General features: G+C 42.1%; 1 protein-coding gene and 2 pseudogenes across 3 annotated transcripts; 1 reads left to right on the top strand and 2 right to left on the bottom strand.

Annotated features, from left to right (window-relative positions):
• Positions 1-7,486: 7,486 nt before the first annotated feature.
• Positions 7,487-8,141, bottom strand: DEFB136 (defensin beta 136; the record flags this gene model as incomplete). The annotated part of the gene is made up of 2 exons (XM_079927758.1): positions 7,487-7,659; positions 8,087-8,141. 2 exons carry the CDS (start codon positions 8,139-8,141, stop codon positions 7,487-7,489), a joined length of 228 nt encoding a protein of 75 aa, XP_079783884.1.
• A 3,368-nt stretch (positions 8,142-11,509) lies between these two features.
• LOC307188577 (polyadenylate-binding protein 4-like) lies at positions 11,510-13,615 on the bottom strand (annotated as a pseudogene). The gene has a single exon. The product of its transcript is annotated as a polyadenylate-binding protein 4-like (transcript).
• Positions 13,616-16,144: 2,529 nt separating this feature from the next.
• On the top strand, positions 16,145-27,435 carry LOC307189573 (large ribosomal subunit protein uL22-like; annotated as a pseudogene). The gene is made up of 4 exons: positions 16,145-16,264; positions 16,380-16,434; positions 26,709-26,876; positions 27,014-27,435. The product of its transcript is annotated as a large ribosomal subunit protein uL22-like (transcript).
• The last annotated feature ends 44,654 nt before the right edge of the window (positions 27,436-72,089 follow it).

The raw sequence follows: 72,089 nt of genomic DNA, 5'->3' as shown, positions 1-72,089 counted from the left end.
CATTTAGAAAGATATGAAGTAATCATTTTGTGATTATTGATTTGCTTGCTTTTTAATTTACTTTTGGTTTATCACTGCTAGTATGCTATAAATTCAAAGAGGATGGCGATCACAACCCTTTGTGTGTGTGTGCCTATTCACATAGTAGCCAAGAATTTTATTTTTGTTAGATGAATAAATGAATACAAAAAACCAATGAAGACACGAATGAGTTTTTGTATTTGGGGATGCTTCGTTCTTGCCCTGGAAGGAGTAAACATGACTCAGAATTGCATAGAATGGTCAGGAATAGCATTTATAAGGAAGGTTTTTTTTTTTTAATTAATTAATTAATTAATTTATTTATGGCTGTGTTGGGTCTTCGTTTCTGTGCGAGGGCTTTCTCTAGTTGCGGCGAGCGGGGGCCACTCTTCATCACGGTGTGCGGGCCTCTCACTGTCGCGGCCTCTCTTGTTGCGGAGCACAAGCTCCAGACGTGCAGGCTCAGTAGTTGTGGCTCACGGGTCTAGTTGCTCCGCGGCATGTGGGATCTTCCCAGACCAGGGCTCGAACCCGTGTCCCCTGCATTGGCAGGCAGATTCTCAACCACTGCGCCACCAGGGAAGCCCAGGAAGATTTTTTGAATCAATGTAACTATCACTTATTAAACATCTAATATATGTCAGGCCCTGTGCCTTGAAAATGTCTCATTTAAGCTTAATAAAATCCCTTGAGATAAATATTATTTTTTTGACATTTAAATGTTTTTAATCCCAAATTGACATTTCCAGTACACATGAAGCATCTGTCCGTGCTTTAGTGTTCCAGTCGTGGCACTTGAACTTTTTCCTTGCTGAATAGTTCTGACTCCATTGCACCCTAATAATTTTTTTTTCTTAACTAGGAGGAGAAGCTGAGGTTTGGAGTTCAGTGACTGGTCCAAAGTCACACTGATGGATAAAGAAGGAAGGTATATGGGGCGACTTGGGGACCTTGCTTCTTCTTGCTGTTGTCCTCTACCCTCTTGACCATGTGATCCCTGACATAGCCCTGGGGTAGAAGTCCAGAAGCCTTGCTCACTCAGCCAGTAGTGGGAGGAGGGGCTCCAAGGGCAGTGCTGGGGCTCCACCTCCACGTCCCCCACAGGCTAGCGCAGTGCCTGGCACATAGCAGGTCAACAACAGATATTCGAGGAGCGAATGAAAAAGCAGCGGTGATACTGATAGATACCATGAAATGTTTCCATTCGTGTACTTATTCATCTATCATGAATACATGTAGATTATAAGCACCTTGAGGGCAGACACCCTGGCCCAGGCTCTCTGGCCCTCGGCACTTCCCGTGGCTTCCACAGTCGGCCAAGGGGCTGAAACATCCCCTGGAGCAGAGCTTGGCCAACCAAGCCCTGTGGGTGGAATCCTACCCACTGCTTGTTTTTATAAATAAAGTTTTATTGAAACATGCTGCTTTCACACTGCAAAGGCAGAGCTGAGTAGCTGTGACAGGGATCACATGGACCTAAAGCTTATACATTTACTTATTTTTTATTTTTTATTTTTGGCTGCGTTGGGTCTTTTTTGCAGTGCACGGGCTTCTCACTGCAGTGGCTTCTCTTGTTGCAGAGCACGGGCTCTAGGTGCGCGGGCTTCAGTAGTTGTGGCAACTGGGCTCTAGAGCGCAGGCTCAGTAGTTGTGGCGCATGGGCTTAGTTTCTCCGCGGCATGTGGGATCTTCCCGGACCAGGGCTCGAACCCGCGTCCCCTACATTGGCAGCCAGATTCTTAACCACTGCGCCACCACGGAAGCCGGGACGTAAAGCTTAATACGTATATTCTCTGACCCTTCCAGAAAAAGTGTGTTGAGTCTTGAAGTTGAGATTCCCTTTATGGAGTCAATTGCCTTGGACACTCTGGGATGAACTCTGCTGAAAGTGAGGCAGTAGGTGGTCTAGCAAAGGAGAAGGAAGGTGACAGCAAAGAGAAAGATGGAAGGTTTCAAATACGAACATCCTCTGCCTCATAATTTGTTCATTACTGCCCTGAATGTAAACTCATAACAGAAGGCAAGGATCCCAGGAGTGGAGTATGGGGCGCAGATGTTCCCTGGGCCTGGCCTGTGGCGCCCTGTTTTCCTGGGGGAGGTTTCAGGCTTGACCTGCCCCCCACCCCACTCCCCGCCAAGAGCTTCTTGCCTTCTGCCAGGGTGGCAGAGTCTGGATCCAGAAAGATCTCAACAGACTGGCGTTGAGAGGCCAAATCTAACAAAACAAAGGCAAACTGGAATAAATGTAAGTTTGTGCCCTTAGATTAAAAAAAAAAAAATCCCTGATTGGCTCAGTGGTTAAGAATCCACCTGCCAATGCAGGGGACACGGGTTTGAACTTTGGTCCAGGAAGATCCCACATGCTGCAGAGCAACTAAGCCCGTGTGCCACAACTACTGAGCCTGCAAGCCACAAGTACTGAGCCCACGTGCCACAAGTACTGAAGTCCGCGCACCTACAGCCCACGCTCTGCAACAGGGAAGCCACCGCAATGAGAAGCCCGTGCACCGCAACAAAGAGTAGCCCCCGCTCGCCGCAACGAGAGAAAGCCCGCGCACAGCAACGAAGACCCAACACAGCCAAATTTAAGGAAAAAAAAAAAATCAGTGACACAAGTATCCGTTTTGGGAGGATGAAGATTAATTACAGCATCAGAGAAAAAGAAAAAGTGCCTCCTGTAGATGGAGCATTCAAACTGGTGGTCACCGATTCTTGCAAAGGGAATTTGGTTTCAGGCTGCATTCATGGGATTTTGGAATCTAGAATCAGGGAGGGGAGGCTGCTGGTGTCTCTATGCTGGCCAGAGCAGGCCTGAAAAACTGTGCCTGGGACACTGAGCTTTAGAGCAGAGCAGAGGTTCACAGGGCTCCGACTCACGTCCTGTGGCTCAGAGGAAGTGAGCTGAGCAAAATAGTAAAAATGGTGATGGATAAACAAAACAAGACAAAAGCAACTCGAACTTGTGTAAATCTTTCAAAGGCTTGCGTGTGCAGTATCTTGGTCAATACTCACAAGTGTGTGTGCTGTGTATTATCCTTATTTTACAGCCGAGGAAATTGAGGTTTCAGAGAGGTTACCTGAGTTGCCCAAGGTGGCAGAGTTGGTATAACTAACATTCAAGCTTTTGTTCTCTTTTGCTGGTCAGGATTCCATGCCAGGTACAGAGCCGGGAGGGAGCACAGCAAAGGTGAGGGCAACTTAGGGCTTTCAAGGTTGAGGCTCTCAAATCTGGGTGATCTCAGTGGTTGCAGTGGGCCGGGGGGAGACGTCAGCAGCTGGGGCACAGAGAAAAAGAACATTATTCTAGACAGAGAGGGGTGGGGGTTGACAGGGAGCATTTTAGGAAATCTACAGGCTAGGAGATGGGAGCTGTGGATCTAGGGCAATAGGAGTGGTACCCCCTCCCTGTCCCCAGAAGTGTTTTATCATTGGCATTGTTTAGAATTGCTGGCACGTGGTGATAATAGAGAGTAGACTGGCTGTTAGTTGGCTTTATAATTGTTTTTATTTATTTTTATGTTTTTTGATGTGGACCATTTTTAAAGTCTCTATTGATTTGTTACAATATTGCTTCTGTTTTATGTTTTGGTTTTTTGGCCGCAAGGCATGTGGGATCTTAGCTCCCTGACCAGGCATTGAACCTGCATCCCCTGCATTGGAAGGCGAAGTCTTAACCACTGGACCGCCAGGGAAGTCCCTATGATCGTTTTTAAATCCTCTTCAGACAGTGCACCCTCCCCTTAATGCCTGCTGGGGGGATGTGTCCACTGCCTCTCTGCCCTTGGTAGGACGCTGCCCAAGGGACACTCCGTGTGTCTGTGATGCCAGCAAGCTAGTCATGAACAGTAGCATCTGCTACTGTCTCCAGGCTGCTTTCTAGACTGGCACCCTCCTCCATAGGAAGAACCATGGTACATCCAGCCCACCCTTCCTAGTGCAAAGAGTTGAAGTGATGTGTCCAGGGTCATAGAGATGGTTAGTGTATGAGTGGGGAAAATCCCAGCTTCCGGGCTCCCAGGCCAGGACTTCGTGTGCAAATCGTGTGGTTTCCTAGTAGGCAGGTGGTGAGGGTGGGGTGTGGCCATGGCTGGGGGAGACGTGCTGGCTGTGGGAGTATCTATCTCCCCAGCAGCTGGACCACAAGGCTGTCCTCTCCAGCAGTGGGTACCTCTAGAAATAAATCATTCTGTTAGTGAGTTGTAGGGGCTTCTGGGGGCTGCTACCCTGATCTACTGCCCTGTTGCAGTGAGAAGAGAACTTGACAGAAATCAGGGGGCAATGGGCCAGCTCCAACACTAATAGCAGCAGCAACAATAACTAATCTGAAAAAAAAAAATAGTCCCTATTGAGTGCTTACCTAGGGGTTAATAATTATCCAGTGTTACTGTGTGCCAGGCTCTGTCTTAAGAACTTTTTAGCTTACTCAAGTCCCCAACCATCCTATGGAGTAACTTCTCTTATTATTCCAATCTCTTCTCCTCCCCTTCCTCCTCCCCCTCCCCTTCCCCCTCGCCCTCTCCTTCCTCTTCCTCCTCCCCTCCACCTCCCCTCCCCATCCTCCTCCACCTCCCCCTCTCCCTCCTCCCCTCCCCTTCCCCCTCCTCCTCCCCCTCTTCCCCCTCCCCTCCTCCCCCTTCCTCTCTTCCCCCTCCCCTCCCTCCCCTTCCCCCTCCCCTTCCTCCTCCCCTCCCCCTCCCCTCTCCATCCTCCTCCCCCTCCCCCTCCCCTTCCTCCTCCCCCTCTCCTTCCTCCCCCTTCTTATTCTTTTCCCTTACTACTCCTTTCCCAGGGAAGAGAAAATGGAGGCTAACAGAAGTTAAGTGACTTGGTCAAGGTCACCAAGCTAAGATGTGGTTCCGGAAGGACCCAGATTGAAATCCAGGTTGTCTGTTACTGAGGCCCATTCTGAATGAGTACACAACCCTGCTCCCATTAATGAGTCCTGATGGCATCAGGGCCCCTGATCCAAGCCAGGTGGCCGGCGGCCCCAGGAACATCATGAGTCCTTATGCTTGAACTTGTCTCACTACCTCTCATCCATTCTGTCATCAGACTCCTCTCAGGTCCCATCCCAGGTGTCCTGTAAGCCCTGATCAAAGGTGGGAGAAGCAGTCCCCGTGTGGTAGTTCACCAACGGCAGAAGCAGAAAGTCAGGGTGTGACCATGACCTTCCAGAATAGCTCAGGCCAGCCCTGGCCTTAGGTGACCCCAGGCCAGCAGAACCCAGGATTTATTAATAATTACCTTGTCTCCTCCCAAGATTCTGCTTTACCTAGGAGAGAGTGGGCCAAGAGTAGAAGGAGAAAAAGACAGAGAGAGACAGGGAGAGACAGGGAGACAGAGCGGAGAATCTTCATGCCTGGAGCAAGAAGGTTTTAGGTCAGGCACACGCCCGAGCAGACCTTCACTTACAGGTGTGAAGGGGAAACATCACCTCCCTCAGTTCAAGTTTGACGGATTCAGTTATTTTCCATCTTCCTGTGAAGGCTTTTCCCCTGAAATAGTTGGAATAATCCTCCCACTCATTAGCCTATGAAATTACTCAGCCCATAAAGACTAACTATGCCATATTTTGGGGCCTCTCACCTTCTGAGATGGGCCACACTCTGTCTGTGGGTGTGTTTCTCTCTAAATAAATCCACTTCTTACCTATCACTTTGTCTCTCACTGAATTCTTTCTGCAACAAGACATCACGAACCTGAGCTTCACTAAGTCCTGAGACCAGGTGTGTGATCTCAATTAAAAGACCGTGGATTCATGTCCCAATTTGGATTTTGTCTGGGTTTGAGTTCTGGCGCGTGGGTTCAAATCCCGATCTGAGTTGCACAGTTTCATATCCAAACCAAACCACCAGCATATGCAGGAGGCACTATTGTCTCAACAGGTTGATTCCAAGGTACTTCACGTCTTATGGAGTCAGAACCTCTCTGCTGGCGGCTTGCGGAGAAGAGCTAAGAAGCAGAGGCTGTCACCTGGACCTGGCAGGTGGAGCTCACTGCTGCTCTGCTGTCACTCCGGAGGGGGAAGAGGGTGGGGAACGCAGCCCCGGAATGGCCCAGCCCCGTGACACCCCATCATACCGCACGCAGTCCTGTCTGCTAGGGTCTCTGGGCGTGTACCCAGCATGACCGGCCGTTCTCGTGCAGACAGAAGACATGTGATTCCTGCCAAAGGTTGGTCTGGGGCTTCTGCTCTTCGGCTGGAACTCTGAGCACCCAAGGGTAGGGAGCACATCGTCTTGCCCATAGAATGCTTCCTTTTTCAGAGTCTGGCACAATCCCAGTGGTGGTGGATGTAATAAACACCTCAGGGGGACGCTATGACCCGGTTCTGTTGTGCGGAGTTCTGACTCCTGGACCCGACTGCTGGCCAGAGAGAGGACACGAGAAGGATGCCACAGAGGCGCCTCCTGATGCAAAACTGCTCCCCGCCTTTCCAGTCTCGCACCCCACTTGCCCACCCCACCAAGGACAATTTCTCCCAGTGTGGTTTTTGGAGCCCCTGAGATACAAAATTGGGAACTGGGTAGTGAAAGAGAAGATGGGAAGCCTCGGGTGGATAAATTAGGAGTCTGGGATTAACAGATACACATTACTATATAGAAAATAGATAAACAGCAAGGACCTACTGTATAGCACAGGGAACTATATTCAATATTTTGTAATCTATAATGGAAAAGAATCTGAAAAATTTGTATATATATGTGTGTTTATACATACATATACACACACACACACACACACACATAACTGAATCACATTGCCGTACACCTGAAACTAACACAACATTCTAAATCAACTATACTTCAGTAAAAAAAAAAAACATCCAGTTAGATTCCTCTACTTAGTAATTGAAAGGTGGTACACGTTAATAGTGTAGACACTGGATCAAGACAGTCTGGGTTCAAATCCAGTGCTAACTACCTCTTACTAGTTGTGTGATCTTGGAAAAGTTTCTTCATCTGCAAAATGGGAGAAATAATAGAGTTTTGGGTGAGGATTAAGTGATTGAACATGTGTAAACCACTTAAAAGTGGGACTGGCACATGGTAAGCTATTGTCATTAGGCTCAGTGGATGTCATCTCCTTGGGCCTGTGGTCACGTATTGATCAACTGATTCTGAATGGGACATAGGAATTATCGATTGGAGACTGGAGGGCAGAAAGTAGAACAGGAATGCCTTTTGCCATGATGCCCTTTAGGAAAACACACCTGGAATTTCGCCAGTACATTGGTTAGCATCTGGCGCCCGTTTGCTGCCCATAGCTCGTCCACCATGCTTACGCACAGTTGCTGCCCATAGCTCGTCCACCATCCTTACGCACAGTTGCTGCCCATAGCTCGTCCACCATCCTTACGCACAGTTGCTACCCATAGCTCGTCCACCATCCTTACGCACAGATTGGAGGTCTTGTCCATTTAGCCATCTGCGTATCCTTTTAATGTGGACCCATGAGGTGAGGCTCATGGTTCATTGGCCTGAGGCGGATTATGTTTCCTCAGTTTTAGGCAACAAGACAATACATTGTGACAGTAGGCAACCCATTTCCATCCTATTCTACAGCCGAAGAAACATCTGCCCCCAAGCGCAGTGCAAGTACGAATTTCCACTCCATCATTTCCAAACAAGCCGTTCCCTGAAGGGAAAAACACACACACACAAGAAAGAAAAATCAGTCCTCAAGAGGCTGGGGGAGATCTTAGGGCTGTCCTCTCTTTCCCGGTGAAGGACTCTACCCTCTCACCTGCTGTTACATTTCGGCGAGGGCCGCTGAGTCCAACGCTCATCAGAGGAAGTTGAGGGAAACAGGAATTTGGATAGCTGGAAAGTGATCCCTGCATGTGGTGAAATGGGCTCCCGTCTCTTAAGCTTTGGCACGTTTTCAGGATGTAGTGACAGAGGAGCAGGGCAGGGGTCGAACACCACTGACCCACCTCTTGCCCCTAGTCTGCTGATCTGATATTGGTGTCTCCCTGCTGGGCTTACACCAATAGGGCTTTTCATGTGCCTCAGTCCTTAGAAGATCCTCATTTTCATGATCAGACCTGTATCCATCATCTTACCTGAAGGCAATGAGATCACAAAGAGGAAGAGGAACCCAGAGAGACAGAGCCTCATCGTTGAGCAGGGCACAGAGCTGCAACTGCCTGGGGGTGGCTGTCTGGGAGCCTCCTTTATAGCGCTGGGCAAGGCTGGGTGGGGCTGAACGCTGGCCTCATTCTATCTGGAAGGACACCCAGGGGAGACAGGCTTCTTCAGGGTTAGAGGAAAAAGAGTCCCTAGGCCATTCGGCGCTACTTCCTCTTCTACAAATCGTGGGAGAAGAAGGGACAGTCAAGGCAGAACAGGAGCAGAGACCAGGCATCCTCACGCTCAGGCCTGGGCACTTCCCCTGTAACTTCAAACGTACACTGATGGAAAAACGGCAGGAAAATGTCTGCTCGTTTTTCCGGTCCAACTGAGAACACAGGAGCCCAGAGAGGTGATGTGATAAAATACAGGCTTAATTTCAGGCCAGAAAGGAAGTCGGCAAGAACTTACAGTGTTCCAAGAAGCAAAGGATCTCAAGGTGTCGTGGCCTGACCAAGAGCTACGTAGGTGTTCAGACACAGTGGAGAAGGGAAAGCCTTCTCTTCACATGCGGATTTGTTCTCCTGTTGGAGGCCCACGCTGCAGGGAATCTTTCCCCCAGGGAAGTTCGCTGAGGGTCTTCGTTTTCCAAACGGTTGATATAAAATGTTGGCTGGAGTTTGGCAACCTTGAGCGTTCTGAGAAAGATTCTCTTTTTGGAGTGGGTGGGTTAGAGCCCTCTCCTGGCCCTTGACAGGAAGAGCCAGTTCAGTGCTACGTTCAGGATTGGCTGCCCTCTGCCGGGAGTGGAGTAGAACAACGCTTCCCCGGAGCTGCAGGGACGTGGATCTGGGGAAGGGTCATTCATTAGGTCTGCCTCCTTGGAGGGATGGTGGGGGACCGGGAGTTGAGAAGACACGAACTTAGGGTTTATTCTTGCCCCTGAGGCAGGCTTGTACCCGAGTGACCCATGACTGTAGGATTCTGAGTCTGTAAAGTGGCAACAGAGCATAGTTTTATTGATTACACTCCCTTTTTACTGATTAACAGGCCCTTGGATAAATTAGTTAGCATCTCTGAGCTTCAGCCTCTTCTTTCCTTTTTTTTTTTTTTTTTACTATTTTTAAAAATTGAAGTATGGTTGCTGTACAATATTATGGAAGTTACAGGTGTACAATATAGTGATTCACAAATTTTAAAGGTTATACTCCATTTATAGATATTATAAAATAATATATTATATATATTATAAAATATTGGCTAGATTCCCTTTGTTGTACAACATCTTTGTAGCTTATTTTATACCTAATAGTTTGTATCTCTTAATTCCCTACTCCTGTACTGCCCATCCCCTCTTCCTTCTTCCCAGTGGTAACCACTAGTTTGTTCTGAAAATCTGTGAATTTGCTTCTTTTTTTGTTATATTCACTAGTTTGTTGTATTCTTTTTAGATTCCACATATAAATGATATCATACAGTATTTGCCTTCTCTGTCTGACTTATTTCACTTAGCATAATATCCTCAGCATCCGTGTTGCTGCAAATGGCAAAATTTCTTTCTTTTTTATGGCTGAATAGTATTCCATTGTATGTATATATACAACACATCTTTATCCATTCATCTGTTGATGGACACTTAGGTTGCTTCTTGGCTACTGTAAATAGTGCTACTATGAATATGAACTCTAGGGTGCATGTACCTTTTCAAATTAGTGTTTCTGTTTTTTTTTTTTTTTTTTCAGATAAGTTTCCTTTTCTCTAAAAGTGCATTGTAAGAGGTTTTTTTTTGATGATGAAATGAAATAGAGCTTGAAAAACGCATCACGCTCATTCTGGTATAGATTTCCTTCTTCTCCTCTCATCTTCCTCTTTCTGCTACTCTTCGTGCTTATTCTATATTAAATCCCACCACCACTATAGCTGTATTTCTTTCTCTTCTGCAGACCCTCTCCAAGAGACTTCTTAGTGAATGCAAAATGCTGCTGGGAAAGTTTTATTCTGGGTTCCAACAATGCGTATGGTTGAGAGCACGGCTGTAGGTTGGAATGGGAGTGGGAGAGAAATGGTGGGCTAGTGGACTAGAAATATGGAGGTCGGTGCTAGATCAGGGCTGAGCATTCCCTTGCAGTCCCCAGGAAAGGCTCCCAGGAGACCCTGCACTGGGCATATGATTCCTGCCCACGGAACCCAGGCCATATGCTCACCATCTGCTGCCATAGACACAGCGTAGGCTAGTAGTGACACCTTATTCTTTTAGAGATGGAGGAAACAAGGCTCAGATTGGTGAATGGGCTTGCACAAAGGAAAGAAGCAACCTGTGGGCTGTGCTGGCATCAAATGTTCAGCTGTCTTAATACTCGGTTTGGAACTCTGTCCTCCATATATTTGAGATTGTTCAATTGTGCATTAGGGAATATGGGAACTATGAACCTAACATTTTCTAAATACTTCTGAGTCCCTCCTACACACAGTTCTGGAAAAGCAGATCTAATATGTGTCTGGGGATCAGTATGTGTTCAGGACAGACTCTTTCCTTTCCACCCACAGATGTCCTGATTAAATTACTGTCCTGACCTTCGGGCAGGAGTTTCTCCTAAGTGAGCCAAGTGTTCCAACCTTCTTTCCCAGGTCTTGTTGGGCTAAGCTGCCAGGGAAACACAAATGGATTTAGTGTTGCTCTGTTGGTGCTTTCTTCCTTTATCTTAATTTGCTGGAATTCTCATGCCCTCCTTATTATCGTCCTTACCTTTGAGAAAAAAACATCCACTGCACATCCTATGTAACCCTAAATGAATTACCCTGTTTAAGGAGCATGCTTCATTTTCAGTTGCCTCATTCACTAGTCAGACCCTTCCTGAGTGCAATGACTTAAACTCCATTTTAAAATTATGCTTTTTTTTCCCATTATGGTTTACTACAGGATATTGAATATAGTTCCCTGTGCTATACAGTGAGACCTTGTTGTTTATCCATTCTGTATGTACTAGTTTGCATCTGCTAACCCCAAACTCCCAATCCATCTCTCCCCAACTCCACCCTTGGCAATCACAAGTCTGTTCTCTATGCCTGTGAATCTATAAAGTCAATTTATTAGAGCAGTTTTAGGTTCACAGGAAAATTGAGTAGAAAGTGCAGACAGCTCCCTCCTGTTCCCACACGTGTACAACCACCTCCATTATCGACACCCTGCACCAGAGTGGTACGTTTGTTACGAACGATGAACCTACACTGACACACGGTATCCCTCAAAATCTATAGTTTACACTAAGTTTCACCTGTGGTGTTGTATATTCTGTGAGTTTTGACAAATGTATAACATCTATCCACCATTGTAGTATCATACAGAATCGTTACCCTATCCTAAAAATCCACTGTGCTCTGCCGTGGTTCTTATTTTTAAACTTTTAACATAAATTATTGATAAAAGATGCAGTTTAATACACATAAAGAAAAATAAACAAATCACACACGCAGCTTCGTGACTGAACATACAGCAAACACTGTGTAACCACCACTCAGATCAAGGAAACAGATGTTCTCCAGCACCACCGACGGTCCTAGTGCACCACTGAGTAACCACAGCCCACTCCCTCCCTCATAAGGGGATTTTGAGTGCACGGTCCGGATGAGCCGGTGCAAACGTCCACCGGCGCAGCACCTGCTTCCGCTCCTGGTGGGGTGGAGGGGTGCAGGTGCCGCGGCGGCCAGCGTGGGTGCGCTCAGCAGCTCCTGGCCCTGTGCGTGGACTGCAGGCTGGGGTGTCTGCAGAGGCTGTACGGCAGGGTGAGGGATACCCTTGAGGTGGACTTGTAAGGTGCAGCAGCCCGAGGAGTAGCAGTAGCGCCAGCAGCACGAGGTGGTAAGTTCTGCAAAGCCGGGGGACCGCCTCCAGACGGGCAGCTATCAGTCACACCTCGCTAGGCAGCGCTAGCCACCGAAGTCCATAGCCAAGCAGTCCGGGGCACTCAGACCCAGATGCAGCCAGATGGCGAAGAGCTGGATGAGGCCCAGACTGGCATATAGCACTTGGCATTCCTTGGAAGCCTTGCTGCCAGCGTGGATTAGGTCTCATCTGTGCTAGATGGTTAGGTGTGTAACACGGAGGGCTTCCCTGAGCCTGTGGAACCGCTGGCACAGAGTAGCCCCCAGCTGCAGGCTGGGACTGCTTTAAGATGGCATTGGTGGAGAGCACTCTCATCCCTGCCACCCGCTGTGTATACTGGTTGGGCAGGTGAGCCTTTCTCTGGGCCAGGGTGACACACAGTGGCTTGGAGCCCACGATTCATCCGCTCAGTGACTGCTCTGCTTGCCTCTTGGGGGCATGTGGAGCAGACAAAGCCAAACCCTTGCTTCTCCCCACCCTCCTGCGCCCCCCTCGGCACTGGCGACTGATCCAAAAGGAGAAAACTCTTACTGAACTTCTCATCACCACTGGTGTCATCCAAGTTCTTAATGTAGAGATTCACCCCGACAGTGACCAATTCTCTCCTGTTTCGGCGGTTCAAATTTCCACTTTAACGGGGCCTGCCGATTCACTTTCTTCTGTGCACAGCGGAGGAAAATGACTTTCCCACTGATTGCTTTTCCATTTGTCTCTTTCAAGGCCTTGTTGGCATCCTGGTGTTTTTTGTGTCTCACAAAGCCAAAGCCTTTGGATTTCCCCCTGAGATCTCTCACTTACCTTGACGCTTAGGGTCTTACCAAACTGGCTGAATAGCTCTTTCAGTCTCTCATCATCCACCTCTTCCCCGAAGTTTTTGATGTAAACGTTGGTGAATTCCTTGGCTTTGGCTCCAAGCTTGGCTTCCCGCTCTTTTCGAGACTTCAATCTGCCCACAGACACTTTGTGGTCACTGAGGGTCATGCCCTTCATCTTCTCGATGGCTTTGTCGGCAGCCTCTTTGGTCAAAGGAATAACCCTTAGGGCCGGTCTCATCACACCCTACCTTGCAGGACAGAATGTTTCCAAAAGCAGAAAAAGAATCACGAAGTGCCTTGATACGTACAGATTTGTCCAGGTTCTTCATGAAGACGTTTCCCACACCAGATTTTCTCAAAGAGGGATCCGCTGAGGGCACGTGATATGGGTCAGCTTTCCCTTACATCAAAGTTTGTGGTCTCCAAGGCCCGCTCAGCCGGCTGCTGGAAGTGGACGCAGGCAGAACCCAGGGAGTGGCCCACACAGACGGACAGCACAGGTGCCCCGCAGGGCTGAACTTTGCTCACAGCGAGGCCTCAGTGATGTGCGAGTGCAGGTTACCCACACACGGGGGGCCGTGGGGTAGCTGCTGGCAGCAGCGCTCATCTCCCCAGCCCCGACCACTCCCAGACCTGCCAGGAGGACAACTTAGCGGGACCACACAGGACAATAGGGGCTTTGCTTGGAGCCGTGGTCTGAAGCTCAGAGAAGCTGGAGGGGGCTCCGAGGGCCAGAGAGAGGAGTTCGGGGCTGGCTCCCAAGAGACTACCAAACCACAGGCTCTCAAAGCTCATATGGCCCTCCCTGGGAGTCTGTTAATTTTCAGCTGTCCTGGTCTGAAGCAATGGACAAAGGATTAATCTCCAAAATATACAAACAGCTCATGGAGCCCAATATCAAAAAAACAAACCACCCAGGTAAAAAAATGGGTGGAAGACCTAAATAGACATTTCACCAGAGAAGACACACAGATGGCCAAGAGGCACATGAAAAGATGCTCAGCATCACTAATTATTAGAGAAATGCAAATCAAAACTACAATGAGGTATCACCTCACACCGGTCAGAATGGGCATCATCAAAAAGTCTACAAACAATAAATGCTGGAGAGGGTGTGGAGAAAAGGGAACCCTCTTGCACTGTTGGTGGGAATGTAAATTGGTGCAGCCACTATGGAGAACAGTATGGAGGTTCCTTAAAAAACTAAAAACAGAACTACCATAAGACCCAGCAATCCCACTATTGGGCATGTACCCTGAGAAAACCATAATTTAAAAGAACACATGTACCCCAGTGTTCATTGCAGCACTATTTATAATAGCTGGGACATGGAAAGAACCTAAATGTCCAATGACAGATGAATGGATAAAGAAGATGTGGCACATATATACAATGGAATATTACTCAGCCATAAAAATGAATGAAATTGGGTCATCTGTAGAGATGTGGATGGACCCAGAGTCTGTCATACAGACTGAAATAAGTCAGAAAGAGAAAAACAAGTATTGTATATTAATGAATATATGTGGAATCTAGAAAAATGGTACAGATGAACCTATTTGTAGGCCAGGAATAGAGATGTGGATGTAGAGAACGGACATGTGGACATGGGGGAGAAGGGGAGGGTGGGACGAATTGGGAGATTAGGTTTGACATACACTACCATGTGTAAAACAGATAGCTACTGAGAACCTGCTGTAGAGCACAGGGAGCACAGCTCAGTGCTCTGTGACCACCTAGAGGGGTGGGCTGGGGGGGATGGGAGGGAGGTCCAAGAGGGAGGGGATATACATATACCTGATTCACTTCACTGTACAGCAGAAACTAATACAACATTGTAAAGCAATTTTACTCCAAAAAAAAACAAAAAAAAAAGAAAGAAAATGTACCACCTGAGATCAGGAACGGTTATCTTTCAAGTCTCAAGTGAAATGCCATTTCTTCAGGGAGCTCCTTCCTGATCAACTTATATTATTAACCCATTTGACTATCCGTTTATATTGCTGTTCTCAAGGTCCCAGAATGGAGTTCCTCTTTCCCAATGACTTCACAGCACCCTGTAATCACTGATCAGAACGAGGACTCCCTCCTCTCGTCCCTTGTCTCCATTCTCGTTCCCTCCCTTCCATTCTAATGTGTCTGGTATGTCTTTAAATATGAGGGTGGCTTTTAACAAGATGTAGCATTGTTTTCCTGTGTATTTAAAAATTTTAATAAATGTCATTATGCGTTGAATCACACACACACACACACACACACACAAAATTAAAACGGGGACTCCCCTGCAAACGACACAAATACTTCCAAGAGGCAACCCAAGGGTACGCACGGTGGCCTCGAGAAACACATTTCTGTATAAATACAGGCCTCGGGCTCCCGGGGTTTAAAATTACAGCAGCCCGGGTAAGAGGGAAACCAAATATACATACATACCAACTCGGCAAAGGCAAGCCCTGGGCGTATCCGCCTCCCACGCCGAGTAGAATCAAGGCAGCGCTGCCGTGCGCTGCGCGGACAGGTCGCGGGCGAACACGTAGTAGGCGGGCGCCTGGTGCGCAGACGCTTGGTGCGCGGACACGTAGTGGGCGGACGCCTGGTGCGCAGACGCGTGGTGGGGGGACACGTAGTGCGCGGAACGTGGTGTGCGGACACGTGGTGGGCGGGTGTCTGGTGCGCGGAAGCGTGGTGGGCGGGCATCTGGTGCGCAGACGCGTGGTGAGTGGACACGTAGTGCGCGGAAACGTGGTGGGTGGACGCCTGGTGCCCGGACACGTGGCAGGCGGACGTCTGGTGCGCAGACGCGTGGTGGGCGGACACGTAGTGCGCGGAAACGTGGTGGGCGGACGTCTGGTGCGCAGACGCGTGGTGGGCGGACACAGTGCGCGGAAGCGTGGTGGGCGGGCATCTGGTGCGCGGACGCGTGGTGAGCGGACACGTAGTGCACGGAAACGTGGTGGGTGGACGCCTGGTGCCCGGACACGTGGTAGACGGACGTCTGGTGCGCAGACGCGTGGTGGGCGGACACGTAGTGCGCGGACGCGTGGTGCGCGGACAGCTGGTGCGCAGACGCGTGGTGAGCGGACACGTAGTGCGCGGAAACGCGGTGGGCGGAGTCTGGTGCGCAGACGCGTGGTGGGCGGACACGTAGTGCGCGGAAACGCGGTGGGCGGAGTCTGGTGCGCAGACGCGTGGTGGGCGGACACGTAGTGCGCGGAAACGCGGTGGGCGGACACGTGGTGGGCGGACATCTGGTGCGCAGACGCGTGGTGAGCGGACACGTAGTGCGTGGAAACGTGGTGGGCAGACGTCTGGTGCGCAGACGCTTGGTGGGCGGACACGTATTGCGCGGAAACATGGTGGTCGGACTCCTGTACGCGGACGCGCGGTGTGCGCGGGCGACGGCACGCGGGCGGCTCACCGCTAGCTTTCCGGTTGGGGACCAATGGTCGCCCAGGTTCTGGAAGTGTGCGAAAGTGACTTCCCCGCGGGTTCTTCGGGGAGGATTCGCTCTTCCGCCCCCGTCTTTTTTTAGATTTTAAAGCGTTTTAGGGTTTTTAAAAAACCTTGTTTTCTTTTTTTTATTTTCAGGGTGCTAGGCGTGAAAGCAGCGGAGGCTGCCGCGACCGGGGGTGGAGAGAGCAAAGTATACGTTATCAGTTATTTGCTATTATTGTCTGCTACGGAGGGTGACCTTACGTTAGAAATAAATATCATAGGGTAGTCACCCTACGCAGGAACAAGAGAAGGTTTTTGAAGACAGGTAAGCGGTTAAAAAAAAAAAAAAAGGCACATAAAGTAAAGAAGCCATAAAAGTTGCATGAGGTTTGTGGCACGACAGAGCTTGAGGCCCATGAAAGACGTGGAAATCGAGTCTCGTTGGATGGGGAAGCTCAAAGAAAACTCACTCTGTATGTGGGGTCCCATACTTAAATTGGGCGCTCCAAATGGGAATAAATGAGATAGAATGGTTTCTTTTACGATTCCTACCCAAACTTTTGTACCGGTGTAAAGGCAGGCCATGGATAGTGGAAAGAACACAGAAGCAAGGAATAGCTGAAAATCTGGTTGTTCTAGCAGGCACACAGTTTTTTTTTTTTTTTTTTTGCGGTACGCGGGCCTCTCACTGTTGTGGCCTCTATCGCTGTGGAGCACAGGCTCCGGACGCTCAGGCTCAGCGGCCATGGCTCACGGGCCCAGCCGCTCTGCGGTATGTGGGAGCTTCCCGGACCGGGGCACGAAGCCGTGTCCCCGGCATCGGCAGAAGGACTCTCAACCACTGCGCCTGCAGGGAAGCCCAAGCACACAGATTTTTCATTGGAAAAAGTTTAGGTGAGGGTCAGGGATGGATTACCCTCAGAAAATATCTTTCCCAGGTGTGCTTCTGAGGGTACTGCTTTGCCAGGGCTCCCCAAGGGATTCCGTTCCTATTTCAACAACAGAACCCTTATGTTGCTACAGCCTTGCTTGTTTGATGGTTCTCTTTTGTGATGTATGATCTGCTGTACACCTGCCTTCGTGGACTGCAAAATGCTCAGTGTATTCATGTTATAATGAATACTTCACCCAGAATCAAGTTGGAAAAGATTCTGTTTCCTATAGTGAAAAATCCCTGGGATTAAAAAAAAGTCCTCCTATCTCACTAATCCCGGAAGATACCAGTGGGCACACAGAGCTCCTTTCCTTTTAACTTCTGTGGTTAATCTCGGGGGCTTAGGAACGCGGGAGTAGGGAGGGATGGTGCCTGAGGTTTTGACCGGGAGCCCAAGGTTTCACAACAGAGCACTGGATCGCAAGGTTTAAAGATTCATTTCCCTAGACCAGCCTCCTCTTGCAGGATCTTTGCCCCACATCCAGCTCATCCCTGGAGAATCCGTGGAGATGTCAGTCTCAGGGAAGGCCTGAGACCTATTCCCGTGGCCCAGCTTAACTTACACCCATCCCCTTATCTGGAAGCACACGTGTCAAGAGGAAGATCCGGGTCAGTGCAAGGAGGTGGCCTCCCATATCTGATGAAGGTTCAGACACTAGAACTTCCCAGTGGAAGATGGGGAGACCCTTGTTTCAAGCTGGGCTGGACGGTTGGGGCTTCAGTATGACCCATTCTGCCATATAGAGCTGATAGGAGACTCCATGGAAGTCAGAGGGTAGGAGTGCATTGCTGCCGTCTCCTTAGCAACTGGGGGACTTCAGACTCTTTCTTTAGGCTGGTAGGCCCAAAAGCAGCGGAGGCTGCAGCGACTGGGGGCAGAGGAACAGGAACAAATGGTCTGAGCACAGCAGCTCCTCTGATTACTGGCAAAACTTGACCTAAATCTTGGCTCTCCTAGGGCATGGTCCAGAACCTTCCACTCTTTTACCCATGTTCTTCTAACTGTTTGCTGGGGCAGGACTTAGAGTGAGGATTAAGATCATAGTTTCAGTGTCTCTAACACCCTGCAAGCTCTGAGAGACAATTTCAGGCCAAAACCCAAGTCCAAACCCAAGTAGGAAAATCCAGCTGGCTACACATAACAGCTCCTTCGACATGAGAATAATGAAGAAATCACTCTCTGGACCTGGAGAAGTTCAGAGAGGAAAGTGGGGTCTGGTTGTCCCAAGTGATCAAAGAGACACATCTGCCTGGAAGGGGCTGTGTGATCAGGTGAATCAGTTTATTGCCTTTAGCAAGATTTGATTATGTCTGGAGTCTTAGGACATTCTGTGAGGAGATATTGGCTGGGAACTGGTCCCTGGCCACACGCAGGGAAGAATGTTCTCAGTACCTTCTTTCAAGATCAGATGGCCTTATGCCACTGGGACTGATGCCCAGAAGTCCCCAGGGCTAGTTTGCCTTCTTCCTTAGCTTCTGCTAGATGGCCTAGAGAACATGATTTTTTCCATTGGGCATTGAAGTCTCTTCCCTGTCCTCAAATTTCTTAGCACACTTGTAGCTAACTGGGCTGTCCGTATCTCCAAGGATTTCTATGAGGGGCTGTGGAGAAAGGCAGTTCTGCAACACTGGTCATGTGCCTGGTATGTGACACATATTCAGCCTTACTCATAAGTATGGGCAGATCAGCAGCCCACCCTTCCCTTACTCAGACTCATATCTGTAAGAAGTGAGGCACAGACCCAATGTGGGAAACTACGGAAGGGCCAGGATCACTGTGGGTGTGGAGGAGAAATGTAGCATGGCACGTGGAAGTAGAGCACTCAAGAGAGCAGGAAAAGGGAGAGATTCAGTTCCGTTCCATTCACGTGGCCACTGAAATTAGTGGCACTTTATGCCGGGCACTGTTCTGGGTTCCAGGGACGTAAAGAAGAGAGAAAACTCTGCGCTCACAGTTGCATGGGCCGTAGGTTATAATTTTAATATGATGAGGTAAAAGCTGTGCTACAGGATTTATGTACAGGGTGCTATGGAAACTTGGGGCATGAAACTGAGCTTTGAGGGAAACAGGGAAGGACTCCTGGAGGAGATGATACTCTGGAGTAGAATCTTTAAGGGTAAGTAGGGATTATCCAGGAAGTACAAGAAAGAGGGCTCTAGGAACAATCAGTAGATCCATAGGCTCGGGGGAGAGAGGTATAGAAAAGTTTGGTGTGTGCCGGTATGAACACACATTTATGTATCACTAGAACATGGGGGGTGGTTACAGATAAGGCTGGAGAAGGAGGTAGAGCCAGGTTACAAAGGACCATGAGTGAAAATTTATTTAGTTTTATTTTTTATGGAAGTACAGTTGATTTACAGTGTTCCACGTATACAACAGAGGGATTCAGTTATATGTATTCTTTTTCAGATTCTTTTTTTAAAACTTACTGAAGTATAGTCGATTTACAATGTTTCAGGTATACAGGGAAGTATTTAAGTAATACATAAATGTATCTGTATGTCTATTCTTTTTTTAACATCTTTATTGCAGTATAATTGCTTTACAATGGTATGTTAGTTTCTGCTGTATAACAAAATGAATCAGCTATATGTATACATATATCCCCATATCCCCTCCCTCTTGCGTCTCCCTCCACCTTCCCTATCCCACCCCTCTAGGTGGTCACAAAGCACTGAGCTGATCTCCCTGTGCTATGTGCCTGCTTCCCACTAGCTATCTATTTTACATTTGCTAGTGAATATATGTCCATGCCACTCTCTCACTTCGTCCCAGCTTCCCCTTCCCCCTCCCTGTGTCCTCAAGTCCATTCTCTTCATCTGTGTCTTTACTCCTGTCCTGCCGCTAGGTTCTTCAGAACCATTTTTTTTTTTTTAGATTCCATATATATGTGTTAGCATATGGTATTTGTTTTTCTTTTTCTGACTTACTTCATTCTGTATGACAGTCTCCAGGTCCATTCACCTCACTACAAATAACTCAATTTCATTTCTTTTTATGGCTGAGTAATATTCCATTGTATGTATGTGCCACATCTTCTTTATCCGTTCATCTGTCAATGGACACTTAGGTTGCTTCCATGTTTGGCCTATTGTAAATAAAGCTGCAGTGAGCATTGTGGTACATGACTCTTTTTTGAATTATAGTTTTCTCATAGTATATGCCCAGTAGTGGGATTGCTGTGTTGTATGGTAGTTCTATTTTTAGTTTTTTAAGGAACTTCCATACTGGTCTCCATAGTGGCTGTATCAATTTACATTCCCACCAACAGTGCAAGAGGGTTCCCTTTTCTCCACACCCTCTCCAGCATTTATTGTTTGTAGATTTTTTGATGATGGCAATTCTGACTGGTGTGAGTTTTGATTTGCATTTCTCTAATGATTAATGATGTTGAGCATTCTTTCATGTGTTTGTTGGCAGTCTGTATATCTTCTTTGGAGAAATGTCTGTTTAGCTCTTCTGCCCATTTTTGGATTGGGTTGTTTGTTTTTTGATATTGAGCTGCATGAGCTGCTTGTATATTTTGGAGATTAATCCTTTGTCAGTAGCTTCATTTGCAAATATTTTCTCCCATTCTGAGCGTTGTCTTTTTGTCTTGTTTATGGCCTCCTTTGCTGTGCAAAAGCTTTTACGTTTCCTTAGGTCCCATTTGTTTATTTTTGTTTTTATTTCCATTTCTCTAGGAGGTGGGTCAAAAGGATCTTGCTGTGATTTATGTCATAGAGTGTTCTGCCTATGTTTTCCTCTAAGAGTTTGATAGTATCTGGCCTTATATTTAGGTCTTTAATACATTTTGAGTTTATTTTTGTGTATGGTGTTAGGGAGTGTTCTAATTTCATTCTTTTACATGTAGCTGTCCGGTTTTCCCAGCACCACTTACTGAAGGAGGCTGTCTTTTCTCCATTGTATATTCTTTTCTCCTTTATCAAAGATAAGGTGACCATATGTGTGTGGGTTTATCTCTGGTCTTTCTATTCTGCTCCATTGATCTATATTTCTGTTTTTGTGCCAGTACCGTACTGTCTTGATTGCTGTACCTTTGTAGTATAGTCTGAAGTCAGGGAGCCTGATTCCTCCAGCTCCGTTTTTTGTTCTCAAGATTGCTTTGGCTATTCGGGGTCTTTTGTGTTTCCATACAAATTGTGAAATTTTTTGTTCTAGTTCTGCGAAAAATGCCAGTGGTAGTTTGATAGGGATTGCACTGAAGCTGTAGATTGCTTTGGATAGTAGAGTCATTTTCACAATGTTGATTCTTCCAATCCAAGAACATGGTATATCTCTCCATCTGTTTGTATCATCTTTAATTTCTTTCATCAGTGTCTTGTAGTTTTCTGCATACAGGTGTTTTGTCTCCTTAGGTAAGTTTATTTCTAGGTATTTTATTATTTTTGTTGCAGTGGTAAATGGGAGTGTTTCCTTAATTTCTCTTTCAGATGTTTCATCATTAGTGTATAGGAATGCAAGAGATTTCTGTGCATTAATTTGTATCTTGCTACTCTACCAGATTCATTGATTAGCTCTAGTAGTTTTCTGGTAGCATCTTTAGGATTTTCTATGTAGAGTATCATGTCATCCGCAAACAGTAATGGTTTTATTTCTTCTCTTCTGATTTGGATTCCTTTTATTTCGTTTTCTTCTCTGATTGCTGTGGCTAAAACTTCCAAAACTATGTTGAATAATAGTGGTGAGAGTGGGCAGCCTTGTCTTGTTCCTCATCCTAGTGGAAATGGTTTCAGTTTTTCACCATTGACGACGATGTTGGCTGTGGGTTTGTCATATATGGCCATTATTATGTTGAGGTAAGTTTCTTCTTTGCCTACTTTCTGGAGGGTTTATATATGTATATATATATATATATATATATATATATATATTCTTTTCAGGTTCTTTTCATGGTATTAGAAGATATTGAATATAGTTCCCTGTGCTATACAGTAGGTCCTTGTTGTTTATCTGTTTTATGTATAGTAGTGTGTATATGTTAATCCCAAATTCCCAGTTTATCCCTCCCCCCATAAGTGAAATGTTAACAACTGTAGACTGAGTGTATTATAGAGGCACTCCTGAAGGGAGTGTGAGGACGTGGGAAGGTCTGACTTGTCTTTTGGATGGACCCATTGAGCAGTTCTGTGTGGGATGGATGTCGGGGCAGGATTCGAGTTAAGGAAGTTAGAAGGTTGTTTCAAGTGTTCAGTCAACTCATTAGGCAATGCCTCTGTTGGCTTATCCCTTACACTGAAACATTGCTCAAGCTGGTAGTGTCCACTATAGAACTATTAATAAGACAGTGATATTGTACAAGCGAAGCCTATGCAGATGTTGAGGGGAGAGGTAATGTCAGTATGTGAAGAAGAGTGGTCTGACTCTGGGGTACTCATTACACTTGTGTATTTGCCATAATCCAGGGTCTGTGTCTTGGTTTTCCACTCTCCCAAAGCATATCCATCCCCCAGGGTCTAGATTCACATAAACCAGGCTCATCAGATTTATTTACAAAACATGTATCATAATATATTGATTTATGATGGGAAACAGTCATCACGGGGTTGAAATATTCTATGTCAGCTGGATTGCAGCAAGAGTACTTTGAGCCCCTCATGCACTGCTGGAGGATGGACACGGTTGGAATATTTTATGATCACGATTACACTGATGAGGGGTGGCCAGAGAATAATGCGTTTTATTGATACGGGTTTGAAGTCCACACATCTTACATTGGTTTTCCTTGGTTTGTGTCCTAATACATGCTTCCTAAAGTTGAAATAATATTAACTTTGAGGCTTATGTGGTAGGTGGAGTACATGTCCATACCTTCTATCTATCATCTTTTAAAGACAGAAAGGCTCCTCACTGTGTTCAGCGACTTGGTGCTGTGGGATGCAGATAGTCTCCTCCTAGGCTAAGCTGAACATGACTTGTTGGTGGCATCAGAGATATGAGGACATTTAGTAGTTTTCAGCTACTCAGTTTGGTAGCCATTTCAACTTCCTTCTAGGTCTTCTTTATATGAGAGAGAATTCTATCTTATTTAAGTCACTTTTATTTTGGGGTTTCCCATTATTTACATTATACCAGATCCTAAGTGTCACCACAGGAAAATTATATTTCATAGAAACCTGGTAAAGCTACATGAACATTAGCAAAAAGAGGACCTGAAGCAAAAAACTATAACAACAAAAAACTATAACAATGTTTATGGGCAAAAAGGCAAAGAATGTCACTACATAATGGTAAGAAACAGGAAGATATAATAATTCTAAACGTACTGTAGGTGCCCACTTTTATGGCATTAAAAAACAAAGCTAAAGGACACAGCACATATCAGAGCCCTGATCTTTGTAAACCAGGAGTGTCTTAGGTGTTTCTGCCCAGCAATGTGCATCTAATTTGTGGGCCTCATTATTTACGGCTGCTAAGAGATATGAAATCATAAAGCTCATTAGTGAATGGACTGCTCAGCTGCAACTAAAGAGTGAAAGTCCCCAGTGGCCCTGTGCTCTGGCTGATTATTAAAGAAAAATAGGAGAAAGTATACTGGGATGTAAAATCAGCAGTTTTTGCTAGAATTAACATTATTTTTTCTGACTATTATAGCCCACCTTTCTTTGTCTTTCGGTGTTGTTTTCACTCTTATTATAAATAGGTTATTGCCAGATTAAAAAAATCAATCTTAAAACCTCTGTCTTTTAACTGATAATTATCGTCCATTTATATTTACTTTGATAAGTGACAATTTATTTCTGTCTTTTCTGTGCTTTTTATTTACCGTTTTATTGATTAAGTGATTATTGATTGATTTTTGCTTGTACTGATTATGCTTCCTTTGGTTTCGAAGTTACACATTCTATTTTTATTCTAATAGCGATTTATTTTTAACCAGTAAACTTGGTTAAAAAATGTCTAAAGTTAATCATTATCTTCATCTTCTTCCAATAATTCAAAGACTTTGGAATGTTTTAGTGCAGTAGTTTTCTGCTCACCTTTCATGTTGTGTTTAATATTTTAATTTAACCTTATTTTTATACCTCTAAATTACTTATTTATATATTTTATTATTTTAATAGTTGTTGCTTATAATATTCTCTGATGTAAATAATTTCCTTATTAATGCTTTTTCATCTTATTTTTTCTCTCTGGGCTTAATTTACTGCTTTATGAAGTGCATCTTTTAGTAATAGTTTTAGTGATGATTTTTATTAGTTACAATATAGTTGATGTACCATATTATGTGAGTTTCAGGTGTACAACATAGTGATTCACAATTTTTTTTTTTTTTTGAAGTACGCGGGCCTCTCGCTGTTGTGGCCTCTCCCGCTGGGGAGCAGAGGCTCCAGATGCGCAGGCTCAGTGGCCATGGCTCACAGGCCCAGCCGCTCCACGGCATGTGGGATCTTCCCGGACCGGGGCACGAACCCGTGTCCCCTGCATCGGTAGGCAGACTCTTAACCACTGCGCCACCAGCGAAGCCCATGGTTCACAATTTTTTAAAGGTTATACTCCATTTATAGTTATTATAAAATATTGGCTATAATTCCTGTGTTGTACAATATATCCTTGTAGCTTATTTTCCACATAGTAGTTTGTACCTCTTAATCCCCTCCCCCTGACTTGCTCCTCTCTGCTTCCTTCTCACACTGGTAACTACTAGTTTGTTCTCCATAGCTGTGAATCTTGTTTCTTTTTTGTTATAGTCATTTGTTTGTTTTATTTTGTAGATTCCACATATAAGTGATGTCATAATGATACTTGTCTTTCTCTGTCTGAATTATTTCGCTTAGCATAATACCCTCTAGGTCCATCCATGTTGTTGCAAATGGCAAAATCTCATTTGCCATTGATTATATATGTGTGTGTGTGTGTGTGTGTGTGTGTGTGTGTGCGCGCGCGCGCGTATCCGTCCCATCTTCCTTATCCATTCATCTGTTGATGGACACTTAGTTTGCTTCCATATGTTGGGTATTGTAAATAATGCTGCTGTGAATATTGGGGTTGTTAGTTCCATTTTTAATCTTTGAGGAACCTCCATACTGTTTTTCATAGTGGCTGCACCAATTTACATTCCATCAGTTGTGTATCAGGCTTCCCGTTTCTCCACATCCTCATATGCATTTGTTATCTCTTGTCTTTTTGATGATAGCCATCCTGACAGGTGTGAAGTGATATCTTATTGTGTTTTTTATTTGCATCTCCTATCTTTTCTCCATTGAGTGTTCTTGGCTCTCTTGTAAAATATTAGTTGATCATATATGCATGGGCTCTTATTTCTGTTCCATTGGTGTATGTGCCTGTTTTTAATGCCAGTACCATACTGTTTTGATTACTATATGTTTATAATATAGTTTGTAATTAAGAAGCATGATGCCTCCAGCTTTCTTGTTCTTTCTCAGCATTATTTTGGCTATTTGGGATCTTTTGTGGTTCTATATGAATTTTAGAATTGTTACTTTTATTCTGTAAAAACTGCCATTGGCAATTAAAATATCACCCCTTTTCAACCCTTGATGAATTAATGGATCTGAGAGTTAATGATTACTGAAAGCACAAAAAGAGGCACAACCAGATATTATGAGATTTTTTTTTTAAGTTTTTATTATTTATTTATTTATTTTTTTGGCTGTGTTGGGTCTTCATTGCTGCACGAGGGCTTTCCTCTAGTTGTGGCGAGCGAGGGCTACTCTTCGTTGTGGTGCGTGGGCTTCTCATTGCGGTGGCTTCTCTTGTTGCAGAGCACAGGCTCTAGGAGCATGGGCTTCAGTAGTTGTGGCTCACAGCCTCTAGAACGCAGGCTCAGTAGTTGTGGCTCACAGGCTTAGTTGCTCAGTGGCATGTGGGATCTTCCCGGACCAGGGCTCAAACTCATGTCCCCTGCATTGGCAGGCGGATTCTTAACCACTGTGCCACCAGGGAAGCCCTATTATGAGATTTTGATGAAAAGACACAAGAAAACTTGTAGTTATGGTAAAGGGGTTGAACCCGAGCCTGACCAAGCCTCTGGATCCAGCTGCTAATCTCCAGGAAATATGAGGACAGAGGTACAAGTTCAACGTCACCGTGAGTGAGTACACAGTCAAGAAAATCCAGGTTGTGGGTAAATCTGCAGGTCAGGGGTCCTAGGCTATTCAACAGGTAAATTGTAAGAGAGCAGGAGGGAGAACACACAGATAAACAGAGACCAAATGATATCTCAAATAAAAAATGAGCAAAATGAAATTTTAGTTTTGTAAGATTTGTAAATTGTAGTTTGCTCAATTGGTTGGCATAAATAGAAATTCAGGGACATGATTACAATAAAAGTCAAGGGTTGTTGTAACTTGCGAGGGTTATGATTGGGATGGGGGTATAGAGAAGTATTTCTTGGTTGGCTACAAAGTTGTGTTTTATTATCTGGGTGGTGTTTACTATGGGGTTAAGCTTATAATAATTTGTGAAGCCCTATATTTGTCTTGTGGGTTTTTTGTACATGTGTTATTTATGTATTTTACAACCAAAAGTTTTATTTTTTTGATTCCTTTTCCAGTAAGCGGCCTGAGGTGACCTCTAAAAGTGGTTCGCTATTCACTTTACCCAGAAAACCCCACAAAATCATGCAAGTCAGGAGGTTCAAATCTTTGTGTTCACTTTAAGAACACTTGTGAAACTGCCCAGGCCATTAAGGGTATGCATATCGGAAAAGCCACCAAGTATTTGAAGGATGTCACTTTAAAGAAGCAATGTGGGGCTTCCCTGGTGGTGCAGTGGTTACGAGTCTGCCTGCCGATGCAGGGAACACGGGTTCGTGCCCCAGTCCGGGAAGATCCCACATGCCGCGGAGTGGCTGGGCCCGTGAGCCATGGCCGCTGAGCCTGCGCGGTGCGCCATTCCATCATTACAATGGTGGAGTTGGTAGGTGTGTCCAGGCCAAACAGTGGGGCTGGACGCAGGGTCGGTGGCCCAAAAAAAGTGTTGAATTTTTACTGCACATGCTCAAAAATGCAGAGTAATGCTGAAGTTAAGGGCTTAAATGTAGATTTTGTGGTCATTGAGAACATCCAGGTGAACAAAGCCGCCAGGATTTGGTGCAGGACTTACAGAGCTCATGGTTGGATCATCCCATACATGAGCTCTCCCAGCCCCACCGAGATGATCCTTACTGAAAAAGAACAGATTGTTTCTAAAGCAGAAGAGCAGGTTGCACAGAAGAAAAAGATATCCCAGAAGAAACTGAAGAAATGCTGCAAAAGATAAATGCAAATAAAAGGAAAAAAAGAAGTTTTATTTTTTTAAAAGAGGAGATTAATGACAAAGCATAACTTAAGAGATGGGTGGGAATGTGCTAGGAGCGTGGCTGGAAGGATAAGACTTGGCAGGAGGATTGACACTTATTCTTCTGAAGAAGAAGGAAAAGAGGAAAAATACATATATATTTATAGGTATATGGTTGCTTATTGAGTGAGGTGGGTGGGAATAGGTGCAAAGGTAAATGATTCAAGACCCTCTGACGTTTATTTTTTTCTGGAGCAGAAACCAGATCACCTGCTGAGAGTAGGACAGGCTCTGGTGGGTGGTGAGGTCAAATAGCATCTGAAGTGAAAGGAAGGACCTAATTTCTACCCTCAGCTTGCTTGCAGGATTGTGTGATACTCTCCAGTGGCTTTCAGAAGCCCAGGAGTAGAAGCAGCTCTGTGGCTGACTTTTCTTCTGTGTAGTGTGATAGAAGAAAAAAAATAACAATTAGTGTCCTAGAAAAAAATAGTTTGATGTGATGTCATTTGGGTCATAGATATTACCCAGGAAGATGAAAGGTTAATGTTTGTCATGGGTTAAACTGTGCAAAGATGCTGGAGTCCTAACCTCCAGTGCCTGTGAATGTGACCTTATTTGGAAATAGGGTCCCTGCAGATGATCGAGTTAAGGTGGGTCCTGATCCAATACGACTGTGTCCTCAAAAGTGGGCAGAATTGGACACAGGCACAGACACATATGGAGGCAAGACAATGTGAAGACACAGGGAGAACACCATCTCCAAGCCATGGAATGCCAGGGGCTACTGGAAGCTAGGAGGGAGACTTGGAACAGATCCTGCCTTCACAAGCCTCAGAAGGAAACAACCCTGAAGACAGCTTGATTTCAGACTTCTAGCGTCCAGAACTGTGAGACAATACATTTCTGTTGTTTAAGCCCCCCAGGTTGTAGTGCTTTATTATGGCGGCCCTAGGGAATTAATGCAGTGCCCTAGAAAAAAATTTGGGTTTGGTTGATGTGATGTCATATACATGTGATGTGCATGGTGCATGCTCTCATTGAGCTTGTAGTCAAGTGGAGGGAGCAAATATTAAATCAAGAAAAACATAAGTATGCTAACAATGGAAAAGGATCCTGTGATAAAAATTAACAAGGGAGAATATGATTTAGGTGTGGAGCATTCAGGAAAATTTATTCTGTGGAAAAGACCGAGAATATCTCTTTAAATGAGTACATGTTAGGTGAAGGTTGGGGGATGGCGATGGAGATTTCCAGGATGTGGAAATCTGGAAGGGGGTGTGTTTGAGAACAGTGAAGTCCAGGGGTTGGACCAAGGGGAGGGGGTGGGCAAATGAGAGGAGTAGGGCTGGGGAGGTAGTCGGGGGCCAGTCGGGGAGCTTGGCGTCCATGTAAGCAGCTGGTACTTCAGCCCATTAGGAAGACGGTGAAAGGCTTTACGCGTGGCAAATGCATCCAGTTTCAGTGTTATAAAGGTCATTTTGATAACTACCTGAAGCAGGAATGATAAATACGTAAAAATGACACAGGAGGCCGGTTAAGAGGCCAGTTACTCAGTCGAACGACAGATGGTGATACCTTGAGCTGCATGGTGGTCATGCAGATGGAGGGGTGGGTGGGAGTGAGCTGATTGGTGAGGTTTGTTGAGCAGTGCGGTGTGGGTGGGGTGAGGGAGAGGAGGTGTCAGATCATGTCTGGGATTGTTCTGGAAACTGCATGAGGCTGTTAGCAAATGCTCTTGCCTGTTCCATGGTGTGTGGAGCCTCAACAGATGCATAACCTCTGGTCACCAAAGGCTGCTGGGAAGCAGCATCCTCGAGGAGAGCCCAGCGTTTCACTGGAACGTAGAGGTGGAAGGGTGTGCTGGGGAGAAGGTATAAAGTAGAAGGAATTGGGGTTCTGGAGGGCACCGTGGTATGGAGTTGGAGGCCAAGGAGGATGGCTGGAGAAGAGGAGATCAGAGCCAGATGAGGTGAAAGAATGCCTTTCTGGCTGTACTTGTTGCTTTGGTCTGGAAAGTGGTTCTCATGTCCCGAAGTGCACCCATGCTCTCTTGGTCATTTCCCCAAACTCATGTCTTTCACCTTTTCTGTACTGAATGATTGTTTTGTAGTTGTTTTTGGGTCTTCCACAGCTCTGTAAGGGCAGTCACATCACAGGCTTCCTGAAGCTGGTAAGCACGAGGCCACCAAAGTGATACACGTGCAGGTGAGTTTTCATGAGGCGTCAAGCGCGTGGGGCAGAGTGATGGAAGGGTGGCTTGCTGCCCCGGCTCCGCTGCTCTCTATTTGGAGGAGCTGTGTCTCTACGGCCTGTCTTAGGGGTGAGAGAAGTGATGTCTGGAGAGGCAGAGCAGTGCTGTGTTGAAAGCTCATCAAGCCGAGTCCAGATCTGAACCCGGATTGCCTGATTCTGGGTTCCATGTTCTCTATAAAGGTCAGATAGAGGTTTCCTTAAGCTTAAAACACGTTGAAAACCGTCAGGTAAACTGTCAAGTGCTCTGACCTTCAGTCCCTCAAAGCAAGAGTTCTAACACGAATTCTCTGTAGATCTCGCTTTGCCCAGCATGGGAGACTCATGTTGATGGTGTTGTAGGGCTTTGCCCTGCCCTCTGGGAAGCTCTGATTTCCCTAGAACTGGGCTGGAGCATGCTTTAATTCTTCTGTATGCAGGGGTCACGTTAAGTTGTGTTGCTGTCATTTATTATCCGTATAAACTTGAGCAAGTCATTTTTTCCACCTGAGCTTCGTGTTCTTTGCTTTTAAAATGGGAGAGTGATATCTACCTGGGGTTTCTATTTTTTCAGGGTGAGAGATTGCTGAAAACACTTTGTCAGCTAAATAAAGTAGCCTTACAGTTCTCTGCACACTGTAGGCATTTGTTAAATGGATGTACAGTGAAGATACAAGGAAGCCTACACAGCATCCTCCCAGGCCATCAGGGCCGTTCCCACGGTGAGAATGCAGTTTGCAAGTGACGCTCAGGAAGTCTATTTTAATGGTGAGACATCATGTTCCAAGTCAGACTTTTAGTTTATTGAACTGCTCAGTGGAGCAAGCAGATGTTCCTGTTCCTAAAAGGTTCACTAGTCACGCAGCTCCCTGTGTCTCGAGAGCTACATAGAGAGTCTCTCCCCTGCTGTCAGCTGTCTCTTTGCTGATTGGTTCAGCTATGAGGAGCTCACTCTTGGTCCTTGTGGTCCTAGTCTTGCCTCTCCTGTGTCCCACCAGGTAAAACGGAATCCCCTCCCTGTGGCATTATGAACAGTTAAGGGAAAGTGGGTATGAGGTCCTATAAGAGTGAGGAGGAAGCTGGACTTGGATGAAGGAAGTTGAAACAGGGAGGGATGTGAGCAGAGATGTATGCTCCAGGCTGTTCAGGGGACGGAGATAAATGCTCAGGACACACAGTAGTTTCAAAGAAGAAATTGGTTCTGGATTTTGGTCTGGGGAATCTGTGAAGTTTGCAGGGAAAGTTGGACTGATGGTATTGGCAGTGCAAAAGTGTGAGACCTTTAGAGGACAGGTAGGCTTTGGGAGTGGGAAGGGGGCTGTTCCTTTAGGACTCTTAGAACTTGCACTCCCAAGTCAGTTACCTGGATTATTTTTTCACACGTGTTTAGAAACCAAGGCAGACTTTACGCTGAGCAGCATCAACAGAGAGAGCAAGTTGTTCCAGGGTGTTAGCTCAAAGCACGATGGGATCCTATGGAACATCAGTGAGGGGGTCAGAATTTATGCCCTCTGGACAGAAACCAGCAACTTGACACTGCTGAAGAGGGTCCACTTAAGTCACTGAAGTGGACGTTCTCAGACTTTGCTTGTGGTTTGCTAAAGTCTGCAGAAAGCTTTTACCCTTTGCCCCGAAGCTTCATATTTTAAAGGTATCACTTGAGGGCCAAAGGTGAGGTATTCAAAGGGCAGGTGAGGATTGTGTTGAGATTTCTGCCACTGTCCTGGATGGCAGGACCTCTGGACACATGGTGTCTCCACTGGACTCCTTTGTCCTCCGAGAGGTACTCCAGGGCTAATGGGCATGTGAAAGGCACATTTGCTTGCCGGTGGCCTTTGGTCGTACCACGTTGATTACTCTCACACCCATGGGCCAGCTGGGTGGAGAGACTGATAAGGCTTAGCACAGAAGAGTGGGTCGTTCAGGAAGGTGACTCAGAGCCACCTTCACCCTCTTAAACTGCCTGCCTTACCACTCCTCCCTGACCCCTCAGCTTCCAGAGGCACCCCGGTCTTAAGGTTAGGAAAAATACTAGCAATTGATTTAGATACATGTTTCAGGTATTTCAAACCATTTCACACTCGTTACCCCACGGGATGCTTTCAACTAACCTGTGAGTAAGCCTAGGCAGGTAGTCAGGCACGGAGCAAAAAGTCCAATAGAATGTTATTGGGAAGGCAGGCCTAGAACCATGGGCTTCTGTGATTCTGTGTTAGTGATCTTTCCTTCTTCAAGCCGACACTTGGTAATCTCAAGACTGCCTTGCTACTATCCTAGACCCTGCATGTCTCCTGGTATGGGGCCTCGACAGACTCCTTGGTCTACTCTGAGGTGTAAATGTTTCTTCCATAACAAACACTCCCAAGCGAATCTGCTGGGCCCTGTTTGCCTGTACATAGTTGTTTAGTGATTCATGTGAGTCGGGACCATGGGAACTAAGGATTCATAATAGAGTCTGTGGAAAATAACTGAAGAGCAACTGAAAAAGGGGCCCTCAGCTGTAACATGACTGGGGTCTTTGGATCCTGTCCAGTCTACCGTTAAAAAGTTGTAAAGTGTAGCCTTCCATCTAATTTATCCATAGCTTGATGACCCTGCAAGCACTGTGCATTTATTTTTGTTTTTGTTGGCAGAAGTGGACCGAATGCGTACATAAGAAGATTGTTTCATACATGCTGGCGAACAAAAGGTGTTTGCAAGAGATCATGTGCAAAGGGTGAAATATTTCATTCTTTCTGTGAAGTGGCAGTTCTGTGCTGCATTAACAAAAAGTATTTGCCTGTAATGGTTGGGAAATAGTTATATATGAGGCCCCTGCTGACTTCCTCAGATGTACCATCCCATTAAAATGATGGCTTTAACTGATGTTTTTGTGTTGGCTGTGTTTCTCTTTATTTAGAGGCGTTCATTGTCTCTCCCATGGAAATAATCATATAATCAGAATAGTGTAAAAATCATAAGTGAACCTCATAATGAATTTCACAAATTTAGCATGTCCATGTAACCTGAACCCAGATGAAAAAAAGAATGTAATAATATTCCAGTCACTATGAGTCACTACTCCACAAAAGACTGTCCATAGCCTGACTTCTAACAGCAGGAGTTCTGCCACCTGTTTTTGAACTTTATATAAATGGAATCACACAGTAGGTACTCCTTTGTATCTGGCTCCTTCTGGTCTACATTATTTCAATGACATTTATCCTTATTGTTTGATGTAACTGTAATTTATTCATTCTCCATGTTGTATAATACTACATTGGAGAATAGGCCACAGTGTATTTGAAAATTGTAATATAGATGGTCATTTGTGTAGTTTTCAGGTCTTGGCTCTTTGAAATAGCGCTGTGATGAACATTCTTGTGGATGCTTTTTAAGGCTTATATGCAAGCATTTCTGTGGGTATATACCCAGGAATGGAATTTCCTGTCATAGGCTGTACATGTATTCACTTTTAGTAGATATGGCCAAATTGTTTTCCAAATTGGTTGTACCAATTTACAACTCCCATCCAGTGTCTGAGAGTTCTTGTTGCTTTACATCCTTTTCCACAACTATTATTATCTTCCCCTTTTTTCCATCTAGGAGGTATATCGTAATGGCATATGCATTTCACTGATGGCTAATGAAACTGAACCCCTTTTCACTTGTTTATTGGCCATTTAGATAATCCTTTTTTGGCGATGTACTGTTCAAGACTTTCATCTATTTTTCTACTGGATTGTCTTAACTTTTTCTACTTGGGAACCTCCTAAGGAACACTCATTATTTGACATTGGCAATAATAAAGTGAAATTCGTATTGAAAATATTGATGTTTAAATATGGAGTACGTTATAGTTTACAAGGCACAGTTACAGAAATTTTGTACTGTTTAGTATGACCAGGCCATCAAAATGTTTTAGTTCTTAAGTATTTTTAAATTTCATTAACCTAAGCAAGACAAATCACTTGAGTTAATGACACTTCAACCCCCTTCTTTTTTGAGTAGCTTTTAGGAGGAATTAAGTCGATGAGAGAGAGGCAGTGCTTCCAGCATGACGGGGAGCTGTAAACAAACCTGCCGTGATGGGTGAAGTACCCATCCTGAGCAGATTGCGTCGTAAGACTGAGCTAGGACTAGACTCTTTTGGCTCTTCTGAGAAAAGGACAAAGGTGATTATATGCACAGCCAAATCATCTTTCAGTGTCATTAACATCATTCCTACTGTCAGCTACATTCCTCTTGAGAGTGTCCTGCTCAGATGGGGAGAATAAGTAGTACGGGTGGTTCCTTCCTTATCTGCTACAACCAATAAACAGGGCCCTTTCTTCTTCTTCTCTGTCTCTTCCTCCCCTTCCCCTTGCCCTTCTCGTTCTTCTTTCAGTGTTTACTGTTGTTTGCTCATGTCATCCATATGTGTTTGTGGAATAGGCTAGCCTGCATTTTTCTGCCAATAGCATCTGTGATACATGAGTTTCCTCAGGCCTCTGAATAGTGATGGAGCTAAGATTGTGCTGGGTTGTGCTTCCTCATCTTGTCCACCTCACGTCACTCCTTACTGCTGAGAAACCTTGGATGTGTCTTATGTGACCTCCCCAAAAATTCTTTTCTGCTTTTCTTGTTGGGGTGTCTGCTACTGGAAATTTGACTGGAAGGTGGCATCTTCCCTTTGTAGCTGCCACTGGGATTGTTGCTGTCCTAGTCATACTGATGTCTCTCAGTATTTTGGGTGACATCAAAAGAAAGGGCTGCCACATTCCCTGTAGGCTTCACTGAGCCCACCTCGTGCTATGATCCATATTGAGATAGGGTAAATATTCCTGTTCTGTTTTTTTTTAATCACCTGAGTATCAAATCAATGCTGCTCATGGTCTCAGGTCTCATAGAGAGCCCTGTTGATAGCATTATTTTTTTTTATTTTTTTTATTTTTTTTTAACATCTTTATTGGGGTATAATTACTTTACAATGGTGTGTTAGTTTCTGCTTTATAACAAAGTGAATCAGTTATACATATACATATGTTCCCATATCTCTTCCCTCTTGCGTCTCCCTCCCTCCCGATAGCATTATTTTTAAAAATTAAATTTATTTTTACTAAAAAATCCCCAGCTCACTCATTTTTCCCACCCACCCTACCCCCAGCCTGTTGCAACCACCAGTCTGTTCTCTGTATCCATGAGCTTGTTTTTGTTTTTGTTTTTTTTTAAGATTGCACATATAAGAGAGATTATACGATAATTTGTCTCTCTTTGAATTATTTCACGTAGCATAATGCCCTTGAGGTCCATTTTGTCACAAATAATGTTTTGTTCTTCTCTATGCCCGACTAATATTTCACCGTATGTACATGATACATTTTCTTTATCCATTCATCCATCAGTGGATACTTAGGTTGTTTGCATAGCTTGGCCTTTGTAAATAATGCATCAGGAAACCTGGAGGTTCATATATATTTTTGCATGAGTGTTTTTGTTTTCTTCTGGTAGGTGCTCAAAAGTGGAATTGCGAGATCACATGGTAGTTCTACTTTTAATTTTTTTTTTTTTTTTTTTTTTTTTTTTTTTGCGGTACGTGGGCCTCTCACTGTTGTGGCCTCGCCCGTTGCGGAGCACAGGCTCCGGATGCACAGGCTCAGCAGCCATGGCTCACGGGCCTAGCCGCTCCATGGCATGTGGGATCTTCCCAGACCAGGGCACGAACCCGTGTCCCCTGCATCGGCAGGTGGACTCTCAACCACTGCGCCACCAGGGAAGCCCTATTTTTAATTTTTTGAGGAATCTGTGTACAGTTCTCCATAGTTGTTTTGTCAAGGTCCATTCCCACCAACACTGCAGAAGGCTCCTTTTTCTCCCCAGCCTTGCCAGCACTTGTTATTTCTTGTCTTTTTGATGACAGTCATTGTAACAGGTGTGAGGTGAGATCTCATTGTTTTGATTTGCATTTCCCTGATGGTTAGTGATGTTGAGGATCTTTTCATGTACCTGTAGGCCTTCTGTATGTCTTCTTTGGAGAAATGTCTATTCAGATATTCTGCTCATTTTGAAATTGGATGGTTTGTTTTTTGCTTTTGAGTTGTAAGAGTTCTTTATATATTTTGGATGTTGGCCCCTATCAGATATGATTTGCAATTATTTTCTTCTATTCAGTATGTTACCTTTTCATTTTGTTGATGGTTTCCTTTGCTGTGTAAAAGGTTTTTAGTTTGATGTAGTCCCACTTGTTTATTTTTGCTTTTGCTTTTGGTGTCAGATTAAGAAACTCATGGCCAAGACCAATGTCAAAGAGATTATCGCCTGTGTTCACTTCTAAGAGTTTTATGGTTTCAATTCTTACATTAAAGTCTTTAATCCATTTTGAGTTAATTTTTTTGTATGGGGTAAGATAGTGGGCCAGTTTCATTCTTTTGCATGTGGCTGTCCAATTTACCCAACACCATTTATTGAAGAGATCGTCCTTTCCCCATTGTATATTCTTGGCTCTGTTGTTGTAAGTTAATTGACCTTATATGCATGAGTTTATTTTTGGGCTCTCTATTCTGTTCCATTGATCTGTGTATCTGTTTATATGCCAATGAAATAATCTTTTATTTACTGTAGCTTTGTAATATAGTTTAAAATCAAGGAACTTGATGCCTCCAGCTTTGTTCTTTTTTTCTCAAGATGGTTACTTAGGGTCTTTTGTGGTTCCATACACATTTTAGGATTGCTTATTCTGTTTCACTGAAAAATGCCATTTGAATTTTGATGTTGATTGCATTGGGTAGTATGGACATTTTAAAACATATTAAATAAATAAATTAATTAATTAATTTTGGTTGTGTTGAGTTTTAGTTGCCGCACGCAGGATGTACGTTGTGGTGCTTGGACTTCTGTCTAGTTGTGGTGCGTGGGCTCCAGAGCGTGGGGGCTCTGTAGTTTGCGGCACGTGGTCTCTCTCATTGAGGCGCCCGAGCTCAATAGTTGTGGCATGTGGGCTTAGTTGCCCCACAGCATGTGGGATCTTAGTTCCCCAACTGGGGATTGAACCTGCATCCCCTGCATTGGAAGGTGGATTCTTTACCAATGGCTCACCAGGGAAGTCCCCTAGTATGGACATTTTAGCAATATTAATTCTTGTAATCCATGAGCACAGAATATCTTTCCATTTTTTTGTGTATTCTTAAGTTTCTTTCATCAGTGTCTTGTAGTTTTCATTATATAGGTCTTTCAACTCCTTGGTGAAATTTATTCCTAGGTATTTTATTTTATTTTTTGATGCAGTTGTAAATGGGATTGTTTTTTAAATTTCTCTTCTGTATAGTTCATTATCAGCATAAAGGAATGCAACCAATTTGTGTATATTGATTTTTTTATACCTTACATATTTACTGAGTTTATTTATTAGTTTTAGAAGTTTTTTTGTAATTCTTAATTTTAATTTTATTTAAAAAAATTTTTATTTTATATTGGAGTATAGTTGATTAACCATGCTGTACTAGTTTCAGATGTATAGCAAAGTGATTCAGTTATACATATACATGTATCTATTCTTCTTCAAATTCTTTTCCCGTTTAGATTGTTACATAATATTGAGCAGAGTTCCCTATGCTAAACATTAGGTCCTTGTTGGTTATCCATTTTAAATATAGCAGTGTGTAGATGTCAATCCCAAACTCCTTTGGTGGACTCTTTGGAGTTTTCTATATGTGATATTTATATTACCTTGTCTGCAAATAGTGGCAGTTTTACTTCTTCCTTTCCAATTTGGATGCCTTTCGTTTCTTTTTCTTGCATAATGAACTCTGGCCAGTACTTCTAATATTACGTTGAATAAAAGTGACAAGGTTGGTCGTCTTTGTCTTGTTTCTGATCTTCGAGGAAAAGCTTTCAGCTTTTTACCATTGTCTCTGATGTTAGTTGTGGACTTGTCATAATGGCCTTTATTTTGTTGAGTTATGTTCCCTCTATACCCATTTTACTGAGAGTTTTTTATCATAAATGGATGTTGAGTTTTGTCAGATGCTTTTTCTGCAGGTACTGAGATGATCATATGATTCCCTTTTGAAAACATCATTTACTGCTATTTCCAGAAACCTCTTTCCACACAGGACTAAGGCAGATATTAATGTGGCCTGGAAGGAAAAGAGATATCATTCTATTGAGTCTGCATACCTCTCTCCTTCCAGGAATCTTTCTTTGCAAAAAGTTTTTTCCCTTTCCCCACATACAGCTGAACTTTTGCCAATAGATTAAGGCCAATATCATCCCTCCAACTCTGCACAAAGTACTTATTTCTATCAATGTAAAAAATATATCCACCAATCCAGCTGACTTTTTGATGCATTTCAAGTAAGTTACAAGCATCAGTACACTTGTCCTTAAGAATTCAGAATGATATCGTTAGAGTTTAATAGTTTCTTTTTATGTTAAAAATTTTATATACCATGCAATGCACATGTCTTGTGTGCCATTCAAAGAGCTTTGACAAATGCATACACCTGTAGTCTGAACCTTATCAAGATGATATTTACATCACTCCAGAACGTTCCTTGATGTCCTTTTCCAGTTGATATCTACCACCAAGTTTCTGTTTTCTGAGCAGCAGCTGTTATGTTTTATATTAACCACAGGTTAGGTTTGCTTGTTCTAGAACTTCATACATATAGTGTCTAATTAGAGTGTGTACTGTGCTGTGTAAGGATTTTTCCTTCCTGAGGTAATATTTTTAGATCCTTCCATGATATTGCTTGTATCTGTAGTCCATTCCTTTTTATTGCTGAGGGGTATTCTGTTGTGTGACTTCACTGCAGTTTTTAATCCATTGTCTTCCTAATGCACATCTGGACTGTTTCCAGTTTTTGGCTATTGTGATTAAGCTACAGTGAACATTCTTGTGCTAATCTTTTTGTAAAGATAAGCTTTTATTTCTCTTGGGTAAATTCTTATGAGTGGAGTTTCTCAGTCATAAGTTAGTCTTAGGTTTAGTTTTCTTTGTAAACAACTTTATTAATATATAATTCACGTTCCAAAATGCCATAAAATTCACCCGTTTAAAGTGTACAATTCAGTGGTTTTTAATAGATTCACAGAGTTGTGCAGCCATCACCACAATCAGGTTTAGCATTCTTCTTTATCACTCCCCGGAAAACCTCTTGTAGCAGTCACTCCCTGTATCAGTGTGCTAGAGCTGCCACAGCAAAGTACCGCAAGCCAGGGGACATAGATAACAGATATTCATTGTATCATACGATCAAGATGTTAGCAGGGTTGGTTCCTTATGAAGGCTGTGAGAGAGAATCTGTTTTATGCCTCTCGCCTCGCTTCTGATTTGCTGGCATTCCTCGGCTAATGGAAGCACACCTAATCTCTTTAGCACTTGTTGTCCAGTTACACCCTTAGAGTTCTCTCCATAGCGTGCCTTCTCATTTTTTTTTTTTTTTTCTCAATATGGGTAGGCAGAGAATTCTCCAGATCTTCAAGTTCTGGTTCTTTTTTTTTTTTCTAAACAATTCTCTCTTTAATTTATTTCCTTCCGTTTGCATTTTAATATAAACAGTAAGGAGAAACCAGGCCATGCCTTCAACATTTTGCTTAGAAATTATCTCTGCTAAACACCTGAGTTCATTATTTGCAAGTTCTAATTTTCATTTAACAACACAATTCAGCCAGATTCTCTGCCACTATATGACAAGGATCTCCTTTCCTCCAGATTCTTGTTTTTCATTTCTGTCTGAGACCTCACCAGAACTGCATCCATCATTTCTAACGTTCTATTCGTGATGACATATGTATTCTTTAAGATGACTGAAGCCTTCTCTACAGATCTCCCCTTTTCTTTCTGAGCCCTCCCTAGAATATCCTTTAATGTTCACATTTCTACCAAGATTCTTCTCAAGGCAATCTAGACTCTCTTTGTCATGCACCTCAAAATTCTTCCAGTCTCTACTCATTACCCAGTTACAAAGCCATTTCCACATTTGTAGGTATTTGTTATAGCAACACCCCATTTTCCAGTAGCAAAACCTGTATTAGGGTGCTAAGGCTACAATGACAAAGTACTACAGGCTGGGTGGTTTAAACAACAGAAATTTATTGTTTCATTGTTCTGAAGGCTATAAGTCTAACATCAGGATGTTGGCAGGGTTGGCTGGTTGTGAGGGCTTTGAGAATCTGTTCCTTTTCTCTCTCTCCTGTCTTCTGGGGTTTGTAGGAAATTCTGGTGTTCCTTGGCTTGTAGGCCTCTGCCATCAGCTTCATACGGCATTCTTCTTGTGTGTGTGTCTGTCCAAATTTCCCCTTTTTATAAGGACATCAGTCATATTGGATTAGGGCCCATCCTAATGACTTCATCTTAACTAATTATATCTGCAATTGATCTAATTCCAAATAAAGTCACATTTCGAGGTACTAGGAGTTAGGAGTTCATTATATGAAATTTTGGGGACATGAATTTAGCCCATAAGACTCTCCATATCTTTCCATCCCCGCTCAGCCTCAGGCAACCACTAATCTACTTTTTGACGATTTGCCTGTTCTGCACATTTCATATATATATGGAATCATACATAGCATGCTATGCAATATATGCATGCAATATATGCTATTTTGGACTGGTGTCTTTCACTTAGTATAGTTTTTCAAGGTTCATCCACGTTGTAGCATGTATTAGTATTTCATTTTTAAGTTGCCAGATAGTCTATTGTATGGATGTATATTTAATTTTATAGGAAAACTTCAGAACTTTTTCCAAAGTAGTTGTACAGTTTACACTTTTACCAATAATGCATGAGAGTTCCGGTTTCTCCACATCCTTGCCAGCATTTGGTATTGTCAGCATATTTAATTTTTAGCCATTGGAGTGGATATGTGTAGTGGTATCTCACGTCATTGTAGTTGGCATTTTCCTGATGACAGTCACTTTTTAATGTGATTCTTGGCAGTGTCTATATTTCTTTTGTCAAGTGTTTATTCAATTTTTTGCCCTTTTTATCTTTTTTTTTCTTTTTATTATTGAATTCCTAATTCTTTTTTTTCTTCTTAACAGTATGTTTTGGTGATCAGTAGTTTTAAATTTTGTTGAAGTCAAATTTATACGTGTTTTTCCTTCTGTGGTTATTACTTTTTGTGTCCTAAGAAACTTTTGCCTACCCCCAAGTCACAAAAATATTCTCCTCTGTTCTTCTGTGACCTTTAGTCTTTACGTTCTGTTATGATATATCTAGAGTTCACTTTTGAGTATGATGTGAGGTAGGGTCATATGAACAAAGTAAATAAATATCCACATTCTGTATGAATATTAAGCAGTTCCAGCAGCATGTATTGAAGAGATTTCTTTTCCCCTTCGGATATCCTTGGCAACTTTGTACAAAGTCAAATGACAGTAAATGTTGATCAACTTCTGAGTCCTTTATTTGGTTCCATTAGTCTGTTAGTCAGTCTTTAAACAGTATCATGCTGCCTTTCTTAATATAGTTTTATAGTAAGTCTTAAATTCATACAGTGTTAGTTGTGCAACTTTTTTTTTCTATTCCAGTATCATTTAAAACTTCTAAGTCCCTTGCATTTCGATATCAATTTTAGAGTCAGTTTGTCAGTTTCTACAAAAATTCTGCTGGGTTTACGATTGGGATTGCAGTGAACCTACGGGGTCATTTTAGAAAGAATTGAACCTTAACAGTATTGAGTCTTCCAATTCATGATGAATATAGTCTATCCAGTCATTTAGGTCTTCTTTTATTTATTGCAGTAGTGCTTTGTAGCTTTTAGTGAAGAGATCTTGCACATCTTTTCTCTCCTTGTTCGTCCAGTTTCTATTACTCCATATCCTTGTCAGCATTTGCTGTTGTCAGTATTCTGGATTTGAGCCATTCTAATAGGTGATGTTTTAATTTTTAATTATCTGATGACATGTGATATGAAGCATCTTTTCACATGCCTATCTGCTATTTCTACTTCTGTGGAGAGGTGTCTGTTAAGATTTTGGGCCTGTTTCGTAATTGGGTTGTTCATTTTCTTATTGTTGAGGGTTTTTCCTCCTGCTCTATTGAGGTATTGCTGACATATAACATTGTATAAATTTAAAGTGTACAAAGCAATGATATATATATATATATATATCTCAAAATAATTACACAGTAGGATTAGTTAACATCTATCACTCACATAATTACATTTTTTTGTGTGTGTGGTGAGAACATTCAAGGTCTACTCTCTTAGCAACTTTCAAGTCTGTAATACAGTATTGTTAACTGTAGTCACCATGCAGTACCTTAGACCCCCAGAGCTTATTCATATTATAACTGGAAGTTTGTATACTTTGACTGACATTTCCCCATCACCCTATTCCTCAGCCCCTGGCCACCACCACTCTACTCTCTGTTTCAATGAGTTTGGCTTTTATATATTCCACATATATATAAGTGATATCATAAAGTACAATATTTGCCTTTGTTTGTCAGACAGATTTCACTTAGAATGATGCCCTTGATGTCCATCCATGCTGTTGCAAATGGCAGGATTTTCCTCTTTCTCATGGTTGAATAATTTTCCATTGTATATATAGGCCACATCTTCTTTACCCACTCGTCTGTAGACAGACACTTAGGTTGTTTCCGTATCTTGAATGTCGTGAACAATGCTGCAATAAACAATTGGGGTACAGATATCACATTGAGATTCTGATTTCAGTTCTTTTTGATATGGGATTACTGGATCATATGGTAGTAATATTTTTAATTTTTGAAAGAACCTCCATACTGTGTTCCATAGTGGCTGTACAAATTTTCCTTCCCATCAGCAGTGCAGAAGGATTTTATTTTCTCCACATCCTTGCCAACACTTATCTCCTGTCTTTTTTATGATAGCCATTGTAACAGGTATGAAGTGAAATATCATTGTAATTTTGATTTACATTTCTGTAGTGATTAGTGATGTTGAGCATCTTCTCATGGACCTGTTGGCTATTTGTATATCTTCTTTGGAAAAATGTTTATTTAGGGCCTCTGCCCATTTAAAAATCAGATTATTATTCTTACTATTAATTTTTGCTGTTGAATTCTATGAGTTCCTTATATATTTTGGATATTAACCACTTATCAGATACATGATTTGCAAATATTTTCTCCCATTCAAATTGAAGAACTTGGGGTGTTTAACCTGTAGTGTTTCGCTACTCTTGGAGAAATTAGCATGTGTCCTCCACATTTTCAGCAAATTGGCAGCTGGATTCAGAGGCTTGACCTGACTCATGTTTGAGTCCTTTAGCTGTCTGTACTGTAGCTGGTGGTGTGTGTGTGTGTGTGTGTGTGTGTGTGTGTGTGTGTGTGTGTGTGTGTGTGTGTTGTATCAGGAGGCCCATAATGTCTGGTTGTCTGTCTTTCAGAGATAATAGCAGCTACTGATGCCCAATGACTAGATTCATTAATACAATGGGGGTTGTATGTTGGTGATACTGTAATTAATATGTCTTTTTCATTGTTTAATTGTAATGTATACAACTCAGTAAGTTTGGTGACTAGTTTATACCTGTGAAACCATCACCACCATCAGGACCATAGACGTATTCATCACATACGGAAGTTTCCTCTCACCTCCTTTATTATTGTTGTTGTTGTTGTTATTATTACTTGTGATAAGAATACTTAGCATAGGATCTAGCCTCAGAAAATTTTAAATAGATAACTCTGTATTGTTAGCTATAGGTACTGTGTGTAGCAGAACTTCAGAACTTATCTGTCTTGCATAAATGAAACTTTGTACCCTTTGACCAATGTCTGCCCGCTTCCTCCACCCGTCAGGCTCTGTTACTATGAGTCTGACGTTTTTGGATTCCACATATAAGTGAGACCACACAGTATCTGTCTTTCGCTGTCTGATTTATTTCACTTAGAGTATGTCCTCCAGTCTATCCATGGGTCACAAACAGCAGGATTTCCTTCTTTTCTAAGGCTGAATTTATTTTGTATATTGATGTATATCACATTTTCTTCCTGTGTGTTTGTGTTTTTCACCTTTATTGAGGAATGACTGACTGATAAAAACTGTATACATTTAAGGTATACAATGCGATGTTTTGATATAATATACATTGAATTGATTACCACCATGAGATAATTAACATATCCAACACTTCACATGGTTATCCTCTTTTATTGTATGGTAAGATCACTTGAGATCTACTCTCCTAGCAGATTTCAAGTATATAATACAGTATTACTAACTATTTTTATTAACTATAGTCACCATGCTGTACATTAAGTCTCTAGAACTTGTTCATTTTATAACTGGAAGTTTGTTCCCTTTGACTAACATCTCTCCATTCCCCCACCCACCATACCTTGGCAACCACCATTATACTATCTACTTCTTTGAGTTTTACATTTTTACGTTCCACATATAAATGAGATCATACAGTATTGGTCTTTCTATGTCTCACTTACTTGACTTAGCATAATGTCCTTCAGGGCATTTGTCCATGTAATTGCAAATGGTATAGTTTCCTTCTTTTTAAGGCTGAATAATATTCTGTTGTGTGAATATACATACACATATATATATACACATATATGTATGTGTATATATATATCACAATTTCTTTACCCATTTATCCATTGACAGACACTTTGGTTGTTTCTGTATCTTGGCTAGTATGAATAATGCTGCAGTGAACATAGGAGTACAGATATCTCTTCAACATCCTGATTAAACATCATTTCCTTTGGATATATACTCAGATGTGGAATTGCTGGATCTTATGGTGGTTCTGGCTCTAATTTTTAAAGGAACATTGATAATCTTTTTCATAATTACTCTTTCAATTTACATTTCTCCTAAAAGTGTACAAGGGTTCCCTTTACTCCATATATCTACAATATTTGTTATTATTATTATTTTGGTAATAGCCATTGTAACAGGTATGAGGTGATATCTCATTGTGGGCTTGATTTGCATTTCCCTGATGATAAGTGACATCGAACACCTTTTTTTGGATCCCTTTTGGCTATTTGTATATCTTCTTCGGAAAAATATCTATTCAGGTCCTTTGCCCATTTTTAATTGCTTTGTTATTATTTTGGGCTGTTGAGTTGTGTGAGCTCCTCATGTGTTTTGCGAGGAACTTATAAACCCTTACTGAGTATAGGGTTTGCAAATATTTTCTCCTATTCCGTAGGTTGTCTTTTCACTCTGTTGACTGTTCCTTTGCTGTGCAGAAGCTTTTTAGTTTGATGTAGTCCTACTTGTCTAATTTTGCCTTTGTTGCTTGTGCTTGTGCATATCCAAGAAATCATTACAAAGACCAGTCTCATGAGCTCTTCCTCCATGTTTTCTTCTAGAAATTTTACAGTTTCAGGTCTCATGTTTAAACCTTTAATCTATTTTGAATTGATTTTTTCTATAAATGTACTCTTTTGCATGTGACTATCCAGTTTTCCTAACACTGTTTGTTAAAGAGACTATCCTTTCTCCATTGTATAGTCTTAGTACCCTTGTTGAATATCAGTTCTCTCTCTGTGGGCTTATCTCTGGGCTTTCTGTTCTCTTCCACTGTTCTACATGTCTGTATTTATGCCAGTACCACACTTTTAAAATTATTATAGCTTTGTAATATATTTTGAAGTCATGAATTGTGATGCCACCAGCTTTGTTTTTTTTGCTTAAAATTGATTTGCTATTCAGGGACTTTCGTGGCTCCATAAGAATTTTAGGGCTCTCTATTCCTTCCCTCTTTCCTTTCTTTAAAAATTATTTTATCTGTTTAAAAAAATTTTTAAACTGTTCTAGGATTGTTTTTTCTATTTCTGTAAAAAATAACTTTGGGATTTCCACAAGGATTTTACTGAATCTATAATTTGCTTTGGGAATTATGAACATTTTAGAAGTATTCTTTCAGTCGATGAACAGGGATTGTCTTCTGTTTATTTGCATCTCCTTTAATTTCTTTCATCAATATTTTGTAGTTTTCAGTGTACAAATCTTTCACCTCCTTGGTTAAGTTGTATTCCTCAGTACTTTGTTCTTTTGATGCTATTATAAATGGGATTGGTTTCATAATTTCTCTTTTGAATAGTTTGTTGTTAGTATATAGAAATGCAACTGGTTTTTGCTTATTGATTTTGTATTCTGTAATGTAGTGAATTTTTTTTTTACTAGTTCTAAATTTTTTGCGGGCATCTTAGGGTTTCCACATATAAAATCATGTCCTCTGCCCACGGAGATAACTGAATCTGAGTTGTTTCTCACTCAAACCTGGAAACATGTTCACTGGTACAGCAATGTCCAGTCAAATATTTTTTTAAAAAGAAACAACTCAAAGAATGGGAGAGAATATTTGCAAACCTATATCTCTTAAAGGTTTAGTGTCCAAAATATACCAAGAACTGACAACCCACTAATGAAAAACAGCTAAATTAAAAAATAAGTAAAGGATTTGAGTAGACATTTCTACAAAGAAAATATACAAATGGCCAATAAAACACTGAAAAGATGTTCAACATCATTAATGTTGCAAATTAGATGCAAATTAAAATACAAATTAAAACTACAATGAGATGACTATAATAAAAGATATGGACCATAGCGGAGTATGTGAGTATGTGGAGAAATTGGAGCCCTCAAGCACAGCTGGTGGGATTGTAAAATAAAGGATGAAGCTGTGGAAAATAGTTTGGCAGCTCCTTAGAAATTTAAACATAGTGTAACCATAAAACACAGCAATATACCCAGGTATATATCCAAGAGAATTGAAAATATATCCACACAAAAACTTGGATGTAAATGTCCGGAGCAACATCATTGATAATAGCTCCAAACTAGAAACAATCCAAATGTCCATCAGCTGATGACTAGATGATTAAAAGGTAGTGTATCCATTTAACAGAATACTGTTCATCATTTGAAAGGGATTACGTATTGATGCATGCTACAACATGGATAAACTTTGAAAAACCTTGAGCTAAGTGAAAGAAAACACAAAGAGTCACATGTTGTTTGATTATATTAAATGTCCAGAATAGGTAAATCGATAGAGACAGAAAGTAGATTAATAGTTGCCAGGGTCTGAGGGGAGGGGAGAATGGGGAATGACTGGTCATGAATACAGAGTTTCTTTTTGGGGTGATGGAATGTTTTGGAATTGGATAGTGGTGATGGTTGCACAACTTTAGGAATATACAGAAAACCACTGAAATGGTACACTTTAAAAGAGTGAATTTTATCTCAATAAAAAGAACAAGAACAGTGAGGGAAATCTTGAATTTCCAGGTATTACAGGTGATCTAAGGTAGTACATGCATCAGAAAAGATGTCAGTAGATAATAATAGAAGTCCCAGTGATAAGCCCAACAATTAATATATATTTATTACGTAATATTGGTGGATTTTAAAATTAATTTGGGAGGGTTAGATTGATTATTCAATAAATATGCCTGTATAATTGGTTACTTGGTTAAGTGTGAGGATGGAATCTTAGCTCCCACCATACGTGAAGTAATTTCCACATAAACCCGTACATAGGTCAGTGATCAGAGTGTTCTGTAAACCACAGATGATGATGGAGCAGCCTCCTTTTCACCCTGGCCCTTCTTCTAATCACCACTCACTTTCCATTTCTTCAGTTCCCCAAATTTTCTGTGTTCTATAAACCTCCTTCTACCTTCTTTAGATCAAACACAGTCTTCAAGTAAGAGTTTATAGTAGGTTAAATCCCTGGGGGGCACCACCTTATGGATGTTGCCCTAACCATAAATTCTCCACTTCTCTCACATTCTTTGTCTTATGGTACAATCTTCCCTTGTCAAATTTATTTTCAAACTCTTGGAAGACCTTGTATTCTTTTTCATAACTTTGAAATGAAAGGTTTCCTTCTTACCTTGAGGAACAACAAGGCAAGGACCCCAAGGATGGAAAGCAAGACCCTCATGGTTGAATAAGTCAGAGAGAATCCGTAACTTGGATGAAGAGAACTTCTTTCTGTGTTCAGTACTCATGAAGTGAGTTGCTGTATGATTATTGAACCTTACAGTGGTAAGAACATTTCTGTGTTCCAATGAGCCTTCATTATCAGGAGATATCATGCAATGGACATGACCATCAGTCATTCAGAGTCCATTTGTCAAGTGTTGGCAGCGTGTAGGCAAAGACAGTAGGATGCACAGCACTTAAAGAGAAATAGCCACGGTGAAGGAAGGAGACATATTCTGTTGAAAAATCATTGTCTTATGGTTCCTGGAGGTTAAGGCAACATTTATAGAGTAAAAACATTCAATTTATTTCGCCAATAATAGGAAGGGAAGCACTAGATATAATAGCATGCCTATTTATTAATATTATTAATTTGGGGGAATGTACATTAGCAGACTTCAGCAATGAAACTGTATGTGAAGCCATACACAGGCTAGTGAGATACAGAAAAGCTTTTGTTTGATTGCCTCTTTGTCCAACCAACTAATGAGATCAACTAATTTTTATATCTAAAGTCTTAGTGAACACACACTGTTTACACATCACAGTCATATGCAGTGTGAGGGAGACCAGAAAGGAAGAGTGGACCTTAGATGCACTTGGGAAAGCAAATAATACAGGAAAGACAATGGCAGTGCAACTTGAGCATGTGTCTGACAGAGTGGCACAAGTACCTTGTAGACCCTAAAGAAATGAACACAGAGGAACACCGAAGGAGTTTGGGCGGCCTAGGGAATGATTAAAGAAGACATGAGCTGGCTCCATTGGCAAAATTCTCTGTACATTTTATGGGTTGAAAATGGTTTAAATCAGTATACATCCGAGCCAGATGCAGGCAAGAGGAATGAACAGACTAATCAAGTCACAGTACTGGGTGGTAGAAGAGTCAATTCCCAAAAGTTCACTGCTGCAACATGATGCAGGATGTGTGAAATGGAGCTTGGAATGTCCATTTCAGTAAGCACAGTGGGTCCCTACAGCATGAAGCAAGCACTTTTTGGCTGGTGTGCATATAGCCCCTGGTTTTGCTATAAGCATGGTGACTTCTTCGGTAAAAGTCGCATCTTCTGTATTTCAGAAGTCTTTTAGCCTTGAAGCTATCGTAGAATTCAGAGAAGATTTCCTTCTTTTGACTAGTGTCACATTTGACCTAAGATTCATTAAGTATTTTTCAGTCAAACTCACTGAAAAACAGTCAGCTATTCTGGACTCATACTCACCACCCCAAGAGCTGCTCCCCTATCCTGTTTGTAAAGAAATAGGTCTCACTTTCCAAACCAGGATCAAAGCAATTCAGGAAGATACCCATGTAATTAAATTCAACAAATACTTACCGAGTAACTTCTGAGTCTAAAACACTTTGCTTCATTTGGTGATGACTTACACATTCCTTTTGTGCTGTGTTAATATATTTATATGCACTTGTTGTTGCACTTGTTGATTACTTGCTCAGTGAATAGTTTTTGCCTGTTTTAATAAAAAAGACATGAGTAAGAATGCCAATTTTAGAGACTGCAAAGCGCATTCACATTCATGATCTTATTTGGTCTTCGTAATTTCTTAGACGCTCTTACTCTGGGTTGAGTAACTTTTGTCAATACCAAGAAGGAAGCTCCTTTCTTCCATGGCTTCCTCTGGGTACCCCTTCCACTCCCAATGGAACATGTAGTTACATTATTTGAGCAGGTCCTCCCTGGCTATTGAGGCTTTGCAAATGACATCTTGAGCTAAGTCAGGGATGGAGGATTGGTGGGGAGATGGGGGATTGAGGTCCTGGAAGAGGCAACTTCACAAGCCTTAGCCTAAGGAGGGCCAGTGAGGGGGCTTAAAGCTCTGGGGATCTGACTGGCTGGGGATCTTTCGCACCTCTGATCATGAAAAGCTTTGGAAGCATAGGTTACATTGCAAAGGAATCACATTTATGAGCACACATCGTTGAGTTCCCTTATGGAACAGTAAGGGCAGAATTTTCATCGATGCTTTGACATTTTCAATAAAATTGTTTCTCGTCCAGGCAGATTTGGAGACAGGAGATGGGCTTGGAAGGCTGCCCAGGGAGCCCAAGAACACTGGGTGACTCATGGGCTGGTAGTCAGGGACATCAAAGGAAAGGTCAGAGGAAGGTTCATTGCATTCAGGGGGTGGGTTGGTGGGCACCAGATGAGTGTTGAAAGGTAGCTTATCACCAGATTGCTCAGGGCCTCAGTAGAGAAAGATAAAGCACTTTGACAAAGCCCTTTCCTTAAAAGAACACAGAAGAGAAAATCAGATAGCTATCAAGCTATCAAAGTACAAATTGTTACAAAAGAAGGAAGAAAGGAGTTAATTTTCCATGAGATAATAAATTAGACTTAGGAATTATTGGGTTTTACTATTGAACTTAGCTCTCCAGGAAGTCAATAGATACTCAGATAATTTATAATCGAGTGTTCATTGTTTACCTTCCTTCCCTGTACTCAGTAGTATTGAAAGCTTTGGAGTCATTGCAGCATCAATTGTTTCTTTTTCTTCTCGTTGCTGCAATCTTTCTAAATTTATTGTTTCCTTACCTTCAGTCTGTAAACATCCTCAAGTTCCTGTGCTTTGAAAGCAAAAGATAAAATAACATTCCTCTCTTTAGTTTACTTTTTACATAAGACCCTAACATTCTCCCTTTTGTCTCAGGAAAATAGTAGTATGTTCTCTGTTTCCAGTTCTTTCCATTCATCATTCACTCCTTTTCCCTCCCCCCAATATTTATTTATTTATTTATTTTGGCCGGGCCGGGTCTTAGTTGCGGCATGTGGGATCTTCATTGCGGCATGCGGACTCTTAGTTGTAGCATGCGGTTCCCCAACCAGGGACTGAACCTGGGCCCCCTGCATTGGGAGCGTGGAGTCTTACCCACTAGACCACCAGGGAAGTCTCTCCGTTCACTTCTTACCCTACAGGTTTCTGACATCTTTTATCTTTCTACTGAGTATACTTCTGTTAAATCGCTAATAACTTTCCCTCTGTGTAAAAACATATAGATATAATACATACACACATAAATATGTACATAGATACCTATGTACTATATGTGTATTTTATTTTTGAATTCTCATTCCTAAATAATACATTTTAATTTTAAAATTGGAAAACCCATAAAATTACTAAGATGATAATAAATATAATGCATTATTCTACCACTTAAAAGATCATTGCTCTTTTGGTTTATTTCTTTTCCATTAAAATAACAGATAGAGAAGTGTTGAAATATTATAGAATACTATGAACTCTCTATACCAAGTATCTGAATGAAGTGGACACTTTTGGAGAATTATATGTCAATAAAGTTGGCCAATAAAATAAAATTGCAAGTAGTTGAAGTTCCATCCTTTCATTTTCAAAGGGTGCTAGAATGAGCAAGATTTTATGCACAACCTTCAAGGAATAGATAATTTCTATTTTGTGATAATAATTCAGATGATAGAATAAGCTGGATGGCTACTCAACACTTTTAAAAAATAAATTTATTTATTTATTTATTTATTTATTTTTCACTGTGTTTGGTCTTTGTTGCTACACATGGGCTTTCTCTAGTTGCAGCGAGCGGGGGCTACTCTTCCTTGCGGTGTGCGGACTTCTCACTGCAATGGCTTCTCTTGTTGCGGAGCATGGGCTCTAGGCACGTGGGTTTCAGTAGTTGTGGCACGCGGGTTCAGTAGTTGTGGCTTGTGGGCTCTATAGCACAGGCTCAGTAGCTGTGGCGCACGGGCTCAGTTGCTCCGCGGCATGTGGGATCTTCCCGGACCAGGGCTCGAACCCATGTCGCCTGCATTGGCAGGCAGATTCTCAACCACTGCGCCACCAGGGAAGCGCAACACATTTTATGAAACAGAATAGTCACAACATAGATATGTCACAAGGCAACATATTAGTTATATATTATTGCATGACAAAATACCCCAAGAGGTAGTGGCTTAAAACAACAAACATTGACTACCTCACGGTTTCTGTGGGTCAGGAATCTGGGTGTGGCATAGCTGGGTGCTGTTGGCTCAAGGTCTTCCCTGAGGTTGCAGACAAAGCTGTCATTGGGGTTGCGTGCTCTTTTGAAGGCTGGGAGAAGGCTCTTTCTAAATTCACTCACGTGGTTGTTGGCAGACCTGTCCTTTACCACATGGGCCTCCCCATAGAACTCGTGGCATGGCAGCTGGCTGGCCCAGGAGCAAGTGATCTGAGAAGGAGTGAGAGAGCAAAGCCAAAATGAAAGTCAGCCTTGTAATAATCTAATTTTGAAAATGGCATCCCATCTCATATCATATTACTCTATTCATCATATCTAAGTTGGTAAGTCCAGGCCTCACTCAGGGGGACAGGTTTGCACATTGGTGTGGACCTAGGGGCGGGAATAGTTGAGGATTATCTTAGAAGCTACTGACCACAGACAGCAAAAGATAAAAATAGCCAATCTAACCTATGAACATAGATACAAATGCTACAGAAACTATTATCAAATTGAATCTAATCTCAAAGTAAAAGAATAACACATCATGACCAAGTAGTATTCATCTGGGAAGGAAAGGATGAGCCAACATTAGAAAATCAATTTATTTAGTACACTAAGTTATTCCCTGTTTTGAGCACTTAATATGTGCCAGGCACTGTCATAAGTCCTGGGAATACGGTAGTGAACAAGGCAGAGAAAATTCTTGCCTTCAGAGGACGTGGAGAAAAGGGAACCTTCGTGCACTGTTGGTGGGAATTGGTGCAGCCACTGTGGAAAACAATATGGAGTTTCCTCAAATAATTAAAAATAGAACTACCATATGACCCAGCAATTCCACTTCTGGGTATATATCAGAAAAACACTAATTAGAAAAGACACACGTACCCCAGTGTTCATAGTAGCATGACTTACAATTGCCAAGGTATGGAAACAACCTAAGTGTCCATCAACAGATGAATGGATAAAGAAGATGTGGTGTACATGCATACAATGGGACATTATCCAGCCATAAAAAGAAAGAAATTTTGCCATTTGCAGCAACATGGATGGACTTGAAGGGTATTACGCTAAGTGAAATAGGTCAGAGAAGAACAGATATATCACTTACGTGTGGAATAAAAAAAAAAACTAATGAATATAATAAAAAAGAAGCAAACTCACTGATATAGAGGACAAACTAGTGGCTACCAGTTGGGAGGGGGAAGGGGGCAGGGGCAATATAGGGGTAGGTGATTAAGAGGTGCAACCTATTATGTATAAAATAAGCTACAAGGGTATATTGTACAACATGGGGAATATAGCCAATATTTTATGGTAACTATAAATGGTATATTATATACCTGTAACTTATGACATTGTACATCAACTATACTTCAATAAAAAATTTTTTTCCAGTAAAAGAATTCTTGCCTTCATAGACTATATTTGTAGTAGTGGGGAACACTTCACACACACACGATTACTTAAGAAAAGATACCTTGTGTGATAACAATAAAATAGGAGCGTTTTCACAAATTTAGGATAAACATGGTTAATGGTATTCTTAGTATTTTTCTTAGATGCAAGCTCTGAGACAAGGATTTTAACACCAGGAGTTCTTTAGGAAGGTGATCCCAATAAACACCCATAGAATAGTGGGGAAATGAGACAAGGAAGAGAAGAAACTGAAAAAGGATGACTTTGAAGACAGTTACCATTTTGGGCTACTGTGTATCATTCCCATGGTGAACTCTGGAATGAAGTGTAGATGATCCTACAGAGTTGTGCCAGTGAAGGAAGAGGAAGCAGGGGTGTTTATCTACACAACTCCTTATACATCATTGATTAACTGCTTCCAAGGAGACTAACTGCTTCTGGTACGCTGTGGTTCTCCAAAAGCCCTAAGGAAAAAGGCTCTGGGTAGTCACAGTAAGCACCCCCCTCTGTGTAGAGAAGAAAGCCAAGGGATAAGAACAGGACAGCAACAGTGTGTGCTAATGTCCACCCCTTGCACCACTCAGATTCTCTCTTGCCCCATCTTAAACCTATTTCGTCTTGTCCCTGATTTTTTAAGATTGTGGCTAGTTATAACTCAAAAATATTAAAACACTAGGGTTAGGAAAGTTACAGGCCTTGCTACTTGCAGTTGGTCTTGAGGCCATGGTTGATGTTCATTATCTTTCTTCATTATTCTTGATATCCCTCGCCCACGAGCAGCACTTCTGTTGATCTGTTGCTCGCCCTGTGTCGTATGCTTTCGTATGTTTTCATGTTACTAATTAGCATCTTTTCACTTCAGCTTGAGGAGCTCATTTCACCATTTCTCGCAAGGCAGTGCTAGTGGTGATCAACTCCCTTAGCTTTTGTCTCTCTGTTAAGTCTTTATTTCTCCTTCATGACTGAAGCATGACTTTGCCAGTTAGAGTATTCTTGGTAAGTTGGTCTGGTGGCTACATGCTCATGGTCATTATGCAGCAACATGGCGTGTTCCATCTGGTGGAGGTTTTAGTATCCGCAAAACAACTCAGGAATATGTGTTAGATACTGTTATCTGTGTCCTTCAGGGAGGAACTAAATATTCTGTGACTGCTGTATGGCTGATCTATCATTTAAATTGTTACCAGTTCTCCTGGCCCAGCTGCCGTCTTTTTTTACTACATGTTCACATTCTCTCAATCATTAACTCTTGAGCCAGCCTTCTGTGACACAGGGGAGGCCTGGGAGACTAAAGCTGTTCTACAAACGAGGCAGGTATTGGACATAGGAGAGTCTGTCCTAGGAAGACCCCATAGCGTCCTGCTTGGTTAAACTGTGAACATGGGGGTGCAGATGTCTTTTTGCGTTAGTGTTTTCTCAAAACAGCTATTTTGATTTTTTTATCATCTAGATCACAATATTTCATGGATTTGAGCTAGGTTGTTGGAGAATTACTATTTTCTTTTTTGGTGATGGCGTATTTCCTTGATGATTTTAAAAATTCACCGGTTGGGGCTTCCCTGGTGGCGCAGTGGTTGAGAGTCCGCCTGCCGATTCGTGCCCTGGTCCGGGAAGATCCCACATGCCGTGGAGCGGCTGGGCCCCTGAGCCTGCGCGTCCGGAGCCTGTGCTCCGCAACGGGAGAGGCCACAACGGTGAGAGGCCCGCGTACCGCAAAAAAAAAAAAAAAAATTCACTGGTTGTCTTGAGCTGGGAACTGCTCATTGGTGCAGCTGTGTCTGGGCTTCTCTAGGATTTTTATGGGCCGACCTGTTCAGGCTTCTTGCTCCCTCTTGTGGCCGAATTCTAAAGCCTTTATGTTTTCTCTTTTCTTACAACTCACCAGGCTGGCTGCTGGCAACTTGTTTTTGTTTTCCAGAAAGTGGCGCTAAAGCTCCAGTTTGTGCTGATCTGCATTTCTGCGAGCACTTTAGTCACTGGACCTGCTCTCCCTGCAGCACTCGGGAGCAAGTTCAAGGGTCTGGCTGCAGAGTTGGGGGAGGTGTGGGTTTAGCACTCAGGGTGTTGGGGTGCCCACGATCCTGGTGGGGAGACCCTTGGGTGGGGAACTCCCAGAGGCTTACGTGCAGCAGACTTCCTGCTCAAATCCTGAAGCAGCCAGCAGGGACTGTGTCCCTTTAATGCCCTTTGAAACTCTTTTAGGCTTCCTTCCCTCCCTCCCCACAGACAGGAAGCTGCAAATACCTCTTGGAGTCTTTGCCAGTTACCTTCAGTTGGGGTGTTCTGTTTGTGTTGTTATTAACTGAGGTTTTCTCTGTCTTTGTATGGGCACACTCCCCCCCCGCCCCCCCGCCTCCCCTCCCGCCCCAGCTCTTCTTGCTTTTCTCTTTTGGCAGAATTCTCAAGTTTTTATGTCTTCCTTGGTTTTTACAACTCACCAGGCCAGGCTAGCTGCTGGAAACCTCTCTTTGCTTTTACAGAAGGTGGTGGTGTACCTCGTGGTCTATTTTCTCAGCACACCCCCGTCCATGAATTTTGCATTTTCAAATGTGTGGGAGTAAAAGTGTACACTGAAGAGAAAAATGCATATGCTCTTCTAAACAAAGGAATCGGCAGATAGTTATTAGACGAAGGGAAAGGTAAAATTAAGGCACAGGGTTTTCCCAATTAGATAGTTCAAAATTAGTTGTAATAAATGCCTAAGGAATGTCACAAGCAGACAAAGCAGTGACCTTGAAATGATATGATTCCCATCAGAGATTGAACGTGGCTTTGTGTTTAATTCTAGGAACTACATAATTGAAGCATCAACCAATGCTTCCTCTTCTTAAGAAACTGACCCCAGTGGCTAAACTCAACCAACGGTGAGGATTAAGGGTATCTCACAGGGATTGAGCCCAAGCACTAGACGGGTCTGGAGGTGAGAAATGTGTTGACAGTGATAATGCCAGGAAGTACAAAGCTGCCACCCCCGTGAGCTTATGTCAGATATGCTTTCAGCAACTTAAAGACGTTTCCTTCTATCTCTATCTGATTAAGGATTTTGTTAAAGGGACGTATGCTGAGTTCTATCAATTGCTATTTCAGTGTATATTGAGATGATCAGAGATTTCTCTCCTTTAATATGTTGATATTCATTCCTTAATAGTTGTCTTAATAAACTGTGGTCTTGTGTTTCTAGGATAAACTCTTGGTTCCAGCACACTAGGCTTTCAATACAGAGAGTGGATGGCTCACATTGCTAATGTTTATTTAGGAGTTTTGCCCTTATTTTAATTGCCAGATTAATCATTTCTTTCTTCTTTGTGTGCTATCCTTTTGGATATCCTGTGTGCTTTTCCTTTTTAAAATTGGGTTAAAATACACATAACATAAAATTTACCATCTTAACCATTTTTAAGTATACAGTTCAGTGGTATTAAGTACATTCACATTGTTGTGAAGACACCTCCATAACTCTCTTCATCATGTAGATTTGAAATGGAGGTGAAACTCTATACCTATTAAAGAATAACTCCTTATTCTTCCTACCTCCAGTCCTGGCCATCACCATTATACTTTCTGTCTTTATGATTTTGACTGTTCTAAGTAACTCATATAGTATAGGTATATAAAATATATTATAATACAGGTATATAAAATATATCCATCTCCCTGTTGATACTATGTAAAAAAGATTTTGTTCTTCATTTGACTTGTTCTTTAAAATGTTATATAATTCAGTGTAACAAGATGGCTTTGCTAACAAAATATTATGCTCATCTCTTGTAAAATTTTCTGTATACACGAATCAACAAAATCAACCTAAACCTGAAAAAAAATATGTTCTACAAATATAAGCACTATACAATAACTTAAATTCAGTTTTAGTTATGTTTTCTCTTCCTGAGTTTACTTAATTAACCTAAATAAAAAAGTTTCCATTTACTTAATATAAACAACACTTGTTACTCCTTTTCTTAAATGTTTAATTTTCTGCAAATGTAACAAAAGTTTGAAATTTAGGAATGTTGAAATTTTAACTACTTTTATATCCTACAGTATTTAACTCACATTTTTACCTAACACATTATGCTTGCATCATAAATATTAAAACCATTCTTCCATATGGGTACTTCTATTTAATCTTCTCTGCCTGTCCAGTAAGCGTTTGGGACTTGACAGTATATGTCTGTAGCAGATACTCCTTGCTAGCTATTAAAAAAATTGCCATTGAATTTTGCTTGGGGCTCATAATTAGACTGTAATCCCACCCCTTCCATGCAGGGTGGCAAGGCCATGCCACTGAGTTCCAGACAGGGAATGAGAACAGAAGTGATGGGTATCCCTTCCAGGGCTGGCCCATAAGAAGCTTCTGTGTATATTCCTCCATGTTCTTTGTTCCTTCTATTTAGTGGGATAAAGATGACCTCTGTTACATTGGAAGCCACGTGTTAAAGACGGCAAAGTCTCTGTCAGCTGGCTTATGGAATGACCACATGGAGGTAAACTCAGGCTGCCAGAAACACCTTTCCTAGACTGTTCATGTCAGCGTGAGATTGGTGAGATTTTGCAGCATGTTTATTACTCTGTATTACTATAACTAGTGTTACCAATTAGTGCCTCAATTCATTATTTGAGGTGAGACAAAAGGAGACAGTAGAATAAGGGTGAGTACAACAGAATATTTAAGAATGAGGTCCCCCCCGGCCCCCCCACTGTTATAACCTCGTTACTTACTATGAGAGGGGTACAAGTTTGGCTCTAAGGTGCCTAGCAATGATGAGATAAGGAATTATGGCTAGTAACCAAATCACAGTATAAGAAAATAAATGCAAGCAATTTCATAAGATGAAACATGAAGTATGATTCTGCAGGAATTTCTCTTGCCATTCAACCTAAAGAAGTAATTGTGTGAAAGTGTTTCCCAAAACCTTTGGGACAGTAATCTTACAGGGCTTCAAAGGCTGTTTTAAATAATAATACCCAATATATGGTGATGTCATTATACTAGAGCTCTTGGAGCATGATAGTACTTTGTATAGTATGGAATAAATTTATAGAGCTTAGTGTTTGAAAACACAGGTGTTTTCAAAAATAGGCATAGATAATTTTTTAAGTTAGAATGTATCTAATCTTCAAAATGAATGTTAAGGAGGCCAACATGACATTTCCACAGTGATGGAGTCCCGAAACAAATGGAGTATAGGTGTGACCATCAATTCCATATCCCTAGGATCAAGGCAAAATTTTAAACATTTATCCAGTAATTCAGTGTAAACCAGTCCCTATTATTTTTGTATACTGAAAGCAGAAATTTTTCACCTGAGTCGAAGATTACGCCTGGCAGACTACACCTGCCTTAACAGTCAGCTTCATCCTCTTGTGGTTGATTTTGCCTCACAGAAAGCCACCATTACAGTTTCTTTTTTTTTTTTTATAATGTTGCTTTTTTTGTTTCTTTGGCTTTAAAAAAATTTTTTTTTTATTTATTTTTGGCCACTCCACGCAGCTTTTGGGATCTTAGCTCCCCAACCAGGGGTCAAACCCCTGCCCCCAGCATTGGAAGCATGGAGTCTTAACCACTGGACCGCCAGGGAGGTCCTACATTTTCTTTTTCGTCTCCCAATATTAAAAAAAAAAAGTCAAGCACTGTATACAGATATACAACGGCCTACACCAAGTAACAAATGAAAAATGTAACTCGAAATTATGTATGCACACTGACAGTATGCGGTGGTATATTCGACACAGAATGATGCTAGAGGGCTTACAAACAGTTGATGTCAGTGGTTTCCAAGGAACTTGATCAGACCTTTAGAGGCCCTAGAAACCTTTTTTTTTTTTTTTTTTTTTTTTTTTTTTTTTTTTTTTGCGGTACACGGGCCTCTCACTGCTGTGGCCTCTCCCGTTGCGGAGCACAGGCTCCGGACGCGCAGGCTCAGCGGCCATGGCTCACGGGCCCAGCCGCTCCGCGGCATGTGGGATCTTCCCGGACCGGGGCATGAACCCGCGTCCCCTGCATCGGCAGGTGGACTCTCAACCACTGCGCCACCAGGGAAGCCCCAGAAACCTTTATTTTTAACAAGGGCCCCAGATGATTGTAGGTTTCGATCAAAAGTGTGGTTTGGCAATTCACTTTTAACCTTCATTGTGTGTTAGATTACATATATAATAAAATTAAATTACAAATCATGTAGTTGAACAAAAAGTAATTTTCTTATATAAGCTATTAATTGATACTTAAATATAATATGGCTCTTAAAATGAAATCATGTTGGTAGTTGTATTCTTAAGGATGCTAATAAAAAAGCCATACAGCAAAAAAACATTGACAGCAAATCAAAATACCAATGATGTTCCTCTGAATTCCATGTTTCATCCAGCATCAAAAACCACCAATCTTTTAGTCCTTCTCTTTACATTATTCTGTATCTACATGCTCTGCATCTGATTGCATCCCTGGATTTTATTTTCTGTGACATATTTTCTACAGATGTATATCATTGTCTGTTGCTTTGGGGGTTGAATGTCCTTCTGGATGTCCACTGTTAGTCTCCATGTAGCATGGAGAAACTTCTCACTCTGCACTTCCAAACAGATTCTGGCTCGCTGCTTTGTCGCTAAGATATTTTATTTTTATCAATTTGCAGAATCATCTGCCCACCGCCTTTCTCATACAAATACAATTCCAGACATTCTCTCCATGACTTTTCTTGTCTTTTTTTTTTTTACATCTTTATTGGAGTATAATTGCTTTACATTGGTGTGCTAGTTTCTGCTTTATAACAAAGTGAATCAGCTATACATATACATATGTTCCCATATCTCTTCCTTCTTGCGTCTCCCTCTCTCCCACCCTCCCTATCCCACCCCTCTAGGTGGTCACAAAGCACTGAGCTGATCTCCCTGTGCTATGCGGCTGCTTCCCACTAGCTATCTATTTTACGTTTGGTAGTGTATATATGTCCATGCCACTCTCTCACTTTGTCACAGCTTACCCTTTCCCCTCCCATATCCTCAAGCATGACTTTTCTTATATTAATGCAATTCCACACAATAAAGAATACAAAAATAAATCATGTATTTCAGTATAATGTTGAACATCCAGTGAAATTCTCTGGTTTTGTTTATGTTTCTTATAGACTTACTCTAAATAATGGATGCAGAGACATTTGTATTTAAATGATTTTTACATGCTGATAAAATCCCATGACTTTTGGTCATTGAGGTAATGAAAAAATCCTAAATCAGATACTACTCTGTATGGAGTCTATAAAAGTAACTTATGGAGCAGCATATAGTTCAGAGCAGACCAAAAAAAAATCCTTTTCTTTTTAATGTCAGTTGGCTGGTTGGTAAGGAAACTGGTTTAACATTATTTATTTATTTTCCTTTATCTCATCAATTCTGATTTTCTACAGTAAGTTAACACTATCAATTCTTTGTGTTTTCTAAAGACTGCCTACCTTTCTATATACACAAAACGAAGTCAGTTATTTGTGTATTTGGTTACAGTAGACTGTTTAAGTTGAAATAAACATTTGCATTGTGACAGTTTCTGTTTTTTTTTTTCTCTTGATGTTGAACAATTTTGACTGCTTTTAAAGGGCGTACAGCCCTAGCTGTCTTCATTTCTGCTCTGTCAAAATCATCGCTGTCAGGGATAGACAGGTCATCAGTGCATTTTATGTGTTGGAATGGTTTGTTCTGCAGATTTGGTACTATGTGCAACACAGACTTGGAGTTCTACTTCTGATAAAAACTATGTGCCATGAACATCCAAATCCAGAAAGGACAAAATGTGATTTGGCGTCTGGTAACATGCTGAAAAACAGCATTCACACAACTGTATCTTATATCAAACATTGAAAAGATGGCTTTTGATATAAAATTTAAAGTGATTGAAATTGAAAATACGTTTAATATTATTAAATGATTAAAAACTTTATTCTTTAAACTCAGGTAGGTGGTAGCCTCCAGTTAAGATGATACTTTTAATGTTTGAAATTACCTTTTGACACCTGTATATAATCTAATCCCTTTTTACAGGAAATAGAATACTAAGCAAGAATTTTAGCTGTCAGCAAAAAATTTCACTATGATACTTGTATCTCTAGGAGTAAAAGAAGATGTAAGAATAATAAATTAAGAATATTCCCAGGGCTTCCCTGGTGGCGCAGTGGTTGAGAATCCGCCTGCCGATGCAGGGGATACGGGTTCGTGCCCCGGTCCGGGAAGATCCCACATGCCGCGGAGCGGCTGGGCCCGTGAGCCATGGCCGCTGAGCCTGCGCTTCCGGAGTCTGTGCTCCGCAACGGGAGAGGCCACAACAGTGAGAGGCCCGAGTACCGCAAAAATAAACAAACAAAAAAAACAACAACAGAAAAGAATATTCCCAGAAGGGAGACCTTCAAGATGGCGGAAGAGTAAGACGTGGAGAACACCTTCCTCCCCACAAATACATCAGAAATACAGCTACATGTGGAACAACTCCTACAGAACACCTACTGAGCGCTGGCAGAAGACCTCAGACCTCCCAAAAGGCAAGAAACTCCCCACGTACCTGGGTAGGGCAAAAGAAACAAGAATAAACAGAGACAAAAGAATAGGGACGGTACCTGCACGAGTGGGAGGGAGCTCTGAAGGAGGAAATGTTTCCACACACTAGGAAGCCCCTTCACTGGCGGGGACGGGGGCGGGGCGGGGGCAGCGGGGGAAGCTTCAGAGCCACGGAGGAGAGCACAGCAACAGGGGTGCGGAGGGCAAAGCGGAGAGATTCCTGCACAGAGGATGGGTGCCGACCGGCACTCACCAGCCCGAGAGGCTTATCTGCTCACCCGCCGGGGTGGGCGGGGCTGGGAGCTGTGGCGCGGGCTTCGGTCGGAGCGCAGGGAGAGGACTGGGGTTGGTGGCGTGAACACAGCCTGAAGGGGGTTAGTGCGCCACGGCTGGCCGGGAGGGAGTCCGGGGAAAAGTCTGGACCAGCCGAAGAGGCAAGAGACCATTGTTTCGGGATGTGCGAGGAGAGGGGATTCAGAGCACCGCCCAAATGAGCTCTAGAGACGGGCGTGAGCCGCGGCTGTCAGCGCGGACCCCAGAGACGGGCGTGAGACGCTAAGGCTGCTAGTGCAGCCACCAAGAAGCCTGTGTGCGAGCACAGGTCACTATCCACGCCTCCGCTCCCGGGAGCCTGTGCAGCCCGCCACTGCCAGGGTCCGGGATCCAGGGACAACTTCCCCGGGAGAACGCACGGCGCGCCTCAGGCTGGTGCAACTTCATGCCAGCCTCTGCCACCGCAGGCTCTCCCCACATTTCAATTATAACTACCATACCCCTCCCTCCCCCTGGCCTGAGTGAGCCAGAGCCCCCGAATCAGCTGCTACTTTAACCATGTCCTGTCTGGGCGGGGAACAGATGCCCGCAGGTGACCTACAAGCAGAGGCGGGGCCAAATCCAAAGCTAAACCCCAGGAGCTGTGCAAACAAAGAAGAGAAAGGGAAATCTCTCCCAGCAGCTTCGGGAGCAGCGGATTACGAGCCTTGAAAACAAGTGGGGCTTAGGGAGAGAGCCAGAGAGCTATAGGAAATTGAGACTTTACGTGTATGGGCTCATGCACAAACTCACTTGCTCTGAGTCCCAGCTCAGAGGCAGAAGATGGAAAAGAACCTGGCATTGTAGCCAGCCTGCCAGGACTATCCTAGCATGCCCCCAGGCCCACAGCTGGCTCTAGCTCCAGCCCTTCTGCCAAGGTGGCGGCCCCTGGCGGGCCCCAGGAAAAGTCCTGGCCCATGTCAGGATCCAGCTCCAGCCCTGTTGCCCAAACCACTGGGCATATGCAGTCTACATACGGGTGCACCTGCACAAGGCCATAACTTCAAGACTGGCAGAGGCAACTGTATTGCCTAATTCATAGAAGCAGACACAGAAAGTCAAACAAAATGAGAAGACAAAGGAATCTGTGCCAAAGAAAGAACAATAAAACCCCAGGGAAAAACCTTAAGAAAATGGAGATAAGTAATTATCTGATAAAGAGTTAAAAGCAATGGTCATGAAGATGCTCACTGAACTTGGGAGAACAATGGAGGAACACCGTGAGAACATCAACAAAGAGTAACTATTAAAAAGAACCAAGGGCTTCCTTGGTGGCGCAGTGGTTGAGAGTCTGCCTGCCGATGCAGGGGGCACGGGTTCGTGCCCCGGTCCGGGAAGATCCCACATGCGGCGGAGCGGCTGGGCCCGTGAGCCATGGCCGCTGAGCCTGCGCGTCCGGAGCCTGTGCTCCGCAACGGAAGAGGCCACAGCAGTGAGAGGTCCGCATACCGCACACACACACACACACACAAAAGAACCAATCAGAGCTGACACATGCAATAACTGAAATGGAAAATACACAAGAAGGAATTGACAGTAGATTTGTGGGCCTTCAATTCACTCATATAAATGGACTGAGACTTTGAGGCATAGAACAAGTGACTGGGCAGTGAATGAAGTGGGAAACAAAGCAGTAAACCAAACATGAATACAGACCACAAACCAATGAGTTCAGAGCCAAGGCAGTGAAATGGCTTGTTGTTTAAAGACAAAGCTGAAGCTTCCACGTGACATGGTTTTTATTCTGGGTGGCCTCCCTGCCATTCCTATACAATAATATGTATATTGTCTGAATAGATTAAAACAAACCTGGTGAGGGCTTCCCTGGTGGCGCAGTGGTTAGGAATCCGCCTGCCAATGCAGGGGACACGGGTTCGAGCCCTGGTCCGGGAAGATCCCACATGCCGTGGAGCAACTAAGCCCGGGCGCCACAACTACTGAGCCTGTGCTCTAGAGCCCGCGAGCCACAACTACTGAAGCCCACGTGCCTAGAGCCCGTGCTCCACAACAAGAGAAGCCACCACAATGAGAAGCCCGAGCACTGCAGCAAAGAGTAGCCCCCGCTCGCTGCAACTAGAGCAAAACCCGTGCGTAGCAATGAAGACACAACCCAGCCAAAAAAAAAAAAAAAAAAAAACGAAAAACAAACAAACCTCGTGAAATAGAATTCACAGTCATAAAGTATAAGAGTAGCTGAGGCTGTTTTCCTGGATGAACACTATACTGTAAGTGAGTGTTCAGTGAGGGAAAATGTTTTTTTGGCAAAAGAGCAGGTAGAGAGCAAGAAAAAATGCTTTATGTAAAAATAAAATACTGCTTCATTGTATAGTTTTTTTTTGAACCATGGGTTCAAGCCCTGGTCCAGGAAAATCCCACAGGCTGCAGAGCAACTAAGCCCCCTCTCGCCGCAACTAGAGAAAGCCCACACGCAGCAACGAAGACCCAACGTGGCCAAAAATAAATTAAAAAAAAATATATATATATATAATGAGAAGTGGTAGGTAACACATTGTCATGCTCTCACAGTCACCATGAGAAAATGATATTCTTGTTAAAATAATGAGGAGAAAAGAGAAGACTCTTCTCCATGAGATACATCTTTTTTTTCCCCCAACTCCTTTTGCTTTCACATAATGAGAAGAGACAGAGAATGGCTTATTTTGTTTAAATTTGCCATTGCAGCTACTTCCAAGCAATACAAATACAATTTTTCTCTCTTATACTCAAATCCTTTAGAGGCTCTGGAAAAATTCTAGGGCATTTAAAATGGATTTTATTCTACCCTTTTTGATTTTTCTGTCTTTATATGTGCACACACACAGTGGTTAAACAGGCAGGCAAATTAAAAAATAAAACAAAGAAAACAGAACTAGTTGAATTTAGTAAAACAGCAGATTATTTTGTAAACAAGTTAACAAATGGATAAAAAATTATGTATTGATTGCTTAAATTCAAACTTTTGGGCAAGTTTTAGTCATTTTTGTATAAAAATAATTATGCATATTGGATCACTAATTGAGCAAGAAAAATGTCAAAAAGTTCTAAGAAATATCTAAAAACAATGACTTCCTGTGATCCAAGGATTTATGTTTATTTGGGAAAGTAAAAAAAAAAGAAAAGGAACTCCACTGAATCTCAAAAAAAAGAACATTTTGAGTATACTCTATCTTGAAATATTTTTGATCTTTCCTCCCATTTTGAATTGGGAGACAGGGAAGCACAGTCAAATCTGCAGCACAGTCATGGCCATGATACTGAACCTACGGGTGTGTTTCTCCAAAGTCAGGAGTGTCAACAAGGCTAGAGCTGACGCTAATAGCTATTCTTGAGAATTTCTGTTCGCCTGTTCTAATTTGTATAGGGTCTGTGTTATAGACAGAATGTGTTCCCCCCAAATTCGTATGTTGAAGCTGTAAAGCCCAATGTGACTGTGTTTGGAGATAGGGCTTGTGAGGAGGTGATAAATTTAAATGAGGTCATAGGGTGTGCTCTAATCCACTGCCATATGAGGGCACACTAGGGAGATAGATGGCTGTCCTCAAGGTAGCAAAGGAGCTCTCACCAGGAACTGCATTGGTCAACATCTTGATCTTGAACCTACCAGCTTCCAGAACTTCAAGAAAATAAATGTCTGTTGTTTAAGCTACCCAGTCTATGGTATTTTGTTATGACAGCCTGAGCAGACAAAGGCAACCTGGAAATTAAAATATCAAACCCTATTCAAAAATCAAGTTGCATACACATATATTGTCAAGTATGGTAGGTTGCCTTAGGATGGGAGAGTTCAATCCCTGAGGCTGGGTTTCAGGGCCCCCATTAGGAGAGTCATTGGAGGAAGTTTATAAAGTTCAGGCTCAGGCACTGACTTAGATCACATATGAGAATTCTGGATAGCTAGCAGAAATGTTTTTTAAAACGAGATCTAGCAAGGGAGTTGTTTGCTTATATAAGCTTCTAGAGTCTAGAAACTGCTGAGTTGCAGATATTAATGTAGAAAGGACTTATTCATGAAAAACAAATACGCTAGAGGCCAACTAAACTGTGGCTCAAACTGGCTCTTTCATGTATTTGTTATAAGAAATTGGTGAAGGTATTAGGATTTTCTAGACCTCATTTTCCTTATCTATAAAATGGGGATAATACCTATGATTGTTGTGATAATTATATGAATTCATGCTTATAATATGCTTAGTACCATGTCTGGCACTAATAAATTCTATATGTAAATTTAAGCTAAAGAGTAGTCGTAGTAATAGCAGTATTATGTTCTTGTTTACTTGTTGAAGTATCCCTCTTATTTTTATTGGCAACTTTTTGGTAGAGTTTTTTTTTCATATCCTTTACCTCTCTGCTTTTATACAGCATAAATCATCTTACTGATCTGAGGTGTTGCAGAAGAGGTAAGGCTTTCTTTAGGGCATGCAGGGATCTTCCATTTCTTATTGTCATCATAGGTTTTCTGGTCACTTGGCCATCTTTCCACAAAGCCAACTTACTAGTCTTCTACAGCAGAAACCCCACTCAAGAGAGTTTTTCTCCCGATTCTAACTGAAAGAGCCAGTCATCCCCTGGGGGTGTGGCTTTGGGCATGTGGAGTGTAGCTGATGACAGTCTGTCTATTTGCCCACTTGACTCCCCTTGACCCACTTCTTTCTCAGCTCTGCTTCTAACCTTGTGGTATTGTAACTGCACTGCAGCTTTCCAGGTCTTCCAATGTTGGTTTGGACTTAATTTTATTTTTATAAAAACCCTTGTCATTTCAATGACATTTTTGAAGGAGTGACTGTTAAAAGAAGTTTGTAGGTTAAAACTGAAAAATAATTTTTTTTAATGATAAAATAACAACAATGATAAATAACAACAAAAATGTAGTCCTGAAACCCTTCAAGTCCGTGGTTTAAGGTGTGGCAAGTAGAGCAATAAATGCTTTAGGAGGAGGGGGAATGAGGCAGATAGCAAAGTTGTAGCATAGTGAGGGGACCACAACTCAAGAGTCTTCACAGCCTAGGTTATGGTTTGTAAGGCTGAGGTGACGATTCTGAGTGGAATAACAAGAAAAGGTCTATGCGATGGATATGTTCAGATACCTGGAGAAATGAACCAGGTGTTAGAAAGTAGAAAAGCAGCAGCTCTGAAGCTTTACTCTTTTTCTCTTTCTCCTGCCCTGACCCACGTTGTCTGGACTGCTTCTGAGTGAAAGGCAGGAAAGATACAGTCTAGGAACAAGGAACAGTATATGTAAAAAGAAGGATGACGAGGTCAAGAAGAGCAAAGAAAAATGGTGAGTTTCTGTGGCCACCGGCTTGAATGAGCGGAGTTTGGGTGCATTTGAAGATACTTAATTAAAAAAGAAACATGGTAATAAATCCCAACATAATTACTGCTAATATTTTCTTCCATTTTGAGAAAGGCATAGATCCTCAAAGGCATAAGATATAATTCATTGAGGTATAATTATTCAGTGCAGAACATCAGTCATTTGAACAACACATTTATACTTCTGTTTTCATGAATCACTCACGTAGAACAGTATTCAGAATCTGTTGTACATTACCTTTCATATTTTCTACGTTGGAAAATGCCTGATCTTTAATGATGTATCTTAATTTTTGAAATATCCAAAAAACACATAGAATCATGTTAGAGGATAAGATTTTGATCAAACTCAAGTTATCAGTGTCATTTCCTTGTAAGGCTCATAAACTACCTTTGAAAACAAGTCCAAAAGAGGCCTTGCAGTAGTAGAAAATATGTATAGTGATGAAATAAATCTCTAAAGGTAAAATGCACAGCTTTCTCACCTGTTCTCTGCCTGGAGGTAGGTATTCAATATGTGCTGAATGAATAAGAAAAGGGAGAGAGAGAGAAAAAAAAGAGAAGAAGAAAAATAAGGAGTATAAAAAAGAAAGAACACATAGGCTAAATGATGGTTAATATCATTACATTGCTTTTTATATTACAGGCCACTTCTGTGCATGTTACCTCTGGGGCGTATACAAGTACAATGAAACAAGGACTTTGTAAAAACAGTATTATTCTGACATATTGTATTTTATTGAGTCATTTGGTTTTTATTCTCATGTAGTTGTAAATTCAGTCGTTAATACTTTAGAAAGATATGTAATACCTTAGAGCTTAAAGCAAAGTATGATTTGGGTTAGCATAATGAGATTTTTAAATTTTGTGGCAGAATTTGTTTAAGGACGAACAAGAAATGTGGTTGATTTAATTTCATCAGAAAATTTCATTTATCCAATTCACGGAGCTCTGAATCCAGATAAAGAACAGCAAACCTACAGCATCGTTGTTTCCCATTTTAATGTTAATTTCTTTGTTTCCTCTAAAATATAGTTCAATTAGAAACTATTACTGTTTTATTTATTTTTGGTTGCCTGGATAAAGTAAATGGAGATACATCTATATATCTAAATATCTAGATATATATAGATAGATAGATAGATATATTTGACTCATTTCTTTTTCATATTTTCCTTTCTACTTAATTTTTCCCAGGTCTTTCTGGTTTGACCATCATCCTGAATATAAAGTATACCAGTGGCTACAAAGCTCTGAGATATTGACACTTTATATTTCTTATTGGTGATGAAATTCCATGATAATCTAAACTTTCTAAAAGCTCACAAAAACGGAACGTTTGTCATATGAAAGATAATACTGAGGACTCACTCTTCCAAAACTGAAATTGTTCACAAGACTATTCAAAAATTTTTGTGTGATATTGACACTATTACTCTGGGTTTTATTTTTACTCAGAGTGAAGTTATATGACATAGACATTGTTTTGAATTTAGGAGTACCTTGGGCAAAGCATGTTTGGAAAATTAAACTCGGCTTTCTGTAATATTTATATTCACATTCACATTAACATTCAATGAGATGTGTGAGTTTAGTTCAAGTGCCTATGTGCATATGTTAAAATAGCTGCATGTTTTCATTCTTCTCTAAAAATAAATAAGGATCCCAGAAAATAGTGTCATTGATTCAAAACTAACTTACACACATTGAAAAGAATTAACCGTGTTTCAGCCACTGGGAAAATGCCTTCTTTTGATATCAGTGGATTAGTTTAAAAATACAACTTTTCAGTGGCACCTAATATGTAGCAAAATTTCACAAGGATCTACTTTTTTATTATAGAGGAAAAAATGTGAAATATTTATTGATTTCTAGTGAGGAGGCAAGAGTAAGAATTAAAATTTTTTGTTACTGTACTAGCCCAGAACTGCACGAGGCCTCTTGTAACCGTCCTGGGTTGAGTAGAAAACTCAAGAGATTAATTAACTACCTTCAAGTCATACAAATGGAATGTAGGTGAATGGGAATATGCATTTAGATTTATCTGCATATAAATCCATATAAAAATTTATCTGCCTCTGCTGTCGCTGCTGTATTGTGTTACACTCTCTCCTTCTCTCTTGTTTCTTTTTCTTTTTGGCATTTGGATGCATTTATCTTGATGGTAGCACCATTCTAAATATATAATTTCCATTATTACATGATACATAAATTTATGAGAAAAGAAGAAAGAATGAAAGGGAAATGCGAAGGAACAAAGGAGAAGCTAGGGAGTGAGATCAAGAGAGAGAATGTGAGCTCATTTGCTTTCAAAAGGTAAAACCAGGGCAGCCAGTTGACTTTTATTTTTATTTTGCTTTAGGCAATGTTTTCAGTCATTTTGAGAAAAAAACCCTTATTTCCCACATATTTCTGAAGCCACCAGAATGCCCTTTCTCCTAGTGTACAAAAGAATTCCTCTGTCGTTTGCTTAAATAGATAGAAGGGCCTCTTCTCTACACATCCTTTCTCAAGTTGATACGAATACCCAGTGACTGTGTAGAAGCTTCTCAATGCCTTTGCATAAAAGGTTCTCTCTTTCTCTGAGGCAATATTCTACCAAGTTCTTACATTATCCAGTCTAAAAATGTCCTCTGCTCTCTTTTGTTGTTTTTTGTTTTTTATATAGATAAGAACTATAACATTTAAAAAGTTTCACTTCTACATTGTCATTTGACATACGTGGACAAATCCACAAGTGTCAGGGTTTTAGAAGGCTTAATAAAAAAGTCTCTGCATATATCATCCTTACTCATTAAGCCATGTTTATGTAAATACCACTGCTTATCCAAATCTTCCCCAGCCTTCCAGAGTACAGAGATCTCAACTTGCCCAGGAAGTCCTTCAAGACAATTCCAACCGCAGTGATTTCTGTCCTCTCTGGACTTTAGTTGAGGGAACTACAGACAGTGGTCACTTAGGGATTTCCCTTTACCTTCTGGAATTATTATTTATCCTCTAGCTATCAGTTTCTCATCTCCCAAATAAGCTGTTACCTGATGATTTTAATGCTCTTCCTACCCATCCCACCTCTAAAAGCCTAACCCAGCATCTAGCAACTAGTAGGCAATTAACAAATATTTTCTGTAATATTTTTTCTCAACCCGTATTTAACACAGTAATGATGATGATAGAGGACAATAGTCTTTTCTGCAGTTCCTCAGTGATAATGTGTAAAAAATTATTAGGTTTGGAGAAGTGTGATACAGTCGAAAGCATATTAACTTGAGAGTCACAGGAGGCTCTTCACTGTTGCGGTCTCAACTTGTCAACTCAGCTCGGGCACTTAATCTCGCTGATACTTTTCCTTATCTTTAAAAAGAGAATGTGGAGACACATGTTCTTTAGTTGTTTTTTTTTTTTTTTTTGCGGTACGCAGGCCTCTCACTGTTGTGGCCTCTCCCATTGCGGAGCACAGGCTCCGGACGCGCAGGCTCAGCAGCCATGGCTCACGGGCCCAGCCGCTCCGCGGCACGTGGGATCTTCCCGGACCGGGACACGAACCCCTGTCCCCTGCATCGGCAGGCAGACTCTCAACCACTGCGCCACCAGGGAAGCCCCTAGTTTTTTTTTTTACTGGCACCAGCCTTCTGAAAAAAAAAAACCTGACTTTTTCCCCTTGATCTCTGTAAGCTGTAACTTTGGTCGCTGCCCTGTCAATTTGTAGTCAATATATATGGCTCTTTCCACACGTCAATGGATTTTCCTACAGGTTCAAACAGGCTCTGACGATGAAACTCTGCACTGTTGGCTACTGCACACAAGGGAATTGTGAGCTTTAAACTTAATGTTACCCTAGGGGTTTCTTAGAAGAATTTAAGGAGCAGCTGGTGTGCTTAGAAATTCTCAACTAGTCTGAGCCACCAGATACTACTTTACAGCTCTAGGAGAGAACTAATGTGGAGGGAACATAAAAAGGACCATTTCACGTACACTGTGGGGCTGGATTTTTCTATCATGTTTTCTTTACAAAGGTTAGCTCTCCCCTGGTTACTATGTTCTGTCCCTTTCGTCAGCAGTAAGGGACTCGGACATAGCTATAGCTTCCTGGAAGTTCTGTTTTCCTTGTCTCTTCTGAATACCCAGCATTGAAATGGGAGAGAGTGGTTGAGGGAGTAGGGATAGTGAAATTATCAGGAAGGAGCGAGCCAAAAGAAACATGTGAACTGCGTTCTTCAGCTGGAGTTTACAAAGCACCAGCACCAGTGGTAGATGTGACCTTCTCTGTGAAGGGTGAGAACTATGGGAGGGGTACAGGGGTCCAGCTTCCTTCCTTCTTTCCTTCTTCTCTTTCTCCTCTCTTCCTTCCCTCCCTCCTTCCCTTTCTCTTCCAATTCTTCCTTCATTCCATCCTTCTTTCCTATCTACCTTCCCCTTTTTCTTCCAGCTTTCTTTCTTAAAAAATTATTATTTCCTGGGCTTCCCTGGTGGCGCAGTGGTTGAGAGTCCGCCTGCCAATGCAGGGGACACGGGTTCATGCCCCGGTCTGGGAAGATCCCACATACCGCAGAGCGGCTGGGCCCGTGAGCCATGGCCACTGAGCCTGTGCGTCCGGAGCCTGTGCTCCGCAATGGGAGACGCCACAACAGTGAGAGACCCGCGTACCGCAAAAAAAAAAAAAAATTATTTCCTTTCTTCCACGGCCATTTGTTCTTGGAATTCCTATGAGGTCGAAAATTCTGCATTTCTGATTTGTGCATTTTCACTTTATTCTTCACAGGCTCCAAATAATAAATTGAATTAAGAGTGAGCTGTTCTAGGATCTTGAAAAACACCATAATTTGGTTATTGTCTTGGTGTCTTGAGAGATACAGTGATTTGCTCAATATTTTTAAAACCCAAATAGAAAACACATAACCTAAAATAGTGTGTATGGTTGCGTTTGTGTGTGTGCTGTGACAGATTAACTTTCTTTTTTTCCTAACTAGAGGTAAAGAA

This window comes from Stenella coeruleoalba (assembly GCF_951394435.1).
Source record: "Stenella coeruleoalba genome assembly, chromosome: 7".
In the NCBI taxonomy this organism is placed as follows: Eukaryota; Metazoa; Chordata; class Mammalia; order Artiodactyla; family Delphinidae; genus Stenella; species Stenella coeruleoalba.
The sequence above is the reverse complement of the archived record's forward strand: the minus strand, read 5'-3'. Positions and strand labels throughout refer to the sequence as shown.